At 35.7% G+C, this 72,089-nt stretch overlaps 4 protein-coding genes across 5 annotated transcripts; 2 read left to right on the forward strand and 2 right to left on the reverse strand.

Moving 5' to 3' along the window:
- The first annotated feature begins 6,196 nt into the window (after positions 1 to 6,196).
- On the forward strand, positions 6,197 to 26,180 carry LOC131156999 (uncharacterized). Of its 2 annotated transcripts, none has more exons than XM_058110808.1 (10): positions 6,197 to 6,285; positions 7,077 to 7,141; positions 7,263 to 7,382; positions 7,509 to 7,576; positions 23,431 to 23,539; positions 23,632 to 23,700; positions 24,622 to 24,679; positions 25,228 to 25,463; positions 25,570 to 25,621; positions 25,725 to 26,180. In XM_058110808.1, the coding sequence occupies exons 2-10, from the start codon at positions 7,139 to 7,141 to the stop codon at positions 25,790 to 25,792; spliced, it is 783 nt and encodes a 260-aa protein (XP_057966791.1). In that variant the 5' UTR covers positions 6,197 to 6,285; positions 7,077 to 7,138; the 3' UTR covers positions 25,793 to 26,180. The 2 variants fall into 2 exon arrangements, with proteins under 2 accessions (XP_057966791.1, XP_057966792.1); XM_058110809.1 differs by lacking the exon at positions 6,197 to 6,285 and adding an exon at positions 6,340 to 6,937.
- LOC131156998 (uncharacterized) lies at positions 9,650 to 12,351 on the reverse strand. The gene is made up of 4 exons (XM_058110806.1): positions 11,450 to 12,351; positions 11,211 to 11,347; positions 11,017 to 11,092; positions 9,650 to 10,898 (listed from the first exon to the last, which is right to left on the reverse strand). The coding sequence occupies exons 1-4, from the start codon at positions 12,123 to 12,125 to the stop codon at positions 9,793 to 9,795; spliced, it is 1,995 nt and encodes a 664-aa protein (XP_057966789.1). The 5' UTR covers positions 12,126 to 12,351; the 3' UTR covers positions 9,650 to 9,792.
- A 942-nt stretch (positions 26,181 to 27,122) lies between the features above and the next one.
- LOC131157792 (protein ABIL3-like) lies at positions 27,123 to 30,253 on the reverse strand. Its single transcript, XM_058112181.1, has 8 exons — positions 30,140 to 30,253; positions 29,752 to 29,834; positions 29,500 to 29,650; positions 28,103 to 28,202; positions 27,855 to 27,888; positions 27,685 to 27,770; positions 27,469 to 27,566; positions 27,123 to 27,305 (listed from the first exon to the last, which is right to left on the reverse strand). The coding sequence occupies exons 1-8, from the start codon at positions 30,251 to 30,253 to the stop codon at positions 27,123 to 27,125; spliced, it is 849 nt and encodes a 282-aa protein (XP_057968164.1).
- Positions 30,254 to 32,496: 2,243 nt separating this feature from the next.
- LOC131157000 (26S proteasome non-ATPase regulatory subunit 8 homolog A) lies at positions 32,497 to 38,776 on the forward strand. The gene is made up of 6 exons (XM_058110810.1): positions 32,497 to 32,755; positions 33,067 to 33,145; positions 34,714 to 34,816; positions 35,480 to 35,743; positions 36,940 to 37,051; positions 38,389 to 38,776. The coding sequence occupies exons 1-6, from the start codon at positions 32,561 to 32,563 to the stop codon at positions 38,527 to 38,529; spliced, it is 894 nt and encodes a 297-aa protein (XP_057966793.1). The 5' UTR covers positions 32,497 to 32,560; the 3' UTR covers positions 38,530 to 38,776.
- Positions 38,777 to 72,089: the final 33,313 nt, after the last annotated feature.

Consider the following 72,089-nt stretch of genomic DNA (forward strand, 5'->3'; position numbering starts at 1 on the left):
TTGATCTCGAGGAAATCCTGAAAAAGATAAATTCATATTCGGGCGAGACACATCTCAGTAAGAGAAGAAATAGTATATTAAAACAGTGTGTGACCAACATGAGTTTATATATGACATATTATTTAACATTTGAAAATCATTAACATAATTTCTAAAATCATTCCCTAAACCTAATCAAACACATGCAAATGTTTAACCTATGAGATTACCTGAGGATATGGGTGATTACCCGCCTATACAAGTAGCAGCCCTCTGCTTTGATATTTAGGCAACCCAAAGGTCGCAGCTAAAGCATACCAGGGCACTCACCTTACTCAGTAAGCCTTTAAGTGATAAATTGATCCCGCACTCACACAGTTCATACAAAAGTTTATTGGTGAAGGCCCTAAGGATAGGGAAATCTACTCGCCCAAACAAGTAGGTTCCCTCTGCCCTAGTATGTTATGCGACTACTGCCACATCTTTAACTACTAGTGCACTTGCCTAACTCAGCAAGCCCTCGAGCGAAAGGTATGCCTCACCCAATCGTAACATGTTCTTCGTACATACATACTTCTAATATCATAATACATCATTCTTTTTATTATTATTCAATCATATACATCTGTTCATATTCATGGCTTAACATTGCATTTCACTTTGAGTGACTCTTTCCCATTTTACATTGTTCACCTTTCACATTTCATTTCCATTTCATTCATTTCCCTTTTCATTTCATACCCAGCATCTTTCAGCTGTTTTATCCAACATTTTTCAACTGTTACACATTTACCCAGTCACTTTCAGTTGTTTTACCCAACATATTTCAGCTGTTACACATTTACCCAGCCACTTTTAGCTGTTTTACCCAACATATATAAACTATTACACATTTATCCAGCCACTTTCAGCTGTTTTACCCAATATATTTCATTTGTTTACATGGTTGCATTAACACACACAAGTAACATAGTACATATCATGTTTATTCACAATGCATTACTTACTTATCCTACATCTCATACATTTAACATATATTTCTACACAACATTCTATTTACTCATGCCACACAATTTAGTAATAAATTTCATACACTGCCTGTAAAATAAGCAAACCAACATTTAATATTTATATACTGAAAATATCTTTCATTTCTTACATAATTACTCTGAAAATATTTTTCCACTTTCATTAGTTCATTTTCATATATACATATATAATAAACAACCCTAAACTCGAAAAAAAAATACAATTTAAACAATTGGCATTTTACCCATACCGAAACATATACACGTACATATAACACAATTTATTTTTCCATTAAATTCATAAAAATTCTTGTTTAATATATATTTTTCCCCTTACCTTGTTTCTTGAACTACGCCAATAGGGACTTCAAAAAATACCTGCGGCGCTCACCCGGACCTTGAAATTAAATTCCTAACTCCATTAAATTATTTCTAAATAAAATCTTATTTAAATATTTCCTAAGGTTATAATTTTTAAATAAATAGTAATACCCGCAAATATACTCGAATTGCCAAAATTTTCAAATCCCACTCTCGCTTTGGAGTAGGGCCTAGAAAACTCCAATTGGAAGTTTACCTACACCAAAATGACGACAACTGTGATTAGGACCACGTGGTGGTGTCAGTTCGTCGATTTAACAACATATTTACAGAGAAATTGAGAAAAAGAGAAAAAATTACATTTCCCTAAGAGCAGTGCCTAAGTCGTTTCTATGAAAAATCTGCTCCAGTAGAAATGTCGGCAGCGGAACCAGGAATCCAATGGCACCTTCCGTTTCCCGATCTGCCGCAAACTCGTCGAGAAATTGAGAGAAGGAGAGAGACGGAGATGGAGAGCGAGCAGGGACCCAGGAGGAATTCGCGGGGGGGGGGGGGGGGGCTTGGCCGCCTCTGTTAAAATGATGAAATTCAATTTGAATGCTGAGAAGCATCCAGATTCATAACTTAACATTTAATATAATATACTTTATTATAATATTATAATATTATATCTTATTATATAAATAAATATATATATATATATATATTCCTTTATACTTACTTATACATATATATAAACATAAAAATATCATATACTTAATTTAATTAATTCAATTAAATAATAATTAATTAATTAATAATTAATCTAATTTTATTTTATTTGATTTTTTTTTCATAATATTCCTTTTATCTATTCATTTATTATTTTATTTATTATTATTTTTTCCTAATTATTTTAATCATTTTAATTTTTCGGGTCTTTACACCCGTGCCAGGGCGGTGTTCCTCTGTTGTCTGCCTCGGGATGCCTGACCATCTCCTTGAAACTGGCTAATGGGGGTAGCATTGATCGGCGGTGCCCAACATTCTCATGCAAGGTGGTCGGGTTTGCCGCACTGATAGCAGGTCCTCGTTTCCCTTCGACATCTCCCCTCATGCCTCCTATTACACCTGGGGCATGGAGGGCGTGACAGATCACCTAGTCCCACTCGATTCCCCCCGCTGGTCTTTGGCCCATACTGTTGTTGTTCTTCCTCCACGGAACCTGACTTGGATTTACTTGAAAACCCGAAGGCATGTGCCTCTTCCTCTGATTTACCATCCCTGCACTTCCCTGCAGATTGGTCTCCACAATCGTGACTTTATCCACCAGCTCTAAGAAAACCTAAACCTAGAATGTCACTATCTACTTGTAGATCCCTTGTCTCAGACCTTTCTCGAACCTCCGCGCTTTCTTTGGGTCGTTTGAGACCATGTAGGGTGCAAAGTAAGACAACTCCACGAACTTGGCCGCGTACTATTGTACGGTCAAGTGTCCCTGAGTCAGATTCATGAACTCCTTCGCTTTTGCATCCCTGGTGGAAGCAAGGAAGTATCTGTTGAAAAAGATTACTTTAAAACGGCCCCAGGTCAGAGCTATAGGTCCTGGCTTCTGTTCCATGACCAGCTTTACGGCTTGCCACCATCACTTAGCCTCTCTAACTAACTTAAAAGTGGCATACTGTACCCTCTATTCCTCTGTGCAGCGTAGGACAATCAGTATCTCCTCAATCTTCTGCACCCAATCCTCCGCAACGATCGAGTTAACTCCTCCCGCAAACGTCAGGAGATTTATCCGGATAAACTACTCGACAGAGCAACCCTGGTCTGTGGGTGGCCCATTCTGACCTTTGGAGTCCCGCCTTATCTCTGCCCTAACCTGTCAGGCTAAACCTCGCAGCAATATGGAGGTATCAATGTCATCCTCGCTAGAAGCCCCTAAGTCATTATCCCCTCCAGCGTCCACGTTTTTATCTCGGTGATCCATCTCGAAAAATGACAATAAATACTTTTCTTAAAACCCTACATTGGAACACGACCCGTACCATCAATTCACTAAAATCATAAAATTCACTACACTCTCATACTAAAATACTTAGACTTTCTCCACACAATAAATAATAACCCTCCAAATTCCCAATCTCATGTTTCAATCTTACTGCTCAGAAATAGAACCGTTGATGGTATGTCATAATTTTCTTGAAACCGTCGCCTAAGGAAAATCACAGAAAACCCTCATGAAGTTCTTGCCTCCAGGCTGTAAGACAAAACCCAATATCCCTTTCCTATCATTTCCTTAACTCATTCCTATACTTTGGTAGTATATTCTACTATAGTCTGCAAAACCTAACAACTTAGACTCTGATACCACAATTGTAACGCCCCAAAAACACATACATAAAATCTCATATCATATCCACATCATTCACAAACACATGCCCTTGAAACTCATTTGTAAAATTATCAAGGACCCAGTAAGGTCCAAAATATCACTGTCCATAATTTAATTAATAAACAATGGAAGCAAAGTATTTTTCTACAACCATAACTACCAGAGAGCTAACCCAACCTTGGCATCAACAAGTCCAAAAATAAACATGTGTCCACCCCAAAATGTCCAAAAACATCTAACATAAACAAAACAGTATCTTGCCACACTCACCCTCGACGAGATCGTCTAAGTCTCACCATGGAGCTCCTAGGCTCAACTCCTAGAAGGCCCTGAAACGTTGATATTTCAATGGGGCGAGACACCTCTCAATAAGTCAGAATACATTATTATCAGTGTGTGGCAGATGAGTTTTATTGTACAATCATTTATATACATTTCTTATATTGTCCCTAAATAAATATGTAATCGATATAATTAATATGATGTAGTTCAGATAAATCTATTAACGTAGGTTTTATGATATATCTCAGATTATATAAAACAGTTCATAATAAATCTACTAACATAGGTTTTACAACATATTATAGATAATTTAATTCACACTTTTATAGCACTTCTATATACACACAAATTTTCTATACCAAGCATACCTCCCCATCAGCATTAGTATAGATGCCACACAAGCCTTCTACCCCGATTTATATGCCACACAGGCCTTCTACTCCGATTTATATGCCACACAAGCCTTCTACTCTGATTTATATGCCACACAGGCCTTCTACTTAGATTTATATGCCACACAGGCCTTTTACTCCAATTTATACGCCACACAGGCCTTCTACACATATTTATATTTAGTCACTTCATATTTCTCAATTCGATGCAAAGTCTAACTTACCATAAAACGGAATTAAACTATCATATTCACATATTCATATCAAACCTGTCATTCCAGAATTAACAGAATTAAAATGTCATATTCACATATTCATATCAAACCTGTCATTCTAGAATTAACGGAATTAAACTGTTATATTCACAAACCCATATCAAATCGGTCGTTTCATAATTTCACAGTAATCCTAATATATATATATATAACAACACATACTTGTAGTATGATACCGTAACAGTTCAACAAATTCATTTAAAAAAAAAAAACCTATTATTAATTTATCTCATGCCACACGTTTTACATTAAATCACAATTAAATAATATGGCCGAGAAAAGTACATTTTTCTAAAAATCCAATCCGATCATCTCTGAAATTTTATTTAATTTAAAACATACAATTTTCGAAAAGTGAAGACGCCCAACCTACTCACCAGGTTTTTCCCAAATACGTTTAATATTAAAAAACTACCATTTCTTACGCCCGAATCATTCAGAAAAATCATATACGACATATATGTAACATATATTCAAGTTTAATCGGTTCAAAATTTAGAAAATGCTGACATAATCTATCCCCCTTACCTTATCCTAGGAGTGGTGTCTACGATGCCAAAACCAAAAAATCCTTGATTAAAACGTTGGTGGTCCAAATTGGAACCCTTGGATATTTTTCGTTCTTCAATTGGCGTAGATTTCGCCGAGAAAATTGAGGAGAGAGAGAGTTGTGAGAGACAATGAGAGAGATAGAGTGGAGAGAATGGGGGGGGGGATCTCTGTAATTTCAAAATGTAACTTTCCTGATTCTTCAGGAAAGTTACACACACACACACACACATATATATATTTAGGATCACTACAAGAAGAGTCACTTGACATTGTCTCACTGCAAATATCTCTTTTATGTTCCCTCCCTCTATATTGAATAAATGAAAAGTACTGAACCCTAATTTGTTTTTTCCATGTCTCTCAAATACCATTTTAGTAGGAGTTCAAAGAAACAGTTTCCCTCCCTCTATATTTAATGCACAAGGTTTTTGTCAAATCACTCGAGAATTTAGTAATTTAATTTAACTTAACTTAATATTACATTGTGTAGTTATATTCCAAGAAAATTCTATTGATTTGATTTTAAATCACTTGAGAATTTAGTAATTTAATTTAACTTAATGTTACATTGTGTGAATTAATATCAAATCACTTGAGAGTTTAGTCCCGGAAATAGAATTTTCTTAGAATATAACTACACAATCCGAGCCCGCATGCAACTTGGGATAGGTCATTGACAAAATTCTAAAATTCTAAAAGTCACATAAGACTACAAATGCATTAAAGTGTAACAAATTTTCTTAATCTTTGCAAAGCCCAAAGTAAATAATAGCAATGAAAAATAAAATTACTCACCACAATAAACATGTAACGTAATTTAGGAAAATAATATATTCATGTTTTTGGGAGAATCTATTTCATCAAGCAATAAAATTAGGCCCGAATTTTTTTAGTATTTATAATATAAATAAATGTGTGTGTATATTAATTTTATAATTTACACAATGGCCAAAAGTCCGACTAGATAATGGGCGGGTAGGAACTCGGGCTTGACCCGCACCCGCTCCATCGCCTCTTCAGCTAAAAATGAAAAACCCTTCTCTCGTCCATTTGTAGGAAACTAAAACCCTTGCACCGATCAACTGGTAATCTCTCTTTCTCGCTCTCTCCCTCTCCCGCTATCGATTGGGTTATTTTTCAAGTCTCTCTACATGAGAATCACAGTTTTGTCTCAGTTTCTTCTCGTGAATTTTTTACCTAATTAATAAACAGTGATTTTGGGTTTATATGGTCTGTATTCTACTGGTATTGTGAATAAGATGTCAACGCGATCTAGATTTATTGAATTCTTTGATTTTTTTTTTTGAAATTTTAGAACCACAAATTAATACTGTGATAGTATGGTCCTTAACGTTTCACTGCATGCTTAGACTCGACAATTTTGTTTCTCGTTGGTGATAGTAGAAAGAAGAAGAGAATAAAATTGGACGAACAATTTTTGAGGATTCTTGGGCCTATGATGGATTTCTTTGTTTTCCTGAAGAACTTGGTGTTATTTTGGACTTTGGAAATTTATAATTTCTTTGTGGCTTCTATTGAACTATGTTATAGTCGCGTGCAATTAGTTGTCTTCATTTTGTTGTAAGGTGTTATTGGAGTTCCAAGCAATTTAAAAAAAAGAAGCAGCAACCAAACAGATTGTCATTTTCTGTTTTCAGTTTTGGGAGCACAACCAAAAGGTTCACCCCATATTTGGAGAGCATTTGGATTTGAAGTTGTGTTGGATTTAGATAAGATGTAATGTAAAATTGTATTAAAATTTGTTTAAATCCACCTAAATCTAAATCCAAGGTCCGAAATCCATGCTTCCAAATGCAGCATCATAGTTTTTGTTTTTCTGTTGATTTCTGTTTTTCTTTCTGGTTTTGGATTTCAGATTTTTTGAGGGTGATACAAAACAGTCCCTAAGGCTTTGTTGAATCTTAGTCGCCACTTGTCATGGTACGCTTCTCAACCCAGCTGTGTGGTTTTGTCATTTGAACCATCATAAGCTTTTTCTAGCACTGATCTGGCTATCAATTTGTATTAGTTTGCTGATATTTGTTGTTTTTGCCTCTTACAGCCACAGGGAGATTATATTGAGCTGCACCGAAAGAGGCATGGCTATCGCCATGACCACTTTGAGCGCAAGCGAAAGAAAGAGGCTCGTGAAGTCCATAAGCGTTCTGCTATCGCACAGAAGGTGCCCATCATCTGTTATATTGCATTTTAAGATTTATTTTTATTTTTCATTTGTTTTATTTTATATTATTGTTCTGTTTACATTAAAAAATTATCATCTGATTTTGGTTGAATTTCAATGGAACAGGCTTTGGGTATTAAGGGCAAGATGTTTGCGAAGAAACGCTATGCCGAAAAAGCTCAAATGAAGAAGACGTGAGTTTTTTGTTGATGGGTTTAATTTTTTGTGTCATATATTTTGTTTCAATTTGCATTTTGGTTCAAATGAATTATTCCACATTTATCCTTAAAATCAAGTGCAAGTTTATGGTATATACTGTTGGGAATAAACAACAAATTCCCGAAACCTGTGAAAAACAAAATAGAGAAAAATAACTCCAAAAAAAAAAAATAAATCAATCACACGCACAAGACAATATTTACGTGGTTCGGCAATTTTGCTTACTTCCACGGAATTGCAGGGATTTCAATATTATCAGGAAGAAAACACAGAGAGTGCGGCGATACAATGCTCTCCCTCTCGCTCTCTCGCAGGTACAACCACCCAAACCCTAATTACCCGAAAGCAATCCTTTTATATGTTGCGCCTAGGGTTCCGTTCCGAATGGACTCCAAGTCTTTGCTCCATGGACTAAGCTTTAGGATAGAAATCTCTAATTAAATAGGGGTCGGGTCGGCATCCAAATTAAAACACAACTAGGCTCCACAAAAGCCCAACAAATCTCCCACTTGGAGACTAGTTCAATCACTAGTATCAACCGCAATCCTCCTAAACAAACAATCCCTCATCCTTGCAACTCAACCTCCTCTCCTCAAGCTAGAAGACCAACTGAAGCTGCACACAGCTTCAGTTTCTCAATAGTAACACCCTTAGTCAACATGTCTGTTGGGTTCTTAGATCCACATATCTTTTCAAGTATTACCAGCTTATCTTCAACGAGGTAACGGATAAAGTGGTATTTTGTTTGTATGTGTTTCGAATTTGAATGAAAAGGTGAATTTTTGGCAAGAAAGATTGCACTCTGACTGTCACTGTGTAGAATGCCCATCTTCTGCTTCTTTTTCAATTCTTCTAAGAAACCATGTAGCCAAATCATCTCCTTTCCAGCTTCAGTTGCTGCAACATACTCAGCTTCTGTAGTAGACAAAGTAACAATCTTTTGCAAATTTGAAGCCCAAGATATAGCTGTACCACCCAGAGTAAATACAAATCCAGTAGTACTCTTTTTACTATCATTATCACCGGCAAAATCAGCGTCTACATAACTCTGCAGTTTCAAACTTGCACCAGTAAAGCAAAGACATGTATCTGATGAACCCCTCAAATATCTCAAAATCCACTTTACTGCCTCCCAATGCTGCTTTCCTGGCCTACTCATGAATCTGCTCACAACTCCCACTGCATGTGCAATATCTGGCCTTGTACACACCATAGCATACATCAAGCTGCCAATAGCTGAAGCATAGGGCACCTTGCTCATATGGTCCCTTTCTTCTTCTGTCTTCGGTGACTGTTCCTTGTTTAGTTTGAAATGACTACCCAAGGGTGTGCTCACTGGTTTAGATTCATTCATGTTGAATCTGCTGAGAATTTTCTTCACATACTCTGACTGTGAAAGTTTCAATGTACCATTAGCCTTGTCTCTAATAATTCTCATTCCAAGGATTTGTTTTGCAGCTCCCAAATCCTTCATTGCAAACTGTTCTGACAATTGCTTCTTCAAATTATTAATCTCCTCAATATTAGACCCTGCAATAAGCATATCATCTACATATAGCAGTAAAATGATATAAGAATTGTCAAAGAACTTAACATAACAACAGTAATCAGCTTCACATCTCTTGAACTCAATTTTATGCATAAAACTATCAAACTTCTTATACCACTGTCTTGGAGCTTGTTTTAGACCCATGGTTCGAAATCGCGGTCGCGGGTAACGTCGCGAAACGGTCGCGGGTGTCGCGGGTCGATGGAGACGCGGGTGTTACGTAACGGGAAGCGGGCGTAACGGTCGTGAATTTTTTTCACGCATGCACAACCATGCGAAAATTAAAAAATAAGCATGAAATCCATTAATACATGATTTTTAATGAATTTTGAAGGCTTTCATTCAACCTACAAATGCTTTTTAATAGGCATTATGATTTTTATATTAATTTTAGTGCGCTGTTTACAAAAAAAAGCATATTTTTTTATAGTTTACATTACTTTAATGAGTAAAAAGATGTAGAAATGTAAGAATCAATTAATTTAAGTCATAAAGTTACTAAAAATGAATCAATACTCAATAGACTTAATACTCAATATACACATTACACATACATGAATTTAAAAAGTGATTAATATCAAATATCAATAAATAATTGAAAATACATGAATACAATATTACAAATTTATAATATAACACATGTCACCACCAAAAAGAATGACGTGGAGGGTCTTCATAATTTGCATCTGTATCTTGAGATTGGGATGGGAAATTATCTCCCCATCCTTGTGGAAATACATAGTTGAATGAACCCAAGTTTGCATCATTTTGTTGTTGCTCTTGAAAATGTACTGGTGATGAAAATTCTCCTGAATAATGTCTATAAGTTGGGGCAGGGGCTGGCTCTGGGTAGTGTGTAGAAGAAGACTCACTAGATCCTGAGATTCCTAATCCACTGGGATAAAAATGTGAGTCACGAGATGCATAATGTGGATATGCTGGATGAGATCCAAATGATTGTGATGATGAACCATCTAAACCAAAGTCGCCAAAACTACGAACCACACCATATGAATCTTCAGTAGAATCGCTAGGGTCACCACGAGCACTCCTCCTTCTCCTGGGTTGTGAAGATTGGTTCCCTGGAGGAATACCCAAGTCATAATTTTCAGGTATGTCATGTAGTCCATAAGGATCAGAAGGATATATATCCCTTCCAAATGATGTCCCTGTATCATATCCATAATTATATTCTACACCGCCGCCTCCACCACCACCACTGCCACCCCCCCCAACCCCAGCTCCAGCACCACTATTACCATCATCATCACTTGGTGGGCTCAAACCAAGATTGTCATCACTTTGTGTACGTTCAGGGCTTGAACCTGAATCATCATGCGCGTTTATTGGTGGTTGATCACCTCCTTCTGTAGTACCACCAACCTCTTCATTTAACCAATTTGAATTGTCCTGACCATCGAGTAGTGGTGTCTCTCTCTCCTCTAACCATTGACTTAAAGGATCATCTTCTTCGAAAATGTAGTCCAAATTGATAGGATTGAAACCCTCTTCAATTTCTCGTTGGCTTCTTCTCATTGTACGTCTTAACTTTAACCTCATGTTGTAATGTACGAAAACAAGTTTTTGTAGTCTCATATACTTTAATCTATTTCTTGTTTTCGTATGGATGAGGCTAAAGGTGCTCCAATTACGCTCACAGTTCGAAGCTGATGTGGTCTGGCTAAGAACTCTAATTGCTATTCTTTGGAGCTCAGGAGCACACAAGCCATAATGAATCCACCATTCAGCTGCATGAATAATTAAAAAGAGTTTTATGTTAGTATAGCGTATTTCAAAAGTCAAATTTGAACACAAAGAGAGAAAATAGAGTAATTTTCCATTATTTAGCTATATAGCCATATTTACCAGGATTTGTTTGTTTCACTGCCCTTTGAGCCAACGGGGTTCCAAAAGTCTCCTGCCTATCTCGATATAGCAACAACTAAAAAATGATGATTGTGAAATATAATTAATTAATTAGATGTATTAATAATTATTCTTGAAAGTATTACAGAATACTAGAACAATTCATTATTCAATTTAATGGAACAAATACTTACTTGATTAATAGCCCGAATTTGAGTATCTATATCGGGTACCAACTTGGTTATCACTTTTTTAACTCCATCCATGACTTCTCTAGCAACTTCAGGAGAGGGTGGGGCACCATAAAGAAATTGTGGGTTCAAAAAATACCCTACAATTAAATTTAGAAACATATTAATCAATAGTTTTCTAATGCAACTATGCATAATTTAAAAGTTAAAATAATAAGAAATTGTATTTGATTTACACTTACCAGCAGCGTGCAAATCTTGGTGCAACTGAAAACTCCACCGGTTGTCAATAATTTTCCAATAGTCTTTGTAAAACCGGCAATCTTTTTGAATGGCCAACTTCGCCCTATCAATTGCCTCGTATATGAAGCCCATGGTTGGTTTTTCATCACCATCAACCAATTTAAGAACTTTCACCAAGGGTTCTTGCACTTTAATTATATCAGAGGCCTTTTGCCAAAACTCTTTGCCTAAGATAATTTTCTTTGAATCATATGCTGGGCCTGATTTTGCCATTCCAAACCTTGAGTTTTTCCAAGCATCAGATGTAAACATTTCCCTTAGTGCTTGTTTATGCCTGACAATAGTCTCCAAAGCAATGAAATTTGTGGCAAATCGAGTGATGGCAGGGCGAAGTAACTCTCTATTATTTGTGAATTTCTTCATGAAATTCACTGTCCATGTGTGGTTGTAAATAAATGAGGTTATTGTTCTTGCATCTTCTAAGACCTTCTTCACGTTACTTTTCTTACCAATATCTTCAAGAATAAGGTCTATGCAATGAGCTGCACATGCTGTCCAATAGAGATTGGGCCTCTTCTGCATTAATAATTTTCCTCCTGCCTTCATTGCAGCTTCATTATCAGTCACTACTTGGACAACATTCTCCTCTCCAATTTCTTCAACCACCTCATCCATTAATCTGAAATGAAATTATATATTCAATAATTACTACTATTTAATTAAAAACATGCAAGTCCATAATACTATTTGTATATACAATTAAAATTAGAAAATTACCTGAAATAATATTCAGCTGTTCTGCTTGGCACATCAGAGGCATCAACTGATTTATGAAACACGGTGCCTCTATCACAATAAACTAAAAAGTTTATAATGTGTTTTCTAGTTGGTCCTGACCAACCATCACACATAAGTGTTACACCTCTTTCCTTCCAAATTCCAGCAAAAGAAGCTATATAATTTTTCATTTCTTGATACTCTTGCTCCAAATAAATTTCAGATATCTCATAGGGTGATGGACCCTTCACCCCCTTTCCAACCTCTGCAGCAATATCAAGCATAGGCTGCATAAATGGAGAGTCAGCTACATTCGTTGGAATCCGATTATAAATTAGGAATTTTCCAACCGCTTTTCCTAATTTACTTCTTAAACCTTTCAGTAACTTTGTGTTGAGTTTTGGTTGTTTCGCACTCTTGCTTCTTTCTAAAATAGGATCCATTGCCTTTAGTCTAGCTTCAGGGGCATCAGGATTGATCCATTGTCGTCCACTACCTCCAGCTTCTCGACCACTATAAGATCGAGCTCCTGCTCTATTGAAACCACTGGTAGCACCACTGCCAGAGCCACCTCCCTCTTCATAAATATTACCCCTTCCAGTTGTTCTTGCTCGAAATCTTTGTCTATCTTCCCATTGTTGTTGTGATCGCATGCTTTCTTGTCGAGCAAATCTCATACTTTCTTCTTCCAAGTCTTCTTCATCGCTCAAATTCTCAAAATCTCCTCTAATTTGGGCTTCTGCTTCTTCTTGCCTTTTTTGTTTATCTCTTTTCTTCTCAGCATACTGTTGTAGATGTTTCATCATTTGTTCTCTTACTTGTGTGGTCACATTTGAGCATCCAGCTACTTGACCCTTTTTATGTGCCAAGTGTTGTTTCAAGCGTGTAATGCCCCCTTTGATTATCTTCCCACATAATTTACACATAATAACATGTCTATTACCGTCTACTGCAGTACCAAAATGCCATCCAATATCTTCACTAGGTAAGTTTTCATTTCCTCTATCACGTGACATATTGATAGACTTAATTTGATGATCTCTACACAAAATATAAAGAAAATACAAAGTTACAACTTACAACCTTCCTACAATGACAGGAATAATATAATTAGTAATTTAGTAAATATTAAATAATAAGTACTAAATAGTCCTAATTTTAAATACTTATTACGTAAAAATAAGTATAATATTTGATTAAAAATAATAAGTAATGTTATTATTTTTATATTTAAATAAACAAAATTATAAAATATTAGATATTTTATTACAAAAAAATATATTCCTTTATCTTTAAAAAGATATTTTCATTATTTTTTATAGCTTGATTTTATTTTCATTTATAACTATAAGAAATTAACAGGTGAAAAAGATTTTTACTCTATTTTCATATACATCATAGCATCACAAATAGAGATCCATACATTACAAATTGACTATTTAATTTTTTAAACATTTTCTCAGTATATGGATTAAAATTAAAATTTTCTACAAATTCTAGTAGTAATTAGTAAAAATCAAATTTATTAATGTATTAACTATTAGATTAATTTTTTTTTATTAAGTTATTAATTTTTACTTTATTTGATAACTAAAAACAAAAAATAGATGTAAACATTTATTTTACCTAATTTTAAATTTAAGGTCAAAATAATGTTTTAAAACTTAAAAAATATTAATAAACAGGGTCAACCTACTCAAGAAATGGCAAGTAGATACACATGTAACATAAAATGGGTGACAGATGTTATTTAATTTTTTTTTCTTTTATAATATGAATATTATTTAATATTTTTTCAATAGATGGGAGTGAATATGATATCTTCTTTATCAAAATGACCACTTTATCCAGCTGACATAAATAGTATGTTAGCCAATTGGTGCCATGAATTAATTTTATTTCTATAAGTTTGGCAAATCCTAAGACTAAATATTATAATAATTGTGCAGAGTATTCCTTGGAATTCTTTAAGAATGGTGAAAAATAGAGCTCAATTAAGCCTAGATAATATAAAATGCCATCACATGGATGTCTTGTGTACATACATTATTTTAATGCTTTGTTTAGATGGTGAATGCAGTAGTGGATTATTGATATTCAAATATTATTATAAAAAAGGCTTCAATTATTATTGGTAAATATTAATTATTTACTAACCTTAAAAAATATTAATTATATAATATTAATAATTGCTTGCTATGTCATGGAATTAATTTTCATAATTATCTTTTAAAAAATATAATACAATTAAAATATTTATAAATTAAGAAAATTTTATTTTACATAATTATTAATGATTTCTAATTTTTTACTCTATTAAATTACTTTTTTTTTAATTCAATTTAACAAACCTATTTTACAACAAAATATAATTTTAAAAAATAAACAGAATGAAAGGAATGAAAAGGGCTGTGGCCTGTGGTGCAACAAAATATAATTTAAAAAACAAAAAAAACATAATGAAAAGTGCTGTGGGTGTTAGAGTGTCTCATACGCTGAGGCCTGTAGTCGAGTCAGACCGAGAGAGAGGAGGGATTCGAGGGAACTCAGAGGAGCCTCGAACAGTCGAAGGAGCGAAGCAAAAGCAGCGAGCCAGCGATGACTCCAAGCTCCGAGTCTCCGAAGCTGAAATCGAGAGGCTGGCTGGTGCGACTGCGACGACTGGCGGAGGAAGGTGCCGACTGCGATGACTGGCGGAGCTGCTGCAGACCTTTTTCCGTCGCCGGTGACTCGCCAAGTTGCTGGAACTGGAAGCCTGGAACTGCAAGTCTGCAATTCTGAGTAGATCTGCTCGGTAGCCTCGAAGCCTTCTTATTGCCGAAGGCCAACAAATTTTCAAGGTCAGTTTGTAACTTTCCTTTTTAGCCTTTGAATGGCAGATGGGTGTGGGGACTGGGGAGAGGGGGAAAGCAGCGTTGCTGCCTGCTGCCCGTCAGCGAATATGCTACCTGTCGGCCATGTAACGGTCCGTAACGGACGTTACGACATGTAACGTTGGAGTATCGGCAGTTACGTGCCGTTACGCCTCCGTAACGGCCGCTACGGCCGTGAATTTTTTCCGAACCGCGATATCGGCCCGTATCGGTTTCGGGCCCTCTGATTTCCGTTACGTATCGGCCGTTACGCTACGTAACGGCCGTTATTTAAAACCATGTTTAGACTATACAAGCTCTTTCTTAGTTTGCAGACTAAATTCTCTTGTCTCTGGACAGTGAACCCTTCTGGCTGAATCATGTAGATGTCTTCCTCCAAGTCACCGTAAAGGAATGCCGTTTTCACATCTAACTGCTTAAGATGTAGATTTTCTGCAGCCACCATTCCCAGTACCAGTCTAATTGTTGATATCTTCACAACTGGAGAAAATATCTCTGTAAAGTCGATGCCTTCCTTTTGCTGAAACCCTTTGACAACTAATCTGGCTTTGTAGCGCTTGCTACCATCATGTTCGTTCTTTATTCTGTATACCCACTTGTTGTGCAGAGCCTTCTTCCCTACTGGCAATTCAGTTAGTTCCCATGTCTGATTCCCCAACAAAGAGTCCATCTCATCCTTCATGGCTAACTCCCACTTGCTTGAACTTTTGTCCTGCAAGGCTTCATCATAACACTCTGGCTCACCACCATCAGTTAGCAGAAGATAATTTAAAGCAGGTGAATAACGCTGTGGAGGTCTAGTGGCCCTGGAAGATCTACGGACCGCAGCTACAGGTGTAATTTGAATTTCCTGCGATTCTACACTCTCCCTATCATCTTCACCCCTTTCCTGGACAGTATTTTCAGTCAACTCATCTAAGTTAATAAACTTAGAATTTTTCTGATCTATCGCTGTGACATCTGATACTACAGTTGACCTGTCCTTGTACATAATCTGTTCGTTAAATATCACATTTCTACTTCTGATGATTTTCCTGTTTTGTTCATCCCAAAACCTATAGCCAAATTTCTCATCACCATAGCCAATGAAATAGCATATTTTGGACTTTGCATCAAGTTTACTACGAGCATCAGAATCAACATAAACATAAGAAACACAACCAAAAACTTTTAAGTAAGAAAAATTTACCTCTTTATCGCTCCAAATCTCTTCAGGAAGTCTAAACTCCATGGGAACTGAAGGTCCTCGGTTTATCAGATAAGCGGCAGTACTGACAGCATCAGCCCAGAAAGTTTTTGGTAGTCCAGCATGTAGTCTCATACTCCTAGCACGCTCGTTGAGAGTTCTGTTCATGCGCTCAGCCACACCATTCTGCTATGGTGTCCCAAGAATGGTCTTTTTCATTTTGATTCCATGTGTAGCACAATACTCTCTGAACTCTCCATCTATGTACTCTCCTCCGTTGTCCGACCTCAAACACTTTACTTTCAAACCTGTGTCTGTCTCAACCATAGCCTTCCACTTCTTAAAAGTTTCAAATACATCATATTTATTTCTCAGAAAATAAACCCATACCTTTATGGTTGAGTCATCAATGAAAGTAACGTAGTACCTTGAACTCCCAAGGGATGCAACAGGAGAAGGACCCCATAAATCTGTGTGCACTAACTCCAATTTTTCAGCCTTCGGTGTTCTGCCACTTTTCAAGAAACTCACCCTTTTCTGCTTTCCTAAGATGCAGCTTTCACACAAGTCAAAATCAACGGACTTCAACTCCGGTAGTTTTCCTTTTGACAGCAGTATCTTCATCCCCTTCTCACTCATGTGACCAAGTCTACGGTGCCATAAGTTTGTATCAGTACTTGCTTCAGCAACTGCAATTGTACCTCTTGGACTTGAGGTCATGTATAGAGTACCAGATTTCTTTCCACGAGCCAATACTCTGGCTCCCTTTGTAACCTTCCAAGTGCCACCAGCAAACAGCATCGCATGCCCTTCATCATCAAGCTGTCCGATAGAAATCAAATTCCTTCTTAAGTCAGGAATATGTCGTACCTTCTCTAGTAACCAAACAGACCCATTTGGCAATGACATCTAGACGTTTCCCATACCCAGAACATCCAAGGCTGTACCATCAGCCAAATACACCTTACCAAAATCTCCTGCTACATAGTTCTGTATAATTTCATGGTGTGAAGTAGTATGAAAGGAAGCTCCTGAGTCCAAAACCCAATCATCAAGTGGACTGTCTACTGCAAGAAGTAGTGCATCCTGTACCTCTTCTGTTACAGCATTAGCAGAATCATCCTCACTCTTCTTCTTAAGACTTTTGCATTGTCTCCTAAAGTGACCCGTTTTCCTGCAGTTCCAGCATTGTCCCTTTTGGCCAGGTCTGGATTTACTTCTGTTTCGATTATAATTTCTGGATTTTGATCTACCCCGATCTGAATTTCGGTCATTACCTCTGCCTTTGGTCTCAAGGTTTAGGGCAGAGCCGGATCCTGAGGTTTCGCCTGCATCTCTTCTGCGAATCTCCTCAGCCAGAATTAAATCCCGTATATCATTATACTTCAGTTTTTCCTTTCCAGTAGAGTTGCTTACTGCCATCCTCATTGCCTCCCAACTGTTTGGCAACGAAGTCAAAACAATCAGTGAACGAATCTCATCATCAAAATCAATTTCTACCGACGTTAATTGATTTGTGATAGTATTGAACTCATTCAGATGTTGTGCTACAGATGCGTTTTCTGCCATCTTTAAATTAAATAATTTCTTCATCAGATGTACCTTGTTATTTGCTGATGGTTTTTCATACATACCAGACAAAGCCTTCATCAGATCTGCTGTAGTTTTCTCCTTCATGACGTTGTGTGCAACAGACCTGGACAGAGTTAATCTTATAACTCCCAGTACCTGTCTGTCAAGGAGAGTCCATTCCTCGTCCTTCATAGTAGCAGGTTTTTCTCCTAGAAGCAGTAGATGTAACTTCTTCCCATAGAGATAATCCTCGATCTGCATCCTCCAGTATCCAAAGTCTGTGCCATCAAACTTTTCTATTCCAGACGCCTTTCCTGCTTCCTCTGCCATTGCTCCCACTCGAACCTAACCCTAGGCTCTGATACCAGTTGTTGGGAATAAACAACAAATTCCCAAAACCTGTGAGAAACAAAATAGAGAGAAATAACGCCAAAGAAAAAAAAAATCAATCACACGCACAAGACAATATTTACGTGGTTTGGCAATTTTGCCTACGTCCACGGAGTTGCAGGGATTTCAATATTATCAGTAAGAAAACACAGAGAGTGCGGCGATACAATGCTCTCCCTCTCGCTCTCTCGCAGGTACAACCACCCAAACCCAAGCCTTCACTCCATGGACTAAGCCTTAGGATAGAAATCTCTAATTAAATAGGAGTCGGGTCGGCATCCAAATTAAAACACAACTAGGCTCCACAAAAGCCCAACATATACTATGAGAAAAAGAATCAACTAATAAAAGAAGAAGTGGTGATGATAACGCTGTTATATTTTTAAATAATTGGTGTTTACTAAATTATGCATATGTGATGCTAAATGAGAGTTCAATAAACTTAAAGAACATTGAAGAATGCACCTTTTATGTTTGTCAAGATAATTGTTAATGACTAGGCACTCTGGAATTTCACCAATTCTAGCTTGTTGGTGAAGATGAGTGCATGGTGTCATCTATATTTTATAATTTTTTTTTTCTAAATCTTCTGTTCACTTCTCATAGCTAATGAGATCTGTTAGAGTTAATTATTTAGGCCTATTAGCTCAACTAAAATTATTTAAAGGATCATTGCTAGGGTTCTTGCTAATAGTATTAAAGAGGTGATAGGGAATCCCTTTTCTACTTCTCAGGTGGCATTTGGGGATGGTAGGTATATTTTGGATGCTGTCCTTGTAGCTAATGAGATAGGTGTAAGAAGTGGAGTTTAATTTCTAAGCAGATTTTGAGAAGGCTTATGATAGTTTTAGCTGGTTGGTGCTAGATGGAGGGTTTGGATTTGGGTTTTCCTGTCTATTGTTTCCTTTTCTGTGATTGTTAATGCCTAATGGTCAACCTAAGTCTTGGTCTTCAGTGGTGAGTGAGACAAGGGGATTCCTTATCTACTTTTTTTTGCTTATTTTGGTTGTTGATGTTGAGTTGGATGATTGAGAGGGCCATTGGTAGGGGTCATGTTCAGGGCATTGTTGTGGGTAGAGATGGTGCAACTGTGACTTGCTGATGATATGATTCTCTTCTTGTCGAATGATGGGAGCTTGTTTGGTAATATTCCACTCTTCTGCAGGTCTTTGAGTTAGTATGAGGGCTTAAGATTATTTTAACTGGGTGTGATCTTGTTGTTACTAATTTGAAGCCTGAGGTCACTTTTAGTTTGGTAGCTCGGTGGGGTGTCTGATTTTGGAGTTGCCTTTTTCCTATCTAGTGGTTTCTCTAGGAAGGAACCCCTGGTTTGCTAGGTTTTGGAATCCAGTGATCACTATGATATCTAAATGTCTAGATGGGTGGAAGGGTGCACTCTTTTCCTTAGGGGGTCACATTACATCAATTCAGGCGTTTCTCTCCTTGATGACTTATTTTTTATTTCTTTGTTTAAGATCCAGGTGGGAATGGCTTATAAGCTTGGGAGGATTATGCAGGATTTCCCTTGGTCAATGGTGGGTGAGAAGAGGGATCATCTTGTGAGCTGGGAGTTGGTTGGTGGGTCCAGGGAGGAGGGTGGCTTGGGTCTCTGCAATTTGCTGTTCAAAAACATCGCTTTGGTGGGTAAATGGTGATGATGGTTTTCTTTGGAAACTAATTCTTTTTGGCATAGGTTTATTAAACGTAAATTTGATTTGCTGGTGAATGGATGTGATGCCAATATTATAGCTATAGTTTCGCATATAAGCTCTTGGAAATTCATCTCGCTGGCAACTTCTTTATTCTTCCCTAATATCAAATCGAATGTGGGATATGGGTGTAGAGTTCAGTTCTGGAAGGATGTTTGTTTGTCTGTTTCCTTTTCCCTCCATTTTCTGTCTTTCTTTGCATCTTGATACTTCTATTTCGTCCTTTCTTGTTTTGGATGGCTCTTAGGTTTCTTGGCATCTTAACTTTCATCGTAATCTTAACGGTATGGAGGCTGAGGATATTTCTTCTCTCTTGGGAGTTGTTGGATCTTTTCGTCATTTTCATCATGCGGATATTATCTGTATCTGATGTTAGGATAATACAGGTGTTTCACCTGTAAATCATTCTATGCTCATCTAAACAAATTTTTAATAGGTTGTGGAAAGCTGAAGTCCCTTCAAGGTAATGGCTTTTGTGTGGATCACCATTATCAATAGGGTTAACACGAATGATTTGCTGCTGCCTGCTGGTCCGAACCCCATACATGGCTTTATCCCTAAATGTCTGTGTTATGTGTTGTGGTAGTAATGAGGTAATTCATTTTTGCATTCCCCTATAGATTGGAGGCTTTGGAATGGTCTTCTTTATTTGCTGGGAGTGTTGGTTTGTTCCCTTATTTCTTGAGTGTTTTCTTGATGGGTTGATTTTGAAAGATTTTTGGAAGGTGTAAAAAAAAATGTTAGGACCCTGTGGTGGTTTTCCTTTTTGTTTTGTTTTTGTTTTTGTTTTTTTTTGTGTATGTTTGTTATTTGGGTCATTTGGCTGGAGATAGATGTCCATATTTTTTGAGATCGTGGGTCTTTTGTGGATTTTGTTTGAGACCGGATTGTTCTTTTAGCATCTAGTTCAGTGTTCGGTTCCAGGTGTTTTGGTATTATGGTTTTGTTGATATTTGTCACAACTGGCCGGTTCTTTTCTGTTTGGTATTATTGTCAAAAACTAGAGAAACAAAAATAAGAAATGAAAACCAAAAATCAGAAACAAAAACTAAAAATTAGAGACTAGCAACTTGTTGGGTTGATATTTATAAAACTAATACAAATTAAAAACTTAATTAAAAAATGCTCATTTTCATCTTTAAATCAAATAATATTATAAAAATATGATTAAAATAATATAATTATAAATAATACACATTAAAAAATTACTATAATAAAAATGAAATTTATTATAATTATTTTACTTAATTGTTCTACTTTCAAAATTTACTTTACAATAAAAATTTTATTGGATATGACAATTGAAAAATAGTAAGTATTTTATAATTGGCTTTATTATTATTTTTTGAAATTTATGTAAATTTTTATTTTAATTAAATTTAAATTCATATGGTCATTTAATTTTGATTTTAATTTTAATGTGTATAAAATAAATAATTTAGTTAAAAAAAAACTATTTTTGGATATTAAAATTTCTAGCAACAAGTTGCCAAAACAACTGAAAATCATAAAATCTGGTTTTTCAGTTTTTTGGCAAATAGCTGAAAACTGACAACATACACAAACGTGTTTTTATAATCTGTTTTTTAACTATGGAGAAACAAACCTTTAACTTAGTTTTGGTTTTCTTTTCTTATTAGCTTTTTCTGTTTCTCATCTTCTTTCTGCATGTTTATTTCTTAATATATTTTTTTTTTTCTACCAAAGAAAGAAAAATCTTCTGTTCATTTCTCTTTCTGTTCATGTAATTTATATGTGTTTGAAGGTCTGGGAACTGGTAAAAAGAAAATATGAACTATGAAACAGATTACTTATTAGTGCAACAAAATTTCTCAATCTTGGTCTAACCAAACAGAACTTGCTTAGTTAGCGGACTGATTGTCTTACTGTATCAATATTGCACCTTTGTTTGGATACTTCTAATGAAGTCCCTTGGTCTGTTATCGATAACATCCAAAGCTAATGCTAAATTGAAAAATTAGGGTAATTGGTTGCATATTTGTGGTGCATTGTGAGCCTTAAACTGAAGTATACTCTTATATAAGCAAGTTGGAGAAAAGCCTTGATTGGGTATTTGGGTCCCTCAAAATTTTTTAAAGGCCATGGATGTTGCTGCAAAAAAGTAGAGTTTGGATGCTGTTCCATCTTTTCTAATTTTAAAATGTTACATATATATAGTGTTTTCTCTTTCCTTCCCCCTAGAGAAAGGGCTTTTATAGCTAAAAAAAGAATGGTTGAAACTTTCATCCTTATGGCTGGAGGATGACCCTAGAAAGGATCTCCCTCGAAAGGAGAATGAAGACCATTGTAGCCATCTTTCTGAATCGAGGCCCTGCCCGGCTCGCGTCGTTCCAACAACCGGCGGGAGCAACTCAGTATTTGATCGTGCGCAGTAACTGGGAGTCCTATTACACCTAATTTACAATTGTACCCTCTTTGAAAAAATGATTCTGGAGGTTAGCTAGATATTGCATTTGTGTACATGTGTTGGTAAATGTTTGTCATCTGACCAGAAAGTTGATGAGCTGCTCTTGGTATTAAGCGCTAAGATAATGTTGGAATTAGAGTTTCTCTTGGAAGTGTGTGAAAATTAGTCTTGCAGGTTTTACCCCTTTTCTACTCTGTATTACTATAGACCCATTGTGGTCCGCCCCTTCTCCGGACCCTGCATACGCGGGAGCTTTGTGCAGCGGGCTGCCCTTTTTTTTTTCCTCTCTCTCTCTCCCTTACCATACATAATGAGCCTTTTTCTTCTTTCTTGATTCTTGATGGTATGTTTCTTGAGATTTTGACTTTTGCAGGAATCTTAATGATAGGGGAGGCTGAGGAGCTTTCGTAGATTTTTAATTTGTTGAATTCTTTCTAACCTTCTTATAGAGGGGATGCTAGGGTTTGAACTTTGGATGTCTATGGCATGTTCTCTTGTAAATCATTTTATTATCATTTGATTGATTCCTTTAATTCTATTCCTATTGCATCGTTAGTGGAAAACTAGTGTACCCTCCCAGCTTACGGATTTTGCGTGGATGACCATCTTTAGTAGCATTAATGCCAACAATGTGCTTTATATTAGAGGACCTTAGAAGGTTTTGTCTCCTGATATGTGCATGATATGTTATGCTAGTGACGAGACTTGTGCTCACCTGCTTTTTCTTTGCTGTACAACTTGGAATTTATCGAATAAGCTTTTGGATTGTTTGGCGAATGTGGGTGTATGCAAGTTCACTGGAAGCGCCTTTCTTGATTTCTTTTAGAGACTGAGAAAGTTATGGTGGTGTATTGCTTTTGTTGTTTTCTAGATGGTATGTTTGGAGACGAACACCCACATTTTTTGATTTCGGTGTTCTCTGATCATCAGCATGATTGGATGGTTTTGTTAGAATAACATATTTGCATATATTTATTATTATTATTTTCTTTTTGGATGCTAATTAAAAAACTTGCTTTGGGTCATTGTTTTACTGTCTCAACAGACTGGCTATGCATGAGGAATCATCAAGCAGGCGCAGGGCGGATGATAACGTTCATGAAGGAGCTGTTCCTGCCTACCTTCTTGATCGTGAAACGACAGCACGTGCTAAAGTACATTCTTGATGCATGTTATGTTTTGGGGAGGGTTGGGTCCACATTCATTGCTTTCTCTCAGTAAACCTGATATCTGTGCTTACATGCAGGTTCTTAGCAACACTATAAAACAAAAGAGGAAAGAGAGAGCTGGGAAATGGGAGGTTCCTCTACCCAAGGTGAGATTTTCATTCAACTTCTTGTTAAAATAAGCTTTTTGTGATGTGTTGCTTCCTTTAATTCCTGTGCTTTCTTCCACACACAGTTTTTCCAGCCTTTCTTCCTTTTCTGGAGGATTCTTCTTTCTTTTAAAATAAAAAAAATTTAAAACCAAGGGCCTGTTTGGCGTTGTTGCTGTTTTCTGTTTTTTGTTTATGTTTCTACACAGTGAAAAACAGATTATAAAAATGCATTTGTTTATGTTGTCAGTTTTTTATTTTTATTGCTGATTTTCAGCTTTTTATCAAAAAATTGAAAATCATATTTTATGGTTTTCAGTTATTTTGGCAACCTGTTGCTAGAACTTTTAATATTCAGAAATAGTTTTTTGAATTAAATTATTCATTTTATACACTTTTAAATTAAATGATCACATGAATTTAAATATAATTAAATAAATATATATATTTCAAAACATAATAATAAAGTCAATTACAAAATACTATTACTATTTTTCAATTGTCATGTACAGTAAAATTTTTATTGTAAAGTAAAATTTGAAAATATAAAAATAAAATAAAATAAATTTATTAAATTTTATTTTTATTGTAGTAATTTTTTAATGTGTATTATTTGTAATTTTATTATTTTAATCATATTTTTATAATGTTATTTGATTTAAAGATGAAAATGAGCATTTTTTTAGTTAAGTTTTTAATTTGTATTAATTTTATAAATGTTAACCAAACAGGTTACTATTTTCTAGTTTTTCGTTTCTGTTTTTGGTTTTTGTTTCTCTAATTTTCCACAGTGATACCAAACGGCCCCCAAAATTATAGTTTAGACAAATGAATTTTCTCTGTATGGTGTAAGATCCTTTTAATGAGCATTCTCTATTTAATTATTATATATATATAATTAGAAGTCCATTTCCATTTCAGGTCCGGCCTGTGGCTGAAGATGAGATGTTTAAAGTGATCAGATCTGGTAAAAGAAAAAGTAAGCAGAGTCTAAACCTTAGTCCTATTTCTTTAGGTGTTATTGAACTTTTTGATAGACTTTATTTTGGATTCATAATTTTGAATCTTCTTGTTTGATTGCTTTTTATTTTTTAACGCTAAATTATCTGGTGTGAATATATTACTTATCACAGCATTTTTTCAGCACAAAACATTTTTTGTGCGGCAAACTTTTAGATCTGTCTGTTTGGAGTGGGAATTGTGAACAACCAAGGAATGCTTAAATCTCAAACATGGTTTGATAGTTGAAGGTGACCGACTCAAAACATGGTTCATTGGGCCATAAATTTCTTGTGGCTGACAATTAATTAATGAATGCCTGTGCTTATGATTGAGTGCATTTTAGACCAGTGCACGGAGTTTGTAAGACTAGCTTAGGGAAATATGATTCTTCCTCTCTTCCCTTTCTTTAAATTTAGTTATAAGGCAAGATTTTATTTTATTTTATTCTATTTCATTTTAAAGAAAATAGAATATAAAGCAGATTCTCAAGGAATAGTTATGATTCTGTCATTTTTGTTAATGCAGCCAAACAATGGAAAAGGATGGTCACCAAAGCCACCTTTGTTGGGGCAGGTTTTACAAGAAAGCCTCCCAAGTATGAACGGTTCATTCGTCCTACAGGATTGCGATTTACTAAAGCCCATGTGACGCATCCTGAGCTTAAATGCACTTTCAATCTTGAGATCATTGGAGTGAAGAAAAATCCTAATGGTCCAATGTATACCTCTCTTGGTGTTCTGACTAAAGGAACCATAATTGAGGTAACATGTCGCGTTTCTCATTTTGTGTAATGTGGAATTTACAAAAGATAATTGGAGTTGTTTCATGCTGCTGTCTTCATTACTAATACCCCATCATGAATTTCAGGTGAATGTCAGTGAGCTAGGTCTTGTCACACCAGCTGGAAAAGTAGTTTGGGGTAAGAGTTGCCGTCTGCTGAACTTCGTATGGATATAGATGGACTTCATTATTCTGCTGCTTCATTTATTTGCTATTCTCACGTGTGTATGTGATAAATTCAGGGAAATATGCTCAAGTGACAAATAACCCGGAGAATGATGGTTGTGTTAATGCTGTTCTGCTCGTGTAATTGCCATGGGATTGCTACTGTAAATTGTCTCTGCAGTTGACAGTTTCGTGTGCTCATTTGATATGCTTGCAACTTGAAAGAGACTGTGTCCTGTTGTGTCTCATCTGCTGAAGCGGCTTTAAAGTTGTAAACATAGGTTTTGATCCAATGTTTAGGATATTTAAATTATGACTAAGAGCCAGGGTGCTCTTCACTGCAGCTAAACATGCTTTATGTTGCTCTGGTGAAGTGAATCCTCTCCAACCTGACACTGTTATGAACTGCATGTAGTTTTGCTTTTATTTCTGTGAAAGCTCTGTAGAAAGAAGCCAATAGTTGTATGTAGTGGACCTAGAAGTTTAATTTTCCCATGAATACAACATGTAGTACGTCCTAAACAGTTTTACAATTTTCATTTTGTATTATTGAAAGTTGTTCCATTCATAAGATTTTATTTTGTCAAGCATGTTTTTGTAAATGCTGATAAATTGTCAGCTAGACACTGAAATAAGGTGTTAAGAAAGTGTCCCTTTGTTTTTTTCTTCTTTTTTTCTTTTTTAAACCTCAGTTTGAGTAACCTAAGTTAATGAAGCATGACCTAATCTAAATTCTACATTTTAAATCCTTTTCTAGAGGAAAATAACTCACAATTTCATGGCATGAACAATAGGCATAATTTCGAAAGCATAATTATCAGATCAAAGATTAAAAGAAAGAAGCAGGAGCAAATATCCTAAATGACAATCAAACATTCTTCAAATTATGAGAGCATAATTATCAGATCAAAGGTCAAAAGAAGAAGCAGGAGTAAATATCCTAAATCACAATCAAGCTTTCTTCAAATTATTCTTGACAAGATCCAAATGCAATAAAATAGGATGATTGTAACCCCCATTTGTAGGAAATGATAATTTAGGCACCTTGATCAGTCTGAAATCAGAAGTTTCTGTAGTATAATCATAATAACAATCAAAACAAATCACTTCAAGATGAGAAAAGTTAAAAATCAACCAGACCACTGGTATGGCAGCGTGTTCTTGTGCTACTTGCAATTCTAACACTAAGATTTGTACTTCCAAAACCCTAGGATGTACTGTTGATCAATTTATCAGGAAAGGATGTACTTCAAACATCAGATGAACACAACGACCTCAAAATAAAAATTGAACGGAAGCCATTTTGAAATTGAGAGTAAACTTCTGCTGGTAGATTGTTTCACAAAAAGTCAACAACAACACCTGTTTTTCATATTCCACACTTTTGTTCAATTCCACACATGCACAAGAACTTACGATCAATCTAGCTACATCTTTCCTGTTTAATTCCTGGCATTTTTTTTCCTCTTTTTCCTTCAGTCCTCTTCTGGGTTTCTGTCTGGATTTCTGTTTAGAACAATGTTTTTTCCTTGGGTTGTGCATGCTAAGTAGCGCTTTAAGAAGATGCTTGCTCTTGTGGGAGTATGATTTGTTTTCTTTCTCCTTTCTCCTTCGGCACATGTGCACAATGAGACTGATCTCCGAGGCTCTGAAGACCACTGGGAAATATGAGAATTTTTCATTAGGTACATTGTAAGTATAAGCTCAGAACTAGAAATATGCATGAAGCTACTAAAATGTGCAAGTATATTTTTCATGTCATCGGCTTTTATTTCCTGAGTGTATGTGTCTGATAAGAACTAATTAATTCTACATGCATACCTCCTCTGCAGTAGTAAGAGAGTTCAGAACTGTTGATCTGCTAACAAGAGATTTAGAACGTTTGAGTCGAAAGAGAGATGGAGGGGTGGTTCTCCTCTCTGAATTTTTTAAATGATAACAGTCAGTATGCAGCTCAAGCAAAGAGATAAGATCTGGGTTTGATATGCATGGCCACATCCACAATATTTATATAGAAAGAAATACATCGATACAAACCGAGTTGTTTGTTTGGTTTGGTCCCTTCGAAATAGAAGGTTCTGGAATTGGAGTACTGCCTAGATGGTAAGGTAGAATACCCTTTTCTGAAAGCCATTGAGAGCATAACCTGGTCAAATATTGGCAGATGAGTTCATCATAATGTTCAGCCATTTAATCTCAAGATGTACCTTGTCGGGATCTCTGTGGTTGTCCCTGGATTAGCTGTAGATCCCAAAAGAGCCACCAAAAAAAGAAAAAAACTTAGTAACTCGAGATCAAATAGATAAAGAAAGTGAACTTGAAAGCTAGCCTTGCCAATACACAAGGTATGCAATATGCACTTTGTTCTAAGCTTTACCCATAAGAAAATTTTCAATGTTAACCATCAGAAAATTTTAAACACCAAATGCAACACCAAAGTAAAAGGGAACTGTACCATTTTTAGATCTAGGCAAGTAATTGTCAGCACATAAACTGCCCTTGGGATCATTTGGAAACTCCTGACCAGCAGCATATTTGATCTCAGCATCTGCAAGCTACAAGATTAATCCAAACACACTTGCCCAAATATGAAGATTTGCAGAAAAGCCTGGAGGGCTTGTAAAAAGAGACCAAAGAGAACAGCTGAGAAGAACATAGTTGCCTGCCAATATGTAATGCTTGCGGCACTTGGGAATTTTTCTTGCTAATGACATTTGAGAAAGGGTCCTCTGGCCAACAGATTCTTGGTATGTTCTCAATCTCTAAATGTCACCCGAAAAAAAAAAATCATAATTTGTCATTCTCAGATGTTTTTACCCTCATAATCAGAAGCAAATTAGTATTTTGTTCTGATTTTGTGAATCACACTAAAACTACAAAATTAAAGATGCTATTCTTGTACTCTATTTTGTGATTTGTATTTCATATTAAATCGGTGGGCTATGTCAAAATAGGTTGACCCATTTACCCATTTATGTAAAGTTGATTGAACCGTTTATGATCCTGTCCATTTAGACATGGGTTGACCAAAATACCCATTTAATTCTAGAAATGGATAAATTTCCTTTTTTTTTTTTACCTTTGCATAAATAATCAAGAGCAATTTCATACTACGAAACCTATTCTATGTCATCTTTCAGCACCACCAAGAAGGATATTCAAATCAACCTCCCACCAATTATCAATTATAGAATTTCAAACCTGCGGTGATTTACCCAATTAGACATGCATTGATCAATTTACCCATTTACCCATTTATGACCCATTCACATAAAATTGATTAAACCATTAATAAACCTAGTCATTTAGACATGGGTTGACCCAATTACCCATTTAATTCTGGAAATGGAGTATTTTTTTTCGTTTTAACAAATTGCGTCAGTGGTAAAGAGCAATTTCATACTAGGACCCTATTTTTGTGCATCTTTCAGCATCACCAAGAAGGATATTCAGATCAACCTTACCCTATATTTGTAGAAGACTTAAATTTAGATTTGTATTGGGTTTGGGTAAGATGTAATATAAAATTGTATTAAAATTTGTCCAAATCCACCCAAATTTAATTTCAAGTCCGAAAATCTATGCTTCCAAAGGTAGAGTTACAAGCCACCAATTATTATTTATAGAATTTTGATCCTGTAATGATTTACCCATTAGTCATGGGTCGATCCATTCACCTGTTTAATTCAAGAATGAAGAAATTTCTCACTTCTTTCTTCACATACTGTATCCCTGGTCCAGAGCAATTTCACACTACAAAACCCAATTATGTGACACCTCTATGCATCACTGAAAGGGAAAGATCAATATTGCATGCCACTGATGACTGATGTTTGAAGCTGAGGTGATTACCTGTTCATTGCAAGAAAACTGAAGCTCAGACCTCAGAACTTCACCAACCTTCTCATCCAAGAATCTGTTTACTTTATTTGATATAAAGCCCAGCAGATCCACAGTATGGACGAAAGCTTTGATGGCATAATCTCTCAAAGTATCAAGCACTCTACACATGTTAATTGATGCTTAGTTCTAAACCGAAATACCAATATAAAGAAAAAGAAGTGTGTAATTTAGTAAACCAAAATTAAGCTCAGTGCTTCTCACAACTGTTTGTGGTAATCTTTCCTGTAAGACAGCTCAAAATACTCTGCTGCTGAGTACAGCTGCTTTCTCAGATTCTTCAAATCCTGAATACCCAAATCGAAATGCGTGAAGAATGTGGCAGTTCATGACGCTGATTTGCAGGAAACAAATTATGGGCTCTGTTTGGAACTTGGGAAAGAGGATGGAAAATAAAGAAAAAAAGAGGGAAAATAAAGAAAACAAGAGGGAAAATGAAGAAAACATGAAATAATATATTTTTTTTCTGTTCTTTTTCTTTTCTTTTTTCGTTCTCTTTTTGGGTATTGAGGAGAATGAACGAGAAAATGAAATTCGCAGCAACCTTTGGTTTTCCTTAATTTTCATTAAAGAACACAAACCAAGAACATACCGTGAGGCTATCTGCAAAAAATAGACTCTGCTGCGCGAAGGGTCCATGAGTGTTATGGCTGGAAGCTTCTTGAGAGACAGAAGCTGAAGAAGAAGAAACCACAATGCCCTCCATGAAGGTGAACCTGAACAGAGAGAGAGAGAGAGAGAGAGAGAGAGAGAGAGAGAGAGAGAGAGAGAGAGAGAGAGAGAGAGAGGGTCAGGAATATTTCTGTTGTTGGAGAAGCGCGCGAAGCCGTTTGATGGAATGGACAGAGTAACGATAACAAATTTTCTTTGTTGGGACGAAATCTTTCTTGCCATAGGTTTTAGTAGTTATGGTACCTGGTGTAGAAACTAACATACCAAAAAGTCCATTCTTTGAAATTTTGAGTTGAAAGTATAGCAATGGTCTGCAAATCAATGGAGAGGATTAACCTTAAAAGGGCTAATCAAATTGCTTTGGTCTCCTTACCAAAGCAATTTATATGCATGCATATAATGTATTGGGTAGATATTATATGCATTCTATGCATGTTAAGGAGAGACTGTCACACCTTTTTAAAAACATTCTTTACTCCAAGAAAATGTAAGAGATCAAAGCAATTTGAGAGTTTTACATAATAAATTCTTAAAAGGGCTTTATGGATGAAGGATTTTAGTTGGGAAAAGAAAAGACAAGAAGAAAAAAAGGATGAAAATTTATTTTTCCGTATTTTTCTCTTTATATTAAGTATTACTAAAATTAATAATTTATCTTACAATGATTAATTTTTTTTAAAAAATCAAATGTAAATGATTCATAAAATCATATTCTTATTCATTGATTTGGTATAATTTTTAGTTTCACTATTATTTTCCTTTATAACCAAACATGAAAAGCTAGTTTTAAAATTTTGAATTTGAGATTTTTAATGTATGGAAAATATCATCTTATAGTACATTTTGTAAATTAATGACAGGATTCGTAAGGATACCGTGAGAGGTGGATAAAAGTCTCGTCTCCGTGAAGGAGATGAAAGCTTCCTTTGACTTTAAGTCCAAAATTATCCTTTCAAAACCCTTGTACATTATTGAATTGCATAAGTTCAACTATTCTATTGATTATTATTCTCATGAAAAAACTCATAAATGAGTTTATGGGATCAAAATAATGATATACTCAAATTTGATTAACCAAAAAATTTTAATATTCAAAACTCAACTCAGGTTAGATTGATTTGACAACTGTTCAATTTGAACTTGCATAGATTGTTAATTATTAAAAATCTAATTTAACTGAATTTGATTTTGTTGTAAAATAATATATAATATAAATTAAAAGCAATTATATTAAATACATTTATTTTACATATACTGTAGCACTTATATATATACTACAAAAAAAATAACAAATAATAAAAATTCAATTAGATTTGATAATGCTTGTGAATAATATTAAGAAATTCAAACTCAATTCATTAGACCGCTTTAATTTTAAAATTTGTCAAACCAGTTGAACTTCGTACATGAAAATGGAATGAAATGAATTGATCATCCATTTTCTTTATGTTCCTCATTTCAAATTTTCATTCTTCATAATTGTTATTTCATTTTATTCCATAAACCAAATGTTTTGTAAAGATAACAACTATATACGTGATAAACAATCACTCAGGGAAGAGATTAACCTTTCGAACTGCTGCTGAATCCATGAGCAGGCAAGAGACAACCTGAGGAATTAAAACATCTAAGTAGTCAGAGGAAAAGAAAGCAAAATCGATTCCCATAGTAGCGGTGAGCGAAATGGGAGCAGCCTAAACCATGAAAATGGGGTTGTGGGAGAGCAATCCAAATGTCGTGCAATTTGAATGCAAAACTCATAATTGTATACGCGTAGTTGGTAAAGTGAAATATTTAAATTTTATAAAATTTGAATAAATGATTTTAAATATTGAAAATCAATTCAAACTCAATCAAAAAAATAATTGTTGAACTTGACCTTAAATAGATTATGAGCTATTAAAACTCAAATTCAAATTATTTTAATTTTATTATAAAATAATATTAATTTTACATAAAATATCTAATATTAAATATACCTGTATAATAAGGATTATTTACTTAGGATTTAAAATCCATCAATTAAAAGATGTTATATTAATATTTAGACCGACTACAGTGTTGTGAGATATACATTACGAGAACTCATCCAAAATCGTATCTCTTATATGAGTTTAAATACTGATGCAACATATTGCAATTAGTAAGTTTCACGTTCGTTATAACTATTTTTAATATTATTTATATAATATAAAATAATAAAATAATAATGAACTCAATTAAGTACAATTATACTTGAAGTATTATTAAAAAATTCAAATTTATTCATAAAATTTTGATCCGTATTGTTTAGGGTTTGTGCCCGGGTGGCCGGGTCCGGTAGGACCCATATGGTGACCCGATGTGCGAGCCCCATTTATCTGTTCCTTGTATTCTTGATTGCGAAGTAAAGCGAAGAGAAGGTCAAGCGCGGAGAAGGGAAGAGATCGAGATGGATCCGAAGCTAACCGAGGTCTCGCAAGTGTTCGAGCGATTCAAAGCCGCTTTGACGAGGAAAGATGTCGATACCTGTGATAGACTTCTTTCCCAATTGAAGGTACCAAACCGAAAAAACCCCTGTTGTTTAAAATTATCGTGGTAGTGCATTTGTACTTTCATTGTTTCTCGCCATCTGAATGCTAAATCATGGAGTTCTGTACTAGGAATGCTAGTTACCATTGTTTTGAGTTCTTTGAAACAACCAGGAATGAGATTATAGAGATGAAGGTGTAGGTTGAAGTCTAGTTTAGTGTTATTTATGAGGAGTTTTGACTTGATAGAAGTTCATGTTTTGGAAGATAACTTGTATTTTTTTAAAAAATTTGTTATCACCGTGCGATGCGAGTCAATTTGGGTCTTATCTTGCAGGTTTCACTAACAGAGTTTAAGAGCCTCCCGCCCTTGTTTCAAGATTCACCAAATGCAATTCATGAATTGACGATAGCAAGTAACCCTTCTGGCTCTAATTTGACAGTTGTACCATATTTCATTTGTTGCCTATATGCCTATTTGTTGTATTTTTTTTTTTCTTTCATACCCGAACAAATGTGTGTATGAACTTGGGTTGTGTTTGGGAACATAGATTTGGGGCCTTGAATTTGGATTTATGTGGATTTGAACAGAAGTCTGCGCAATTTTGTGCTGCATTTTGTCCTAATCACCCACATCAAAATCCAAGCAGCCTTTCCAACATACAAACAGAGTTCAAATCTTGGATTTGGATTTTTTTTGTATTTAGACACAAGTCACACAATGCATTGAGTTATGTCCAAATACACACAAATCCATATTCAAAATCCTTGCTCCCAAACACAGTGTAAAGACATTCATTTGTGAAAAGGTAAAATCCATGGGTTTGAATTTTAGCACATGTGATTGGTAGGGATTTTAATCTACAGATTGAGGGGAAATCCTTGGAGGGAAAAGGGGAATGGTATGTTGCTTTCCTTTTATGGAAGAAATATTGGACATATTATGTCCAATAGATTCAATCATTGGAAATGTCATGCAAATGAGTTGGTAATGAATCCTCTTTTTTCATTGTGGCCCACTATAAACCATTGCTTGAAACATGAGAGTGTAAACTTGTACAATCCCATCAAAGAGATTGGAGACCTCTGGTTAAGGTTAAATCATAAAAATTATACCTTGCTTGGTAGGAGGGAAAGAGGAAGGAAACAGGGAGAAAAATGATGGAAAGTTTCCTTCTTCTCTAAATCAATCCTTCCAAATAGTAAGAAAAATAGATAGAAAGAGAGTTTACAAGTCAAATTGAGTGTCAACCACTTCTTTTACATTTTCTTGTGTTTAAGCATTCAAGAGGTAGGAAGGGAATGCACTCTTTACTTCCTTCTACTTCCATCTCTTTTGCCTTTTCTTTTCCATCCCTTTTCCTTCTTTCCTACCAATCACAACCTACTTCTATCCAGTGTGAATTTACATATTTAGCAAATTCTGGAAGAATTATGATCCATAGTAAAGTTAATGAAAAATGAGATCTAAAAAGCCACTGTTTATTCAATGCAATCAGTTAGATGCAAAATGTACAGCTAATGCATAAGGCATTATGGCTCCCCAGCCATCAAGGGTCTAGGGAGGGCAAGATGTATGTAGCCTTACATCCATGTTTGGAGAGACTATTTCATAGATTAGAATTTGCGACCTTCAGGTTTGGATGTAATACCTTTACCGTTGAGTCAAGGTTTGCCCTCCAATCGACCTATTTTAGATGTTGAAAAATTTAAAATTGAAAACTAAGAACTAGTTGGAACTTGAACAATGTGAAAAGCCTACAAGAAAAAGCAATATGAAAAAAAAATGTTAATATTGCTACAACAAGAAAGAATACTGCAAATAATATTATTTTTGTCATAGTTTACTCAAAGTTACATGATTTGGCACTGTACACATGTAAAATTAGGTTATTGCAGATGGAGATGATATTATAGATGATGTTTCCAGTGTTTCTACTTTAATCTGTTTCCACTCTATTTTGGTGATTGGGTCGACTCTTAGGGGATATATACGAGCATGCCGTTATTCTAAGCGTAAAGGTTGAGGACCAGGATGCATTCGAGAGGGATTTCTTTCAGTTGAAACCGTATTATACAGATGCATGGTAAATTTCTTTGTGTCATTCTGCCATTTTATATTGTTTTGTTTGTATTTTTGGAGATTTGGTGTCAGGTACAGGCAGCAATAGAATTTAGTTCAGGTTACATTCAGATCAATGGTGGTTTGAGAATTATGTGCATGATAACTATGAGAATTGTCTTGGGTATTCACATCAAATAGTATAATATAAACAACTGAACATGTCTTCTTGATACTAATTCCTCATCTTATCAATCTATGGATTCCCTGGTAACTTCCTAATACTGATAAAAAAGAAAAAAAAAAATTTCCTAATGCCGTTCACAAGCAAAAGCTGTTTGGTAGAATTATCCTACATATCTTGAGGCTTTAGATGGAAGAGGAATTATCTTAAGAATCAAATGTGCCTAGAAGAGTGTCCATTTACCTGAAGCAAATAATTGATGGGTAGAATTATCCTACGTGTCTTTGCTTTTCATGTAAAGCTGATTTGAAATGTATTGTGGCATAATGCATTAATTACATTATCTACCGGTATACTAGTTTTTCTCATGTGTTTGTCGAATAATTCTTTCTTTGTTTTACATGTGATGGAAAGCAGATATAGAATCATAAGTTGTTAAGATTATCTTTTCGAATTTTTGAGGTCATGCTTATAACTGCAGCTATTATATTTTTTATGGAACAGTGGCCGTCTTCCACCATCCCCTCAAGAGTACCCAATCTTAGGTCTCAACCTGCTGAGGCTCCTAGTACAGAATAGAATAGCTGAATTCCATACTGAGTTGGAGTTGCTGTCAGCCACTGCATTGGAGCACTCTTGCATCAAATATGCTGTTGAATTAGAGCAATCCTTCATGGAAGGAGCTTACAACCGTGTTCTGACTGCGAGACAGACAGTGCCCCATGAGACTTATGCTTATTTTATGGAACTTCTGGCAAAGACAGTAAGGTATATTTCAATTTATCTTTGTGGTATGGGTCAAGTGGGTGTGAGACATTTTAGTGCTAACTGTCAGACGGTACTTAAATTAGGGATCTTTCTTCTTTTGGGAGGGGGCTTATAAATTTACAATGAGTGACATATTTTAAAAAAGTGAAAAGTAGTTATTATTTCTAAATGATTTTAGATAATTTTTTCAGAAAATATTGGATTTAGGCAGTATATGATAGTCAAACTTGCTTTACAGGTGCATGTCTAGGTCTATATGATTGCCACCTTCAGTTTCTTATCAATATTCTCATTTTGAGGATTGGGGCTTTGGTTTTGATTTTACTGCTTTTACTGGTGCACCATGTAGGTCTAGATGATTGCCAGTTTGCCACCTTCAGTTTTCTTATCAACATTTTAATTATGAGAATTGAGGCTTTTGCTGACTGATTTGGTTTTTATATTTCAATTTTCTACTGCTGCTAATCTGATGGCATGATCAAAAGTTCTAATTTACGCATGTGAGAGAGAAATAATCCAAGAAGGGGGGTCTGTGGGAAGAAGCTGTTGCATAGATGGATATCATGTGGCCATCCTCAATAGGTTCATATGCTTCAATTTTTCGGTTTTAAAAAATCTGTGCATTCATTAATGATGACTGGCCATTAATGGACTCCACAAAGCCTTAAATCTCTGCCACTTAGGGTGGCTAGATGAATATTTTTTAAGTACTTTTAACTCTGTTGAGTCTGTTTTCAGTATTTGACTTAAATGTTTTGACCTCCATTCTCTGCCACCATCATTTCTTTTAGTACTTACAGCATGAATTAAATCACCTGCCCTTCTTGGTGTAGGCATTGGCTTTGGTGGGACATGATCAATCCATCTCAGACAATTTTATCTTAATCAAGTCATCAATGATAAAACAGTTTATTATGGAGAGATCTTATAATTCTCATTTATATGCATATGTTTTGTTGATGTGCTTTATTGTTTTCTGATTGCGGATCTCATGATTGAGAATGTGAGTTCTTATAGATCATATTGACACTGCATCTTCCTATTATGTCAAAAAAAAAAGGTTCCTTAAACTTCTTTCTGTTGGAAGGTAGCACCTTTATTTTATTCTTCATCATGGCATACCTAGTACCATGCCTACTCTTGAAAGTGTCGTTGGTTTTGTCTCTGTTAGCTTATATCTATTTTTCCATTTGCAGAGATGAAATAGCTGGATGCAGTGAAAAGGCATATGACTATCTTTCAGTGAATGATGCGCAGCAGATGCTGCTGTTCTCTTCTGGCCAGGAACTAATGGAATATATTAAAGAGGTAAATATTTTAGCATCTTAGCTTATTTTCTTTTTACGATGGTTAAGTAATAAAAGTGCTGGATTTACTCGGGATGGTATATATATGACTGGTTTATTAGCTAACTACCTTGGAATTTTTGGTTCCAATTTGCATCAACTTATTCTTAGCTCCTTGAAATGCTTATAGTTGTATGATATAGAAGTACAAGCGCGCATGTAAGTTCTCATTTTGTTCATGTTTAAATCTGATTTCTTCTATGCTATTCATCCCTCCTCGCAGGTAGTAGTAATGTGTATGTATAATATATGTTTATAAGACAACTAGATGGTGGAACTTAGGATTAATTGTAACAAAGTATGAACTATGAAGATAAATGATGAAATGTGGAAAATGGATTGTAGAAGATGAAGAAAAACAAACGCTTTATGTTAGAAATATGCTAGGAGTGGCTCCAGTGAATCTAAAAGAAGAGGTATGATTGATACAGAGAGTTAATGGTGGGATGAGGACATAAAGGAAGTGTTATGAGATATGAAATATGCAGAGATATGAAAAATGTTTGAAAATTATGAAGAATGCAGAGAAGAAGCCAAACAAAGAGCTGTTATTGAAGCTTAAAAGCATATAATTAACTTTGTAATAGATTGGGCACTAAAGATGGAGAGAGATTTATACAAACTTAAGAGGGCTAGAGAGAGAAAGAGTAAGAACTCAAGGAATATGCAGCCTAGAAAGAGTGAGGACAATAGCGTGTTATTAAAAGCCCGGAAGTTGCTGGGACTAAGATATGAGTGACACTTATAAAAATATGAAAATTTTAATTTTCTTCAGAAAAGAAATGTGAAATATTACACATAGTAACTAGTGCTTCATGGGAGAAAAAAAAGTCCCATAACATGATCATCTATGACTATGTTTGGTAAGGGCTTTTGGTACAAAACTGTAGTTTTTATGAACGTCGTTTTCTACAATATTACAAAATGAGAGATTATCTTCCTGTCTTGGATGTTCTTACTGAATGGTAATACACATTGAGTTTTGGGTTAAAACTTAAGTATGCGTCGAGCCACTAATCAGACATACTCTTGTACACACCCCCTGTAATGACAGATTGACATCAACTGATTTGTGATGTTAAACAGCTCCTGTTATCCATGGCAGGCATCCACCATATGCTGTTTGAAACCTCAATGCTATATTTTTATCATATATCATGTTCATATGAACTTATGAGTCGATAATTGGTTAATCATGACATTGCCTCAAACCACCAGCATTGAAATGGAGTTTTCATGAGTTTACTTTTCCTCCAAATAAAGGCAATTCTCATGATTTACGTCATCTGCTGTTCACAGGAGCATCCTGAATGGGAGATAAAGGATGGGTGCGTGTTTTTTCAGAGGGCAAAAGAATCTACCCCATGCAAGGAGATACCATCTCTTCAACTCATCAACCAGACTCTCAGTTATGCGAGGGAGTTGGAGCGCATTGTGTGAAACGAGCGCAGATTCCATTCCGGTGGCGGTTTTTGTGATCTTAATAGCTCTCCTTTAACTATTGCTGCCAATTGTTCGGTTAAAAAGTACTCTATTTCCCATGTGGTTCAAACTTAAGGTGAGGAAAATGCTTCTAGGGTCACTCCTGGTTCCCCCATTCACCATTCCTTTTCTTTCTTCCTCTCTGATAAATTTTCTCCAAATTGGTGTTGATTACCTTTGCAATTAAATCATGTGAACTTTTACTTTTCTGGAGTTCATAGCTTAGGCCTGTTTGGTTATGGATCTAAGAACCTGTATTCAAAAATGCACCTGAGTAATTAAATTCGTGTTTAGTTATTTCGTGCAGGGGTTCAAGCTTTTCCTAACCAAAAAAATAAATTGATTTTTATGGGTTCAAACTTTTCTAACAAAAAAAAAAAGGATTTTAACTGTCTTTTGGGGTTGCCCCCGCCCCCCGGGGGGGTTGAAGTGGATTTGTGTTTACAGAATCATGTGGTGGTTAGGGTCTGTTTAGATCCATGATTTTATGAGGGAAAATGAACGGAAAGGAAACTTTATATTATCCTTTCCTATATATTATCCTTTTTTATTAGATATTAACAAAAATGAAAGTTTGTTTTAATATGATTAAATATTAGGAAAATTAAATATTAATAATATATAAATTAAAATTTTGTTCATAAAATTGGTATATTTTTTTTATTTTTTTATTTTTATTTTCGTTTATAATCAAACCTAAAAATGAGGAATCCTTGATATATATATAAAAAATATTTTTTGAGTTTCAAACGGGTCTTAATGAATTTGAAATTTGATATATTGTCAAATCATAAACTGTGGTTGATGAAAGTGATCTCTGCACTTACATTGACAATCAGTAATCCATGAAGGGGTCATTGTCTTTCCCTCTTAATGATGGAGGCCGTTAATTCTGAATAGTTGGCTATTTTTTTCAGTGGCTTAAATGGTTTCATAGTGTGTATTTTTATTAAAATATTGTTTAAAAATATTAAATATTATTTTATATTACATTTTATCTAAATCGAATATAAATTTAAATTCAAAACTTTTCCAAATATAGGGTTTATGTTCTTTTTGTTTATTTATTGCACCAAATAAAGAAAAATAAGGAAATTGTTTAAAAAGCATGTTCTTCAATTTAACCAAGATGAAGAATCCCTTAAACATGTTTTACCAAAATCTTTGGATATTTTACTTGTAATAGCAGTGTTAAGTTTTTCTATAATGGGATTCAAGAAAAAAAAAAAAAAGGCAGAAAAAAGAATTGATTCATGTGAATTAGAATAATGATTTTTTTAATATGAAAAAACAATGTTATTTTTGCTAAGAATACAAATTTGCCTAGACCACTACAAAACACATACAATATTTTTTAAATAAATTATATATCCCCGTGTAATGAAAATAATGTAACTTATCATATTTTTAATGTAATTATAAATAACATTACCTTTCTAGTAGAATAATATAAAATGAAATAAAATACAAAATAATATATTTAAAAACTATGAATAAATTTATGAAAATTTTGGATTGGTGCACACACATGGACACATACACTGACGCATACATAAATGTGTGTGTACTTATCTATATATTCATGAATAGAGGCATCATACAATGCTTGCTTCTAGACTGCAAAACAGAATCTTAAATCCTCATCCTAGTTTCCCAATATTAGCTCACTAATATTATGTTTTATCTTTCCAAAATTCCATTCCTATTTCTGGTATTGTTTTCCACTGTACTCTAAAGTTTACAGAATCTAGCAACCCAGGCTCTTATACCAAATTTGTAACGACCTGAAAATTCATACTATTTTTTTTTTTTTTTTGTAAAATATACTGCAAAATAAAATACTTTGATACCCCTGATAATGTCTGCTATAACATCTCAGGCCCCGGGTAGGCATTGAGGAAATTCCTATTTACAAAATAACATACCTATGCAGTGGAAAACATAAAGTCATACATCAATGTTTACAATACCAGAATCCAGAATTTTCCCAAGATATACATAAATAATTGCACAACATCTCAGTATCTTTTACCCAAAATTCCTGAATACTATTCAAAAATACAATCCCTTTGATAACACTTAACCTATAGACAGGGTAGTGCAGACGACCTCTCTACCTGCGAGCTTAGTCTGCTCGTCTAATTGGATCTCTTAAAAAATGTTAAGTCACTGGAATGAGATAATGCTCAATAAAAAGAAATATGTTATTACTAGTGCGTGATAAAATGAGTTTACATAAATAATTTACTAATAAATAACTGTACTAAGATACCATGTAAAATATAATACTGTGTAACTCACACCTACGTGACTTAAAATACACCTGTAATATCTGAGTTTTCTATTTAATCATACTGCTAGTATTATAATATGTCTGCTGATATTCTGTAAATCTCTCTCGCTCTCTCTCTCTCTCTCTCTCTCTCTCTCTCTATATATATATATATATATATATATATATATATATATAACTGTGAAAACTACCCTGAAATTTCTGCATGTCATGATTTAACCCCTTATGACAGAGTTGTGCAGCCCGTAGGCGGGATTTTACTCTAGTTGGCCTACCAGGATAAGTCACCTGAATACTTTATCACAATCCTCAGCCCGACCTTACTGCAATCCCTCCAAAGGCACGATACTAGTATCTACCTTGTCAAACCGGCCTCCTCAATCTAGAATACTAGGGAGCCTACAATCCCTCCATAGACACGGTAGACGGAATCCATACATTATCTGAGATATGTGGTTGCACTCTGATATGAAATAACAACGGTACCGTGCTCTGCTGATATCTGAACTGATTCATCAGGGTCTAATACTATATAATACTATTTCTATATATACATTTTATTGTTTCATCATGATTCTAAAATAACCATAACATCGTAAACTGTTTCTAAAAATACTGGAATATCTGACTGAAATAACTGAAATATCTGAGTGAATAAACTGAAATATTTGAGTATTATGGTTTTGAAATTCTGGAAATCATGGTATTCTGAAATTACTGTAAAATATCTATCTTGTGAAATATTGTTTGCAAAATATCTGTCTATAAATATATTGTAATTCATAATTCTGTAAAATCTGGTAAAACATATTCTTGTGCAAAAATAATGTAAATCATGATATTCTGAAAGACTGTTATAAATTCTAAACTTTTCTGATATTAACACAACTAAATAAATAAAAACACCTGTATCGAAATCTATATTTTCTGATAATGAAGATAATTTATACTTTATAAAATTTACCCCGAAACACATATATATTACAGATAAAATTTTTGAAATTCCTAGCATAGCATATTTCCCTTACCTGGCTAATTGAACTCGCCTACTGATTCTAACTCACGCCCATGACATTTACAATTCCATAATCCTGAAATTAGACACATATATTTTCCTATCAATCAACTAAATACGTAGAATAATTTTCATACTCATATTTCCTAAATTATAAACCATTCATTATCTTACCTTGTTTCCTGAGAACACCCTTTAGATTCCCTAGCCTACCAGTAGAAAAAACTCCAAGACCTTGAATTCACAACACCCACATAAATCATCCCAAACACCAGTTTAATAACATCTATAACCCAATATGGGTTCAGAACCACCTACAAACCAAATGACCCTTAAATAATCTACTTACCTTGATTTTGAGATGATTCCCAAACTTCTCAAATTGAAATTCTGCTCTGGTTAAGTTGTAAAAAATATCTCCAAGATCAACGTAGCAGCTTCTAACCGTTGAATTAGGGAGAAACGGGGCCGAATTTGTAGAGAGAAGTCAGAGCAACTGAAACCTAGAGAGAGAAACAGAAGAGGGGCCAAATTTTCACTGGAAATGTAATTTTTGCACATTTATAGACTGCCACGTGGCCTTGTCGACAAGACACGTTGATGAACAGAAGAAGAGAGGTCATCGACGAAAGTGAGAGCTCGTTGACAAACCAAAAGAGTCTGAATTACCCTTTTCGATATCTCTTTGTTGACAAGGCTCTGTAACTCGTCGACAAACCCTGCTTTACCTCTTTAAAATTTTCCTTTTTCCTTTTTATTTAATTACTATTATTTTCCGTGTCTTTACACCAATAAATAATTTTTTTTAATATTTGTCATATAAAAAAAAGTGACATGCAACTAATATATGTGTTGGGGATGTGGCTCATATTTAGAGTGGATCACATGTACCGAAAAAAATTACGTGACGAGAGGGACAAAGGGACAGAAGCAAGGTGCAGCCACGAAGGGCAAACCATCGATGGTTTGGGGCATAACTGTCAATGGTTTCAAGCAGTACCTGCAAAGAGTTTTCTTCTGCTCCAAATTGTCGACAGTTTTTTTTGGTGCATATTACGTAATTTGAATTCAAGGGCTTGTAGATTGGGCTTATCTGGAGGATTTTCCTTCGGGGGATAACTACAGATGTTGTTTAGGTTTACTATAAATCTTTTATAGACATTGGGTTCATACTTAAACAATATTGTAACCCAAAGATTGTAGCTTTGACATTGATCATATTGAAACCGGGTTTGCTACTCCCGTAGACGTAGGCTATTGTCGAACCACGTAAATCTTGTGCATTCTAGTTGTGTTTTTTATTCTTCTTATTATTGTTTGATTGCTTCTTGAGTATATTTCATCATTGAGTGATTGCATTAGTGGTTGTTGATTATTTCGTGTTGATTGTGTGCTTCCGCTGCGCGTGTTCAAGTTGAACGAACGTCAACAAGTGGTATAAGAGCTATTGGTTCTACAATGGTTAGGGTCTCTTCGATTAAGTTCGATGTGAACAAGTTTGATAGAACTGATAATTTTGGGCTTTGGAAATGAAGGGTGAAGGACTTATTAGTGTAGCAAGGGATGGTGAAGGTGTTATACAGAAATAGTCAGACATCATGAACGACACAAGTTGGAAGGAGCTTGGAAGCAAAGGCGGTTTCCATGATCAGGTTATGTTTGACCGATGATGTGTTGTATCATGTCATGGATGAGGACTCGCCAGTGGTGGTTTGGTTGAAACTGGAGTGCCAATACATGTCCAAGTCGATTTTGAACAAACTATATCTTAAGAAAAAGCTTTATTCAGTTAAGATGGCAAAGAGTCCAGACTTGACTCAGCAAATCAACACATTTAATCAGATCATTAGTGATTTGGGGCAAGTTGATGTGAAGTTCGAGGAAGAGGACAAAGCGTTGATACTGTTGAATTCCCTACCTACGTCGCCTATATACGAGAATTTGGTTACGACGCAGACTTAAGGGAAAGAAACCCTAGAGTTGGAGGACATCATGAGTGCATTGTTGGGGTTCCATAAAAGGAAGAAGACCAGCGATGAGGGTTCATATGGTGAAGGGTTTGTGGCGAAGGGTAATCAGTATTGTGGGAGAGGCAAATCCTGGAGTGGACCGAGTGGTAATAAAACTTAGTCCAGGAGGAAGAAGGATGTTCACTGTTTTAAGTATAGGAAACTAGGACACATAAAATCATAATGTTCGGAGTGGGAGAAGGGAAAGGCAACAGCTTAAGGGGATTCTTAAGGGGATTCGTCAAAATCTGTGAATATAGTTGAAGAAGGGACTTAGGGAGCTGTGATGGTGAGATTCTTAATGTTTCATTGCCCCATAGGTTCTTGGATCCTAGACTTGGGATATTCTTTTCACATGATGCCCAACAAAGCCTGGTTCACCACTTACAGATTGGCGAGTCCCAGTTTTGTTTGATGGGAAACAGTGCAGTTTGCAAAGTTATCGGAATGGGGGATATCAGGATCAAGATGTATGACGGTGTGATAAGGACGTTGTGTGGGGTAAGACATGTAACCGATCTATAGAAGAGCGTGATATCATTGGGTGCTTTGGATTGTGAAGGGTATAGTTACAAGTCTAAAGGTTGACGATGATGGTGTGTGATGGGGTATTGATGGTGATGAAGGAACAGACGATTGTAGAGAATCTTTATGCACTGTAGGATAATATAGTTTTAGGTGGAGCTACAACTGAGAGTTTTGAGTCAGGAAATATTATTTTGTGTAATGTAACCCACACACAAAACAGTGGGTATTCTTAACGACATTCGTGCGGATGTTTAGGGACCAGTGAGGGCAGCATCACAGGTTGGACATGGGTATTTTGTGAGGTTATCACGAAAGGTCTGGGGGGTATCTTATGTGGAACAAGTTGGAGATATTAGTGAGGTGTAACTTGTGGTTGAGGTGGAGTACCAGACCGGGAGAGAGTTCCTCAGGCCAGATATTGTAGCTAAGTACACTGGTGTTCAAGAAGTTTTGTGAGCAGGACATGATGTATGCAAGGCTTGCAAGAGACTTCTTGGTGAAGTTAGCAAGTATGGTGTGTTTCTTGGTTAATCGATTGCTAAAGGTATCACTAGATGGGAGAATTGCAGGAGAGACTTGGACTGGTTATACGGTAGACTTTGGAGGTCTAGCTACCCACGTTTCTAGCGAGGTGGGATCTAGGCTTGGTGTTATGTCCGGACAATGCATCTTTCTGGTATATAAGAAAGATGAGTTCAAGTTAGGTGATCCAATGGCAAATAGGGTGGCGATTGGTGGAGACATGACTTTAGGTGTTAAAGCCACGAGACAACGTACTCAGGTAGATGAAGAGAAACGAGTACTAGAAAGTTGCAGTAGTAGCAATGAGCATGTTGTGCAATTGGAGTTGGAGACTCAGAGCAGTAGTGCAGGGAGTTCTAATTCAGGAGACTTGTGGTATCACAACATAAACTAGAAAAGAAAGAAGATTGTGATGCAGGTGGAGTTTCAGACTCAGGGCAGAGATGATATTGGTCATAATGCAAGGAATTCGAGCTTGGGAGACCAGTAGAATCACAATGGGCTCAAAGGCACTATTAGGCCACTGCCCAAGTGTGATATGATGTCTATGCAACCATTACTACCGGGAAGGATCCTACTACCTTTCAAAAGGCAGTGCATAACCAGGAGAAGGGTAGGTGGACAGGTGCCATGGTGGAGGAGATGGAGGTATTGTATAAGAATCAAACAGGGGGGTTGGTGGAGCTACCAGAGGGGGAGAGGGAGATAGGTTGCAAGTGGGCACGTATTCTGTGGTTTTATGTGTGTGACATGTTGATTGTTGGAAAGTTTCTGACCGAAGTAAATCAGTCGGGGACATTGTTGAGAAAGGAAGTTGACATGAAGGCATTGAGTACTGCCAAGAGTATTCTTGGGTTGGAAATTTGCAAGGTTAAAGTTATAGGGAGATTGGGATTATCTCAGGGTGACTTTGTAGCTGCGGGGAGATTGGTGTTATCTCAGGGTAGCTGTATGGACAAAACTACATGGATATTGTGGTTATCTCAGGGTGGTTTTGGGGATCAAGTGTTGCTAAGGTTTAGCATGGTTGATGTTAAACCTATCACCAATACACGGTTGGCGAATCTAAGTAAACAATCTATTGCTTAGTACTTAGGGACGAACGGTGATTTTCGGGTCATGTCAAAGGTTTCTTACACCAGTCTAGTTGGGTACATCGGCAGGCAACAGAGGTGTTGATTTAGGTGTAATCCCAAGAAAAGGGGGGGAGGGGGATGAATTGGGTATTTTAAAAATTTTGAAACTTATTTACCTCTTAGTCCCTCTTTCTAAATTTAACCAATTACTTATCAAATTCGTGTGTGGTTATTCAACATACATACATGCAATGTAAGTAATGAGGTGCATTGTGGAAATTAAAAAGATAAGGGAAGAGAGAATGCAAACGCGATTTTACGAGGTTCAGCCAACTCGACCCACTTCCTTGCCTTGAGCAACCCCCTCAAGGATTCTACTATAATCCTTGCTCCTTAAATTGGGACAGAGCTTCCTTTACAATCTATTGCTTATAAGAGGTACAACTTCCTCCTAATCCGTTGCTTACAAGAGATACAACTCTCTACTCAAATCCGATTCACAACTCGAGCCATGATTACAATCAAATCTGTAAAACACTCAAAGTTGATTCCAACAAAGCTAGTGAGTACAATTGAAATTCTTAATGCATAATCATATGATGAAACTTGAAGTTCAGAATGTATGTAATGATACACTCGTTAATGAATGAATACGCTTCAACACACAATTTCCTTTTTTACCAAAACTCCCAAGTAATGATATAATTAAAAGCTTTGGAGAAAATTTGGGTTCTAGTTCACTTTGTGAAAATACATGAATATCTAATGTGAACTTATCAAAAGCTTAATCTTGAATATTATATCAATCAAAATCAAAAAACTTTCTTTCAAATATTCAATCACAACATGATCTTTGTAATATCCAAATCTATGTATATATATATATAACATGATTTCCAAAGATAAAAAACTGAATATAAAGTTTTCCAAAGAAAATATCCCTCAATAAAATAAATATTTATGAACACCAAGGATATTTAATCAAGTTTTTTTAATATATCTAAAATATAGATCCTTTAACTGAATACACACTTGAATCAAACTATTTAACTTATGACGAAACCCTTTATCAAGTAGTGAGATTATCTAAATAATCTATATGAAAGTATACTCATTATCAATCACTCAGCTTATTTCAATAATAGATTTTGGAATGAGAAGTTCGTTGAAAAATATATATCAATCAAGCAAATCAGTTTATATGAAGAAATTTTATGAGAAGAAATATTAACGTGTAGATTGATTTACCAAACCTCAATACCAAACTGATTCCACAATGATAGTTAGATTGCTTTTTGAAAAACAAGATAGCCTTAGCTCTGATTCGATGTAAGAACTTTGAAATCCCGGGTAAAGATGTTAGCAGTGTGTTCAAAGTTGTGCTAAACGTGCAATCTCTACAAAAGGTTTGTTCTCTTCTCTTCCAAAAGTCTTAGCTTTAGCACTAGGGTTTAGATGATGTATAAATAGGTATCTTGCCCTTAGAATCAATCTTGACCGTTGGATCAAGAATTAGCTTGCGTGTTCTCTCATTAAAAATTAGTTTTTTAAACTTTCCCGCGAGTTCAGGCGACTGAAGTTCTTTAGAGCTTCGAAAAATTAACCTGGACACAGGGTCAGGCGACTGAAGTTGAGGTTCAATCTTCTGAAGTGACGAGTTCAGGCGATTGAAGTTGAGTTCCATCTACTAAGGTGTCTCGGCCAGTTTCTGTGTTTCACTATTAATTTTTCAGGCAATTGAACTTAATCTTCAGTCTTCTGAAATTTTTTTTTCAGGTGACTAAGATTGAGTTCAAGCTACTGAAGTGACCATTTCCTGAATTTCTTCTTTCTAGTTCAAAAATCTGTTTTACTTTCTTTCATGACTCTTTAATAAAAAATATTTTCGGGGGTTTTAAAAGTATTTCTAGGTTCATAAATATCCCCTAATGATGTTCATGAAATGCATGAGACCTAAGGTCATTCTAGGATATATGTTGAGCCTCAAATTAAATCATATGAAAATGTAAATACATGAGTTCTAAGTACCCATTCCCATTACGCTCTTGAACTTGTCACTTGCATCTTCATTCTTCAACTCTTTTAGTTCCATGGATCTTGCCCAAATATGTATGCTTTATTCTTTATGGCTTCCATGACTTGTTTTCCTTCCGTGCATGCTTAATATAATTTTTATTCACAATCTCAATGCACTGATCAAATACCAAGTGATTTGTCATTATTAAAACAGGATTGGACTCATAGAGTCAACAATCTCCCCCTTTTTGATGATGACAAATACACGAGTAAAAATATATATAAAATGGGTTACGCTTAACAAGGCTCCCCCTCAAATAATGCATCAAATATTCAGTAAGTAAAATAAGCTCATGCCAAATGAGATATGCTCATGTTCATACACACGTTGTTTAGCCTAATTCCAAATGGAATATGCTTATGTTCATGCACAAGTTGTTTAGCCTGATTCTTCTCCTATAGCTTGATCCTTATAACTTGATTCAACTTATAACCTGATTCTTCTACCCCTTTACACAATTAGTGTTGTCAACTATTTTTGCCCATTTTTGCCTAAAGTCCGATTCTTCTTCCCCTTTTGACATCAACAAAAAGGTATATAATATTAATACATGAATTGAGATAGTCTTATATTTTTCTCTCGTTTTAAGTCTTAATGTTTTGAACTTATTCAACCATCAGATTTGACCAAAAAATTTACTTCTCCCTTTTTTTTTTTTGACATCAACCATCCCCCTTACTAATGCATAAATCTGTGCTGTGGAATGTAAATTGCATTGTGAACATACACAGTGTGTCAACTGTCAAAGATTTTGTGAGGATACCAATATTGATTAATGTGATATCAAATGAGAATAAATGAGTCGAAAGTGAAATGTTTTAACAAATTGTGAATATCAAGCGATGTTGCTCCCCCTGAATTATGTCATCTAATATAATTCTAGGCAACCTCTCGACTATGCATCAAGCCTAATTCTCGCCTAATTTGGATAAACCTATCCTCCGCAAGTGGTTTCATGAATATGTCTGCCCATTGTTCATCCGTGCATACAAACTCAAGTGTCACATTTCCTTTTTGTACATGATCACGAAGAAAGTGATGTTATATTTCTATATCCTTAGTTCATGAATGTAATATGGGATTCTTTGAGATGTTTATTGCACTCGTATTGTCGCATCTTATAAGAATTGTTTCATAGCTTAATCCAAAATCCGTCAGTTGTTACTTCATGTATAGCGTTTGAGCACAACAACTACCTGCCGCTATGTATTCTGTCTCAGCTGTGGAAAGAGCAACTGAATTCTTTTTCTTGCAAAATCAAGAAACTAACGAATGTTCTAAGAAATGACATGTACCACTCGTGCTCTTCCTATCCACTTTACTACCCCAAAATCAGCATCTGAATAGCTGATAATCTCAAAAGATGTATACTTAGGATACCAAAACCCAAGTTCAACGATTCCTATAAGGTATCTAAGTATTCGTTTAACAGCTAGCAATTGTGACTCTTTTGGTGCAGCCTAAAATATTGCGCACAAACATACGCTAAACATTATATCAGGACTACTAGCAGTCAGATATAGTAAGCTACCAATCATTCCACAATAAAACTTGACATCTACTAGTATACCTTGTTTATCTTTGTCTAATTTCAATGAAGCGCTCATAGGTATACCTAGTATTTTTACATCTTCTATATTAAACTTTTTGAGTAGATCTCTAATATACTTCGATTGATTTATGAATACTCCATGTTTCGCTTGTTTGATCTGAAGTCCTAGGAAGAAATTTAGTTCACCCATCATGCTCATCTTAAATTCATTTTTCATAGTACTAACAAATTCATTACACAATTCTTTATTTGTAGCTCCAAATATGATATCATCTATATATACTTAAACTAGGAGAATGTCATCTTTCTTAGACTTTATGAACAAAGTTGTATCTATCTTTCCTCTGATAAATTCATTTTCTAGTATAAAACAGCTTAACCTTTCATACCAAACTCTACGAGCTTGCTTTAAACCGTACAGGGCTTTTGTCAGTCTATAAATGTGATATGAGTTCTTATGATTTCAAAACCTGGGGTTGTTCTACATATACTTCTTCACTTATGTAGCCATTTAAAAATGCATTCTTGACATCCATTTGATATATCTTGAAATCCTTAAAAGCAGTATAGGCTAAAAGCATTTGAATGGCTTCCATTCTAGCTACAGGTGCAAAGGTTTCTTCAAAATCTATTCCTTCTTCCTGGTTATATTCTTGAGCTACTAGTCTAGCCTTATTTCTAACAACTATCCCATGTTTAACTTTCTTGTTCTTATATATCCATTTTGTCCCAATAATTGTCTTATCCTCAGGTCTAGGAACTAATGTCCATACTTTGTTTCTCTCAATCTAGTTTAACTCTTCTTGCATGGACAACACCCATGATTCATCCTCAATTGCTTCACTCACATTCCTCGGTTTTTCTTGAGATAGAAAGGCAAAATGACTAATCATATTCCTAAGTGAGGATCGTGTGGCTACTTCACGTAATGGTTCACCTATTATTTGATCAATAAGATGATTCTTTATGTACTTCCATTCTCTAGGTGGTTCATTAACCTCATTTTCAATTTGATTAGTTTCAGTGGATGGTTCCTTAATTTCATTTTTCTTTTCCAAATCATTCTCAATGGATAGTTTCTCAAATTCCTTGTTTATCTCAACTTCATCTTCATCAGTTCTCTTGGAGAAGGGATTTGACTCATCGAACACTTCATGAATAGATTCTATAACCATTAATGTTCGTTTGTTATATACTCTGTAGGCTTTACTATCTAAGGCATACCCTAGGAAGAGACCTTAATCTGATTTCACATCAAACTCTCCTAGGTGTTCGTTTTCTCTAAGCACAAAATATTTATAGCCAAAGACATAAAAATATGATATGTTTGGTCTATGGTCATTCCATAATTTGTACGAAGTCTTATTAAGTGATGGTTTAATCAAAACTCTATTTAGAACATAGCAGACGGTATTTACTGCTTCAGCCCAGAAATACTTAGGTAGTTTATATTCGTTAAGCATAGTTTTGGCCATATCTTGTATAGGCCTATTTTTCATTTCAACTACACCATTCTACTGTAGTGTTCTAGGGGCTGAAAAGTTATGAGTTATTCCTAATGAATTGTAGTAGTCTTCCATGCCTTGATTTTTAAATTCTCTACCCCTATCACTTCGAATTTTAGTGATAGTATATCCCTTTTCATTTTAGATTTTCTTGCACAGGTTTATGAATTATTCACACGCTTCATCTTTGTGACTCAAGAATAGTACCCAAGTATATCTTGAAAAATCATCAACTATGATGAATGCGTATGATTTTCCTCCTAAACTCTTAATTGGGTTTGGACCAAATAAATCTAAGTGTAGCATTTGAAGTGACCTAGTAGAGGAGATTTTTTTCTTTTTCTTAAAGCTTGTTCTTACTTGTTTTTCTAGTTGACAAGCCTCACAAATTTTATCTTTAATGAATTTTGTCTTAGGAAATCCCTTAACTAAGTCTCCCTTAATTAGTTTAGATATTAAGTCCATGTTTGCGTGTCCTAGTCTCCTATGCCAAATCCAACTAATTTCATGCATAATAGAGAAGCATGTTACACTCTGTGAGGTTAAGCTATCAAAACTGGTGGTATATACATTTTCATGACGCTCAACAGTGAACAATATCTTATTATCAGTTTTGCGTTCAATAATGCACTTGTCATGTTCAAAAGACACTTTGTAACCTTTATCACACAGTTGACTTATACTCAACAAGTTATGCTTTAAACCATCAATCAGTAAAACATCATCTATAATTAGTGATGAATCATTACCAACTTTACCTCGCCTGTGATCCTTCCCTTAGCATTATCTCCAAAAGTCAAATCCTTCATCCTTGGGTGTGATGGATGTGAACTACGCTTTATCACCGGTCATGTGACGTGAACATCCGCTATCCATATACCATCTGTCTTTTGAGGATGATGATTTTAAGCATATCTGCAAGACACAATCAGACAACCAATTTTGGTACCCATATTTTCTTGGGTCCACGGGATTTTGTACTTGTTTCTCCTTTGACCTTCTATACTTTCTTAATTTTGACATCTTTACTTTTGAAAGGACAGTTAAATTTTATGTGACCCAACCTTTTACATTTAAAACATGCAATATTTCTATGATAGTCTTTAGTTGGAACATATGATTTTGACTCTCTTACAAAATATACCATGTAAAGATGTCTCTGTTTTAGATTTTCTCTTCCATTAAAACCAAGACTTTCATTTTCTAGGGAATTTCTTTGAGCTCCTAGTAGTTTTTCAAAATTATTTTGTCCTTCAGTAAATTTACAAATACTCTTAGACTTGTCTTTCAAATTCTTTTCTAACTCCTCAATTTTCAAATTTTTGTCTTTCATGAGAGATGCATGCGATTCATTTTGGTGTTCAGCTAAACTTGAAAGTTCTTTGACTTTATTTTTCAAATTAGAATTTTTATTAGTTTTTTCTTAAGAATTTTAATAGTATACAAATATTCTTGTTTCAGTTCATCATATGAAAGCATGTCATTCTCATTTTTAGAATCACTAAAATAATAAGAAGATGATGAGAATGATGATTGTACCTCAAGGTCATCATGTGCCATTAGACACAGATTGGCACTGTTGTCATCACTGGATTTAGATTTTGAGCAGCTTGTGTTGTGCGTATCCCAACTGACTTTTAACGCCTTCTTCTTTTTCTTTGAGGCTTTTACTAGTTTGGGACACTCAGGCTTGATGTGTTCAACCTCTCTACAGTTGTAGCATGTTGGTGGATCTTCCTTCTTTTTCTTCATGCTTGACTGTCCTCTTTTTTATTTTGAGTTCCGAAATTTTATGTTGAACTTCTTATTCTTCTTCAAGTACTTCTTGAGCTTTTTTGTTAGTAAGGTCATGTCATCATCTGATTCTGACTCACTTTCCTCACTAGAGCAGTGATATGATGCCTTAAGCATTGTGGCTTTCTTTTCTTTGCTTTGCTTTGCTCATTCTTCCTCTCATTTATTGTAAGCTCATAGGTGATGAGTGATCTAATGAGTTTGTCAATAGACATCTCCTTGAGATTTATCCCTTCTGCTATTGCTGTAGCTTTCGCTTCCCACACTGGAGGTAATCCCCTAAGTATTTTTCTTGATCAACTCATAAGTAGGATAAGTTTTTTCAAGTGCAATTAAAGAATTTGTGATGTGTGTGAATCTAGTGTACATGGATTGAATAGATTCATCAACAATCATCTTAAATACTTCATATTCACTGGTGAGCATGTCTGTAATGACCTCAAAATGATATCATTTTTTTTTTACAAATGAACTATTTTGATACCCCTTGCTATGAAACTCGGGCCTCAGAAGGCACTGGGGTAATCCTGTATACAAAAATCATACCTACGCAGCGGAAACATAAATCATACAACCACATATACCATACAATACTAGAAATTTGTATCTCTAAACCATAGCTATATACATCCTTGTCTAGAAATATCTATCCTAAAAACACAACACATTATACAAACTTACCCTATAACTAGGGTAACTAAGTAAACTCTCTATCTGCGAACTTGATCTGCTCGTCTAACTGGTTCACCTGAAAAATGTTAAAGTAATTGGGTGAGTCGATGCTCAGGTGTGGCAACTAAGTTACATATACTTTAAATAACATCTGAACTGTAGTAAAGGATAAATCAGTAAAGCATGTCTTACATTTTTCGCAGTTTAAAACATAACTGTATCATCTGAGTTTTCTACTTTTCATACTACTAATATCATACTATACTTACCAAATACTGTAAAATTGTATACATATACATAATTTTGCGTTATCCTTGGAACTCTGTATGTCATGATTTGATCCCTCATAGCAGGGTTGTGCGTCCTGTATGCGAGACTTAACTTGGTCGGCCCTCTAGATAAGTCACTATACTCTACACTACCTCAGTCCGGCCAAACTGCATACTTTCCTAGGCGCGGGATTGGCTGCTATCTCGTCAAACTAGCCCCCTCAACTCAGCGAACTGTGGAGCTGCATACTCTCCGAGCACAGTTGACGGTACACACACACTATTTGAGATATGTGGTTGCACTCTATCTGTATTAGCAACGGTACCGTACTCTGTATTCTGTATCTGTATCTGTCTGTAATATTTTCACATGGATGTGATACTATATATATATATATATATATATATATATATATATATATATACTCTTTTACTGTTTTCATCATGTTTCCAAAATAACCATAACACTATAACTATGTACTGTAAATACTATAATATCTGTATAACTGTAGCATCAGATGGTGTGGACACTTGCAACATAGGCCTTATAGTGCACCTGTGAGGAAGAGTGACTTAGTTACTGTGGGGGGCAGTAGAAGGGGTAGGGGTAGACCTAAAACAACTTGGGAGGAGATAGTGAGTAAGGATTTAATATCCTTGAATCTATCAAAAGAAATGGTCCATGATCGCATAAATTGGCGGAAAAAGATTCATATAGCCGACCCCACTTAGTGGGACTAAGGCTTGGTTTTGTTGTTGTTATATATACTATAACATTTATAATGCTCTGACACCAAACTGGATTAAACCCAACCAATAACTTAGGCAGCGAGAGGCAGAAATCCAATAACATAACCATATATAATTATATACAATACTAGAGTGCTAAAATGTTTCCTAAAATATACATGTACGACTGTTCCCCAAAATACCCTTAACTGACCTAGGGCTATACAAAAATACTCCAAAAACATACTCACTGTCTACTGACAGGGTAATACTGAAGCCCTTCTATCTGCGAGCCTGGTTTGCTCGCCTACCTGGGTTACCTGAAAAATGTTAAAGTAGTGGGATGAGCCAACGCTCAGTAAGACGAAATATGCTATTGCTAGTGTGTGGCAAATGAGTTACAATACTATGAAAATCTGTTACTATATATTCATGTATAATTGAAACTGTAATTGCTATTCAACTAATATAAACCACCCTCCTTTCTAGGTTGCTTAACATATCTATACTTTAGGTTTCTATTCAAAAATACTTCTAATATACATAAGTATATTCTCTGTCTCTGTGAATCTGTATATAATAATAATAATAATAATAATAATAATAATAATAATAATAATAATGATAATAATTGAAAAACTTCCCTATGGATAACTATGTGTCATGATTTAACCCCTTATGACAAGGTTGTGCGACCCGTAGGCGAGATCTACCTTGGCTGGCCGATTAGGATAAACCATTATACTCCCTCAGTCAGATCGGCCACTCCTCAACCCATATCTGAAGGAGAGCCTGTCCACGTCTGGGCACGATCGACCTACTACCACGTATTATCTAAATAGGTGGTTGAACTTTGAACTAAAATATCTGTAGCTACGATACCGTGCTCTGTAACTGTATGGTCCAATAGGGTCTGATACTATATAATACATCTCTATATACAACTATCTGATTTACCATGATTCTGAAATAACTGTATTAACCATGACAATAAAATAAATTGTAACTGTGTCAACTGTATTTTTTAATTGAACTGTAATCTATAAGTCATGGTACTAGAAACTGTATAATCATGGTACTGAAAACTATATAATCATGGTATTCTGTAATTATTATGAAACATATCCATTGGCTGTATATTTTGTAAAACTTACCCTGAAAATAGTGTAAAACATGCTTCTGTACTATATTTATATTCTCAAGCCACACAGTGATTTAATGCATAATATTCATAATTAATAATCTGTGTAATCACCTGTTGTGAATAATAAACTGGTAAAAATATACATTTCATACTGGAAATCATTTTAAAACTACCTAGCATAACATATTTCCCTTACTTGATTTCTGCTAAAATCCTCTTACTGAGACAGGTCCTACACCCGCAAGGTTCTCCACTCAACACCCTAAAAATCATATATCCCAGAACAAAATGTCACTATTTCTATGTCTATAGCATTTCCTACAGCTGCTGGAAAGTCAAATTCCGAATAAAAGACCTTATCCTAGATTTGGGATGAATTCTAACTTCGTTTTACCGACGATCCGCTTTGGCAGACTTGAAGAGAACTCCTCCAAGAGCATCGTGGTGGCCTCAAATCGATGATTTGGGGACTGAAGGGACCGAAATCGAAGAGAGATGGAGGGGGAGCCATAGAGGAGAGAAAGAGAGGGTTTTGGCTGAAAATTCAGCTTGAAAATCCGAGTTAAACACTATTTATACTGCGGCTTTCATCGACGAGTCCTTAAGTAATTTTGTCGACGAATCTTACTTCCTCGTCGATGAATTTCAGACAGCCTAAATCCCCTCTCGGTATTTTGTCGTCGACGAAGCTCGCCCTTGTCGACGAGGTCTTGCTGTACCCTCGTCAACGAATCCCCTGTATTAGTCGACGAGACCCTGATAAATTTATTGGGTATTTTCCCAAAGTGCGATATCATTGACAAACGCTCCGCGTTCGTAGACGAAGTCAACTGCCTCCTTCTGTTACTATTTCCATTTCTCTCTCTCTTTATTATTTAAATACCATTATTCTTTGGGTCGTTACACTGTCTATATCAGCTGTCTGTATACTCTGAGTGTTATGGCATTTAGGAAAATATGGCATACTATAAATTCTATACATACTAATCTAATTCTATATATATCTGTTTGTGAAACTATCTGAATAAAAGCCATATATACACATATATCTGTCTGTATAATCTCTGTGAATATCTAACTATATCTGTATGTTCTATATGACTTCATATACTAGAAAAATTGTATAAAATTCTACATCAAATATTATCTACTCAGGCCACACATACTTTAAAAACACCTATTTTGTAGAAACTACATAATAACTGGTATACATGCATGTTTGTAAAATTTCTATTAATATATTCAAATCTCCTAACATAACATATTTCCCTTACCTAATTTCTGAAAAAGCCTCTACAGAACTCTGGCCCTATGTCCGCAGGGTTCTCCACTCAACACCCTGAAAACGACATCCCCAGAACAAAACATCAATATTTTCCTGCATATAACATTTTCTATAACTACAGCGAAAACATATTCTGAATAAAAGACCTTACCTTGAATTTGGGATGAATTTTTAACTAACTCCACCAACGATCAGCTCCAGCAGACTTGCAGAGAACTTTGTCAGGAGCGTCGTGGTGGCCTCAGATCTTCAATCCGACGAGAAACGGACCTGGAATCAAAGAGAGAAGGAGAGGGAGGTGTTTTAGAGAGAGAGAAGAAGATTTACGCTAATTTTCTGTTAAAAAATCCTTTTTTTCACTATTTATAACCCCAGATTTGTCGATGAGTCCTTAAGGAATTTCGTCGATGAACTTCCTCCCTCGTCGACGAATTTCAGACTGCCCAAAACCTCTCTCAGTATTTTCTCATTGACGAAACTTGTCCTCGTCGACGAGCTCCTCTTATATCTTCATCGATGAATCCCCTGTGTTCGCTGACGAGAACCTTTCTAATTTTTCAGGTTATTACAGGTAGAGGTTGCCAAGTTAGCATTGTGGTTTAAAGGATCGTTCAAAGAGTTGGGTGTTCAACTAGGTGGAGTTCTTGTTGCCATAGTCAAGTTCAAGCGTGACTTGGACTTGGTTTACGTCTCCAAGTGTTAGAGGGGAGGCGGGTCCCAATCTATAGGCCCAGGTGGAACAGCGGTTATGCTTTCATATTTTCAAGATGGTGAATATTCGCCAAGGTGGAGATTGTTCGGGATGCTCATATTTAGAGCTGATCACATGTATTGGAGAAAGTTACGTGATGCGAGGGACAAAGGGATGTAAGCAAAGTGCAGCCACGGAGGGCAAACTGTCAACGGTTTCAGGCAGTAGCTGCAAAGAGTTTTCTTCTGCTCCAAACTGTAGATGGTTTTCTTCGGCATAGATTACATAATTTGAATTTGGGAGCTGGTAGATTGGGCTTATCTAGAGGATTTTCCTCTGGGGGATAATTATAGATATAGTTTAGGTTTACTAGAATTCTTCTATAGGCGTTGGGTTCATACTTAAATAATATTGTAACCCAAAGAATGTTTTGACATTGATCATAGTGAAACCGAGGTCGCTGCTCTTGTGGATGTAGGTTATTGCCGAACCACGTAAATCTTGTGCGTTCTAGTTGTGTTTTTTATTCTTCTTATTATTATTTGATTGCTTCTTGTGTATATTTCATCATTGAGTGATTGCATTAGTGTAACGACCTGCTTAACTTACTACATAATTAATCAAGTTAAACACCCTGATACCATCACTAACAATTCAATAAAGTCAACCTGAAACCCATGGGTAACAAGGATACACCTGTCATACACAACATAAATCTAAGCAGCAGTAAATATAAATTTCATTCACTAAACCATATAACGCATTATACCAGAGTACCTACATTCCACCATATACCATTTAAATATACAATTCCCAAAACATCAAAAGTTATATCTAGGGTCTTACATCAAAAACCTACTAACCCTAGCTTAAAAACTCACCCTTCTAGTGGGGTAGTAATACTGCTTCAACAGCAGACTCGGTCCGCCTATCTTTCTAGGTTTCCTGAAATGGTTTAAGCTGGGGTGAGACATCTTTTAGTAAAGGAAATAAACTAAATACAATTGTGCGACAACATGAATATTTACGTGCTATAATACACATATAGTACATATCATATACTTGGCAAGATGGTAAAATCATGACTGAATAAAACATATCATATATATACTAATTCATACTGCATTTCACTGTTCACTAGTAATTCTGAAATTTATTCAGGATGAATAGTTAACTGATGTTATGTATTACCCCCCGTAACGGGTTGTGCAGCCCGAAGGTAGGACCCGACAATGGTTGGCTAACCACTGCCGAGTCAAAAATGTCTATAAGTACGATGGGCCCGCCCCAGCCTGATCCGGACTGCCAGGTGGACGTCTACAACTTTACACTGAAAGCCACATCGACTATCCATCTCCCACCCCCTCTACTAGCAGGGGCAGTTATCACAAATCTGAACTGAACTTAACTATATAACTATAGTACCGTGCTCTTGATAACTGATTTGAACTATCATCCGGGTTCTGATAATATATAATAGATGATAATATACTGTTTGAACATAAATAGATTGATAGCATTTTCGGATTTCTGTAATAATATAAATAATTACAGCCTTGTGCCGATAACATTCGTAACTACGATCTGACGCCGAAAACATGCATAATCCATGGCCTTGCCCCGACTATCAATCACGGCCTTACACCGAACATAACATACATACTGGTATGAGTAAATGTATTATTATCATGTATTCTGAAATCATAATGTACTGTATTATCTTATTAGTTCTAGAAATCCCTGAAACATGCTTTATTTATAAAATTAACTTAACATAATACAATATACATAAAATAATATTCATGCCATACAAACTGAGTAAAATTATGAATTCTGTTTTGAAATCATATTTTCTAACATTTCATATTAAAATATACATGCCTGTATAACAACAATATTTTCCCAAATACACATTTCTACATATACTCATATATAACGCATGCTTTCCGAAAATTAATATGCTCATAAATAGTAATAATTTTAATAGAAAATGATTGTTTTAGTTTATTCCCTTACCCGACTACTAAAAAAGCCCTTACAATGTCTAGCCCTACACCCGTAGGGTTTCCCGTTCAACACCTTGAAAATAATATTTTTCTGAACAAAATTATAGTATTTCTTCGAGTACTACATTTCTTACAACTGTAAGAAAACCAAATATTGAATAAAAAATCTTACCTTATATTTGAGATGAAATTCAAGTTAACCTCACAAACGATCTACTCCAGCAGACTTGAAGAGAACTTTCCTAGGAGTGTTGTGGTGGCCTCGGATCGTCGAATTGGCGAGAATCCAGCCCGAAATCTTAGAGAGAAGGGGGAAGGGACGAACAAGAGGGAGAGAGAGAGAGAGAGAGAGAGAGAGAGAGAGAGAGAGAGAGAGAGAGAGAGAGAGAGAGAGAGGAGGAGGAGGAGGAGGAGGAGGAGGAGGAGGAGGAGGAGGAGGATTTCTACACGTGATTCTACTGAACATTCCGAGTTTAGGCTATTTATACACTGGGAGGTCATGAAGGAAGTTCGTCGACGAATGCTTATTCCTCATCGATGAAATTCTGAACTGAAAATTTGCCTCTCGGTATCTTTTCTTCGATGAGACACGTGCCCCTGTCGATGATCCCAATAGCCACTTCGTTGACGAGGACTTGTTGTGACCCTCTATTTAATTTCCCTTTTCTCCTTCTTTATTATTTAATCCTTATAATTTCTTTAGGTCTCTACATTTTCCTCTCCTTATAAAAATTTCGTCCTCGAAATTTACTATCCCCTTATGATTCATCATCCCCTAAAGAAAACAGTCTACTTATTTTATTACTTACCTTCACTTATGGTAGAAGAATACTGTGGTTACATTCAGAGTTCTGGAAAATTACATACATAAAATAAAATTTTCCCCAAAATGAAAATATTACTTACTAACTAAACTAATACATACACTGACTAACGTGTAAAAGAAATATTGTATAACTACTTACACTTTACCTGGTTATATTTGAACCCCATGGAATAACTGCAGGTATTTTTGTCTTATCCATTCCTCGAATTCTTAAGAAGCTTCTTCTATTGCATGATTCATCCATAGGGCTTTTACTAGAGAAATCTTCTTATTACATAATTTCTGCTCTTTTCTGTCCAGAATCTGTACTGATACCTCTTCATAGACTAGCGAATCACTGAGTTCTAATTCACTATAACTGATTATGTGAAAAGGGTCTGAGATGTATTTCCTCAATATAGAAATGTGGAATACGTCATGTATCGTGGACAATACAGATGGTAAAGCTAACCTGTAGGCAACCGGCCCCACTTTTTCTAGAATCTCAAACGTGCCAATAAACCTAGGGCTAAGTTTACCTTTTCTTCCAAATCTTATAACTCCTTTTAACAGAGCTATTTTCAAAAATACATGATCATCAATATCAAATTCCAATTTCCAGCAACGATTATCGGCATAATTCTTCTATCGACTTTGAGCTACACTAATTCTATCTCTGATGAGCCGAACCTTATCATACGATTGTTGTACTAATTCAAGTCCCACCACTCACTGCTCACCCATCTCGTTCCAATATAAAGGAGAATGACATCTCCTCTCATAAAGTGCCTCAAACGCTATCATACCAATGCTGGCTTGATAATTGTTATTGTACGCAAACTCCACCAGCGGTATAAACTGTATCCAACTACCCCCAAAGTCCAGTATGCATGCTCGAAGCATATCTTCTAATATCTGAGTCATCCTCTCAGTATGCTCGTCTGAATAAGGGTGGAATGTCGTGCTAAAAGATAACTAAGACCCTAGAGCCTCCTACAAGCTCCTCCAAAATCGTGACGTGAAACGTGGGTCTCGATCTGACACTATAGACATTGGCACTCCGTGAGAACAGACTATCTCCTGAATATAAATCTTTTCCAATCGATTAAGGGAGTAGTTGATCTTGATGGGAAGGAAATGGGCGGTCTTAGTCAAACGATCTACAATTATCCAAATTGCATTTTGACCATGCAATGCCGACTGTAGCCCTAAAACAAAATCCATAGATATATGATCCCATTTCTACTCTGGGATAAAAAGTGGCTGCAATTGACCTGCTGGCCTTTGGTGCTCAGTCTTTACCTGCTAACACGTCAAACACTGTGCCACATATTCGGCAATCTCCTTCTTCGTACCACTCCACCAATAAGACTCTTGCAGATCCTTATATATTTTCGTACTGTTAGGATGAACTGTGTATAAAATCTGTGAGCTTCTTCTAAAAATGGTCTTTCTGATATCAACATCAGCAGGAACACATAATCGAGAATGGAATTGTAGAGCTCCGTCATCTTTAATAAAAAATTCCTCTCCCTGACCACTCTATACTCTGACCAATACCTTTGCGAATTTTGGATCTTCTTTCTGAGCAGTTTTAATCTTTTCCTGTAGGGTAGGCTGCACCACTAAACTGGAAATACATGCCTGAGGATCACTCTCAACTAACTTTATGTTGAGTCTCTCCAAATCCATCATAATCGGATACTGAATTTCCATAGCTGCCAACGCTGGTCCCACCGACTTTCTACTTAGTGCATCAGTTACCACGTTTGCTTTTCCTAGGTGGTAACTGATAGTACAATCAAAATATTTAATAAACTCCAACCACCTTCTCTGTCTCATGTTCAATTCCTTTTGAGTGAAAAAGTACTTTAGACTCTTATGGTCAGAGAAGATTTCGCATCGCGCGCCATACAGGTAATGCCTCCAAATCTTCAGTGCATGTACTACTGCAGCCAATTCAAGATCATAGGTAGGGTAGTTCTTTTCATACTCTTTTAACTGCCTGAAAGCATACGCTACCACTCTGCCATGCTAAATCAATATACAGCCAAGTCCCTTTAGGGATGCATCGCTGTAAATAATATAACCCTGACCCCTCTGACGGGATGATCAACATTGGTGCCGTAATAAGCCTTTGCTTCAGTTCTTGAAAGCTTTGCTCACAGCTGTCGTCCCATTCAAACCTGACGTTCTTCCTAGTCAGTCGCTTTAGAGGTCCTAATAACGCTGAGAATCCCTCAACAAAATGACGATAATAACCAGCCAGCCCCAAGAAACTCCTGATCTCCTAGAAGTTCCTCGTTCTAGCCCAATTCACTAGCGCATCAATTTTATTAGGATCCACAGAAATTTCATCCCCTGAGATAACATGCCCCAAAAACACAACCTTCTCGAGTCAAAATTCACATCTTCTGAACTTAGCGTATAACTTCTTTTCCCTGAATGTTTGTAAAACCTGCCTCAAATGCGTCTTATGCTCCTCATAGCTCCTCGAATAGACCTGTACATCATCAATAAAAATAATAACAAACTGATCTAAATATTGGTGGAAGATCATATTCATTAAATCCATGAATATTGCAGGAACATTCGTCAGACTAAAAGGCATAACAAGAAATTCATAATGCCCATACTTAGTCCAAAAGACCATTTTCGATACATCTTCTGCCCTTATCTTTACTTGATGATAGCCTGATCTGAGGTTATTTTAGAATACACCCGTGTACCTTGAAGCTGGTCAAATAAATCATCTATAGGGGTAGAGCATACTTGTTCTTGATTGTCCCCTTATTAATTTCCCTATAATCTATACACATCCTTATGAACCCATCTTTCTTCTTCACAAATAATACTAGAGCTCTCCACGGAGATACACTAAGCCGTATAAATCCCTTATCAAGAAAATCCTACAACTAATCTTTTAGTTCTACCAACTCTGTTGGCTCCATTCAATAAGGTGCTTTAGAGATCGGCATTGTACTTGGAAGCGGATCAATAGGAAAATCTACCTCACGATTAGGTGGCAAGCCTGGTAGTTCATCTGGAAAAACATTTGTAAACTCTTTTACTACTGGCGTACTAGTGAGTTTCAATTCATTCCCTGACATTTCCTTCACAAAGGCCACAAATCCCCAACAACCACTCAAGAGCGGTCTCCTCGCCTGAATAACTGAAATTAACTGATATGGGGATTGCACTCGCGACCCCATAAACCTGAATTCTGGTTTTCCTGGAGGTCTGAATATCACTTCTCTTAAATGACAATCTATATTGGAAAAATTAGTTGTTAGCCAATCTATGCCAAATATAACATCAAACCCGTGCATTTCAAGTACTATCAAATCAGCAGACAAAATTTTCCCTTGGATATCAACTAGACAACCTCAAAGCACCCTACTACACCTCACTGCTGACTCGGTCGGTGTAGTTACCAACAGTTCAGTGTCTAATAACTGTGTTTCTGCCCTACATAGTCTAATGCACTCCACAGACACAAACGAGTGTGTGGCTCCTAAGTCAAATAATGCAATAACTTTAAAGGAAAACATGCTAACCATACCTTTTACCACGTCGCCGGCTGTCTCAGCATCACCCGACATCAAATAAAAAACCCTAATTAGAGCCATATTCCTCTGTTGGCCTCCACGAGACGCTTGATAGTCACCCTGAGTAGGTCTAGGAGCGGGAGCAGCACCAATATGAGCCTGACAATCTCTCATAGTGTGTCCTGGCCCCCCCACAGCGGTAGCAAATACCTCGCCTGACATGACACTCACCCGGGTGTCTCTTACCACAAGTCGAACAAGCTGAAAAAGGCTGCATACCTTGAAACCCACGACTCCCTTACTCTTGCCTTCGGTATCTGTAGTAGCTACCTCTCTTCCACAAATCTCGACTGGACCCCTGCTGGGAACCAAACGACATGGATCTCTTCCTCTGTCTCTACTGCTCATCCTCTAATCGCTTTCCAACTTCCACTCTAGTTACCCTGTCTACCAGCTCAGCAAAATCTTACAATTTCAATATCAAAACTTGCTTATATAATTCTCTCCTCGGACCTCTTTCAAATTATCGTACCTTCTTCGTCTCATCTGAAATAATGTACGGGCGAAGCGAGATAACTCAATGAACCTTGTTGCGTATTGCTGCACTATCTGTTGTCCCTGTTTCAGGTTCAGGAACTCCACTATCTTGACTTCTCTGGACAAGGCTAGAAAATATCTATCGAAAAATATCTCCTTAAATCGCTCCCATGTCAACTCTATAGGCACTGTCCTCTACTGCTCCAGAAGTTTCACTGCCGTCCACCATCTTTTGGCCTCTCAAATCAGTTTATATGTAGCGAGTAGCACCCTCTGCTCCTCAATACACTGCAGCACTGCAAATACTTTTTCAATCTCCTGCACTCAGTTTTCAGTGACTGCAGAATCAGTTTCTCCTAAAAAAGCTAGAGGATTCATCTTAATGAACTTCTCAATCGAACTATCGTGACCTGCAGACGGACCTCCCTACTCTCTAGAGCTCCTTGCAATTTCAGTCATGACTTGCTGAGCTACGCTGTGCAGTACTGCATCTGAATCACCACTCGTAACGCTTGAGGGCCCAGCACCCTCATTACCGCTGGCATGTGCGCTACTACCTCCAGGGTCCATCCTGAAAAGACAATAAATTTAACTTAAGACCCTATCACCACAACATATTATCTAACTAGTATATTATATCCTTAACTAATTCATCATTATTTATTTTAATTCAAGGTTCAATCCTGCAACCTAGATACCCAACTCGACAATAGTTTACCATGGCTTTCCTGAAATCGTCACCCCAAGAAAGACGCACAAACCATCACGGAAGTGCTACATCTAGACTACAAAATTAGACCTCAAATTCCGTTATCCTATACTTTGGTATTGTTACTACTGCATTCTAGAGTTTACAGAACCTAACATCCTAGGCTCTAATACCAAACTGTAACGACCTACTCAACTTACTATATAATTAATTATGTTAAACACCCTGATAGCATCACTAACAATTCAATAAAGTCAACCTGAAACCCATGGCCAATGGGGATACACCTGTCATACACAGCGGAAACCTAAGCAGCAGTAAATATAAATTTCATTCACCAAACCATATAACACATTATACCAGAGTACCTACATTCCACCATATACTATTTAAATATACAATTTCCAAAACATCAAAAGTTATATCTAGGGTCTTACATCAAAAACCTACTGACCCTAGTTCAAAAACTCACCCTCCTAATGGGGTAGTAATACTGCCTCAACGGCGAGCTCGGTCCGCCTATCTTTCTGGGTTCCCTAAAATGGTTTAAGTTGGGGTGAGACACCTCTCAGTAAGGGAAATAAACTAAATACAGCAGTGTGGTAACATGAATATTTACGTGCTATAATAAACATACAGTACGTATCATATGCTTGGCAAGCTGGTAAAATCATAACTGAATAAAACATATCATATCATAAATATACTAATTCATACTGCATTTCACTGTTTATAAAATCATCCGATATACTAGTAATTCTAAAATTTACCCAAGATGAATAGCTAGCTGATCTCATGTATTACCCCTCATGACGGGTTGTGCACCCCGAAGGCGGAACTCGACAATAGCTGGTCGACCACTACTGAGTCAAAAATATCTGTAAGTACGATGGGCACACCACACCCTGGTCTGGACTGCCAAGTGGATGTCTACAACTCTACACTGAAAGTCACATCGACTATCCATCTCCCACCCCCTCTACTAGCAGGGGCAGTTAGCACAAATCTGAACTGAACTGAACTGAACTATATAGTTACGGTACCGTGCTCCTGATAACTGATCTGAACTATCATTCGGGTTCTGATAATATATAATACATGATAATATACTGTTTGAACATAAATAGTTTGATATAGCATTTTTTGATTTCTGTAATAACATAAATAATTACGGCATTGCGCCGATTACATTCATAAATGCTGTCTTATGCCAAAAACATGCATAATCCACGGCTTTGCGCTAGCTATCAATTACGGCCTTACGCCAAACATAACATACATACTGATATAAGTAAATGTATTATTATCGTGTATTCTGAAATCATAATATCCTGCATTATCCTGTTATTTCTAGAAATCACTAAAGCATGCTTTATTTGTAAAATTAACTTAACATAATACAATATGCGTAAAATAATATTCATGCCACACAAATTGAGTAAAATTATGAATTCTGTTCTGAAATCATATTTCCTGACATTTCATATTAAAATATACATTCCTATATAATAGCAGTATTATCCCAAATACACATTTCTACAAATATACTCATATATAATGCATGCTTTCTGAAAATTAATCTGCTAATAAATAGTAATAATTTTAATGAAAAATGACTGATTTAGTTTATTCCCTTACCTGACTACAGAAAAAGCCCCTACAGTGTCTAGCCCTACACTCGTAGGGTTTCCCATTCAACACCCTGAAAATAATATTTTCTTGAACAAAATTTCAGTATTTTTTCAAGTACTACATTTCTTATAAATGTAAGAAAGCCAAATATTGAATAAAAAGTCTTACCTTGAATTTGAGATGAAATTCAAGTCAGCCCCACAAACAATCCACTCCATCAGACTTAAAGAGAACTTTCCCAGGAGTGTCATGGTGGCCTCGGGTTGTAGAACCGACGAGAATACGGCTCGAAATCTTAGAGAGAAGGGGGAAGGGAAGAACATGAGAGAGAGAGAGAGAGAGAGAGAGAGAGAGAGAGAGAGAGAGAGAGAGGAGGGTTTTTGTGCGTGATTTTATTGAAAATTTCGAGTTTAGGCTATTTATACATTGACCTTCGTCGACGAGACACGTCACTTCGTCGACAAGGTCGTGAAGGAAGTTCGTCGACGAATGCTTACTCCTTGTCGACAAAATTTAGAATTGAAAAATAGCCTCTCGGTATCTTTTCGTCGACGAGACTCATGTCCTCGTTGATGATCCCAATAGCCTTTGTGTTTGTCGATGAGGACCTGCTATGACCCCTTTTTTAATTTCCCTTTTCTCCCTCTTTATTATTTAATCCTTATAATTTCTTCGGGCCTCTACAATTAGTGGTTGTTGATTGTTTCGTATTTGATTTTGTGCTTTCGCTGTGCATGTTCAAGTTGAACGAACATCAACAATATGAATTATATAAATTAAAGATTAATAAAAAATAAAATTTGTACTTGCTTTCGCTGGTCCTCTTAAAAAGAGGGTAATTGTTATGAAATATAGGTGGATGTCCCCCATGTTAACTATAAACCTACCCTATATATCTATACTAATTCATGTCTCATGTGAACCTGCCCCATATGTTTGTACTTATAAAGTGTATGTCACCCCATCTTCCACCCCTTTGATTTTTCCCCTAATAAATGCTTAGCTATCCATATTGCCTTATAAAAGGGCACCCTCCCCTTCTCATTTGGGACACATTTGATGCTTCCATGTAAGTAGACATATAGTGAGGAGAAGAGAAGAGATAAAGTGAAGAAGGGATAAAAAAGAGATAGAGATATCTTGTACAAGACCGGTTTCATATCCTATTATAATTCCTCTTGTGATAGAGAAGTTTTAATCTCATCCGCCCGTGGAGTAGGCATAGCCGAACCACGTAAAATTTCTATCTCGTCTCTATTTATTTTCTGCATTTTTATAACACGTTATTAGCATGAGACTCTAACAAGTTGAAATATTTCTTTAATTCTTATTTAATTCACGAGACTCTAACCGACTAATATATTTCTATATACAACCTTAATGGATGGTTTTATTTTTGTTTATACCACCTTAATGGTCGGTTTTATTTCTATACCACTTATATATATCTTCACAAGAGATGATATAATAGTCCTCCTGAAGATGCTATATATTTAAATATTCCGTATATATATCTCCTGAAGAGATAGTTCTCCTGAAGAGGTAATATATTTAAATTTCTTATTTACATATTTAAATCTCCTAAAGAGATAGTCCTCTTAAAGAGATAATATATTTAAATTTCCCGTCTATATTTTTAATCTTACAAAGAGATGTTAAATTCGACCTCCTGAAGAGGTGAAACATTTATTCTCTGTAACGACCTGCTCCTTTTTCACATATATATATATATATATATATATATATATATATATATATATTTATATATAAATAAATTATCATCGCATCATACATTCCAACTTAGCAGGTCACAATCCACCTGGGCCCCTAGGCACCAGGGATATAACAAAACATACAGCAGAAGCCTACGCAGCAGAAAGTATAAAATCATATACATCTCATCATAATGTGCATAACACATACCAGAGTCACTACAATTACTATCTCACAATATATACATCTCAAAAATGAAATCTAGGGACAATCCCCACAAAACCTAACTGTCCCTACCAAAAACTTACCCTTCCAAAGAGGGCAAACAACTGATCTAGATCAGCGGGGCTTTTCCCACTCTCCTATCAGGGGCTCCTTAAAAATGTATAAGATTTAGGGGTGAGACACCTCTCAGTAAGGGAAATAAACTAATACTAGTGTGTGGCAACATGAGTATTCTGTGTTCTACATATACCATACATAACATATTCAATACTGTTTATCAAATCTGTGAAAACATATGCATATCAAAACATGGCAGAACATACTGCATTTTCATAAACATTTCTCATCTCATATCATAATAATAATAACATAAAAACAATCCTGGTAGGTTAGCTGGTTGTTGTCATGTATTACCCCCACATGACTGGGTTGTGTGGCCCGAAGGCGGGACCTGACAATGGTTGGCCGACCACTGCCAAGTCAAACAGTAGTCTGTAGGTCCGATGGGTCTACCCAGACTGGTCCGTACACCAGGGGCGATAACAGCACACTTCTTGAAAATAACCACATCGACCATCCAATCTCACACTACTCCGTACAGCGGCGTTAACACAGATATCATGATCATGAGGATCATGGACACATAGCAACGGTACCGTGCAAGTGCTAGCCTAAACCAAGCCAACCAGGTTCTGATATCATATACATATACTAAAATCATGATACATAAATATCTCATATCATTTATTTTCACATCAATCATATCATTTCACATATATACGTGTATCATGAAAATCATCAGCCCGTACGCCGGTATTACACATTTTAACATAGCACGGGCCGTACGCCGGCAAATCACATAGCACAGCCCGTACGCTGGCAAATCACATAGCACAGCCCGTACGCCGGCAAATCTCATCCACATAGCACGACCCATACGCCGGTAAATCACATATACATATAAAAATATCTCGGCCCGTACACCGGTTTTCCATCATAGAAATCCATATCGTCCCCATTCCAAAAAAAACAGTATTTCACAACATTTTTATACTCATGCCACACTAAACAAATTTTCTACGTATTCAACATATCATCATTTAAACAGTATTTTTCAAATATAAATCATATATATAAATATATTTATTTTTCCTGAAACCAGATGCTACATATATATACATGCATTTTCTCAAAACAAAACTAGCTTAGTTTATCCCCTTACCTGATTCCTGAAAAGCCCCTAAGAAAATCTTCCCCGTACCCACAAGGTTCTCAACTCAATACCCTGAAAATGAAAACTCGCAGAATTAAAGTTTAGTATTTTCGTACGTACAACATTTTCTATAACTACCACTAAGTCAAATTCGACTTAAAAAGTCTTACCTCAACTTAGGGATGATTCCCAACGTTCCCAATCAACACCCTGGAACTGAAAATTTCTAGTATTAAAGTTCAGTATTTTTACGCGTATATCACTTTCTTCAACTGCCAAAAATCCAAATATTGAATATAAAGCCTTACCTTGGATTTGGGATGAAATCCAACTTCGTTTCCCTAACGATCCACTCCGGCAGACTTGTAGAGAACTTCGCCAGGAGCATCGTGGTGGCTTCGGTTTGTCGATCCGGCGTAAAACTAGCCCGAAATCGAAGAGAGAGAGAGTCGTAGGAGAGAGGGAGAAGAGAGAGAGAGAGAGAGAGAGAGAGAGAATGAACTCAAAGCTTCTTAAAGAAGCTTGTGTTATTTTATATATATATATATATATATATATATATAAAATAGTAAACATTTATTAAAGTGTATCTTCTTGAAGAAGCTTTTATACTTTATATATATATATATATATATATATACACACACACACACACACACACACACACACACACATATATATATATATATTTGTTCCTTATCATACTATTCATTTTACTTGTTAATTTAATTAATTAATTTTATTTTATTATTTTATTATTATTATATATTTTTTTTTTCCCGGTTACTACATTCTCCATATGAAATAGTATATTTAACCTCCGAAAGAAGTGTTAAATTATTACTCAATTTAATATTGTAAATTGGAATCATACTCCTAAAGAGTACAAATTGAGAAAAATAAAATAATGTTCCTGAAGAAACATATTTAAGTACCCCATAAGTGTGGAAATGATATTATATTATTATCTCAATTTTATTTTAATTTTTACATGTTGATTTCTAAGTTATTTTATTATTGTTAATTTATTCAGATGTCAAGCTTAAGTAAAGTTGAATTTGTTCCCCTTGATATCAAAGGTAACAATTATTTATCATGAATTCTTGATGTTGGTATTCATCTAAATGCAATGAACTTGGGAAATATTATTTTAGATGGAAATACCGCATCCCTGCAGGATCGCGCAAAAGTTATGATCTTCCTCTGTCATCATTTAGATGAAGAATTAAAGACTCAATACCTCACTATTAAAGACTCATTTATCCTATGGAAAAATTTAAAGGATAGATTTGACCACCAAAAAGCTGTGATTTTACCAAAAACTTGATATGAATTGTTGCACATGAGGTTGCAAGATTTTAAAACAGTCGGTTAAAATATAACTTAGCCCTACATAAGATTAGCTTGAAGCTAAAATTATGTGGTGAAAATATTACTGATGAAGACATGCTAGAAAAAACTTTTTCTACTTTCCATCTTGCTAATGTGCTCCTATAGCAGCAATATAAGAAGAGGAAATTTGCTTAATTTTCTCAACTTATATAATGTTTTCTTGTTGCTGAGCAAAATAATGAGCTTTTGATGAAAAATGAACAAACTTATCCAACTGGTTCGACCCCATTCCCTAAAGTGAATATGAATACATCTCGTGGTCGAGGACGAGATCGCAGGCATGGTCGTGGGCATAGTCGTGGTCAAAATAATCACTGACATTAACATGAGGCCACAATCCCCCAGAAGATAGATAACCCCCCAGAAGAGGGATGACCCCTAGAAGCAGGTAAAAGATCAAAATCAACAACCCAGACAACATGAAATTGAATGTTACAAATATGAAGGAAAAGGTCATTGGTCGCGTACTTGTCTTACGTCTAGGAACTTGGTAGATCTATACCAAGCATCTATTAAAGAAAAGGAAAAGACTAAAGAGGTTGAAACAAATTTTGCTAATAATGTTGTTCCAATAGAT

Source organism: Malania oleifera, chromosome 6 (assembly GCF_029873635.1).
Source record: "Malania oleifera isolate guangnan ecotype guangnan chromosome 6, ASM2987363v1, whole genome shotgun sequence".
Classification (NCBI taxonomy): Eukaryota; Viridiplantae; Streptophyta; class Magnoliopsida; order Santalales; family Ximeniaceae; genus Malania; species Malania oleifera.

Coding starts and splice junctions, on each gene's coding strand:
- LOC131156998 (XM_058110806.1), bottom strand. CDS start 12,125: ATGGATGAGGTGGTTGAAGAAATTGGAGAGGAGAATGTTGTCCAAGTA. Junction 11,348..11,449: donor CCAAGATTTGCACGCTGCTG/GTAAGTGTAAAT, acceptor ATTTAATTGTAG/GGTATTTTTTGAACCCACAA. Junction 10,899..11,016: donor AGTGAAACAAACAAATCCTG/GTAAATATGGCT, acceptor TTATTCATGCAG/CTGAATGGTGGATTCATTAT.
- LOC131157000 (XM_058110810.1), top strand. CDS start 32,561: ATGTGCGAGCCCCATTTATCTGTTCCTTGTATTCTTGATTGCGAAGTA. Junction 33,146..34,713: donor TCATGAATTGACGATAGCAA/GTAACCCTTCTG, acceptor GTCGACTCTTAG/GGGATATATACGAGCATGCC. Junction 37,052..38,388: donor TAATGGAATATATTAAAGAG/GTAAATATTTTA, acceptor TGCTGTTCACAG/GAGCATCCTGAATGGGAGAT.
- LOC131157792 (XM_058112181.1), bottom strand. CDS start 30,253: ATGGAGGGCATTGTGGTTTCTTCTTCTTCAGCTTCTGTCTCTCAAGAA. Junction 29,835..30,139: donor TTTTTGCAGATAGCCTCACG/GTATGTTCTTGG, acceptor TTGGGTATTCAG/GATTTGAAGAATCTGAGAAA. Junction 27,889..28,102: donor CTTGCCTAGATCTAAAAATG/GTACAGTTCCCT, acceptor TGGGATCTACAG/CTAATCCAGGGACAACCACA.
- LOC131156999 (XM_058110808.1), top strand. Junction 23,540..23,631: donor AAACGACAGCACGTGCTAAA/GTACATTCTTGA, acceptor GCTTACATGCAG/GTTCTTAGCAACACTATAAA. Junction 25,464..25,569: donor CTAAAGGAACCATAATTGAG/GTAACATGTCGC, acceptor CATGAATTTCAG/GTGAATGTCAGTGAGCTAGG.